The sequence below is a fragment of the Pseudonaja textilis genome, chromosome 3 (genome assembly GCF_049901715.1).
Source record: "Pseudonaja textilis isolate UNSWEBS1 chromosome 3, rPseTex1.2, whole genome shotgun sequence".
Taxonomy (NCBI): domain Eukaryota; kingdom Metazoa; phylum Chordata; class Lepidosauria; order Squamata; family Elapidae; genus Pseudonaja; species Pseudonaja textilis.
Window position 1 is genome coordinate 14,030,633 of NC_141992.1, and position 54,049 is coordinate 14,084,681.

Genomic DNA, 54,049 nt, shown 5'->3' on the forward strand with positions numbered 1-54,049 from the left:
GGTCACTAAATTCACCCTTGTTGGGTTGGGGGAGGCTCCCTAACTCTTGCCTGAAGCCATTACCATGCAGCTGCTTCAATCATCATGGGGTTGAGACCTTATTATCTTCCTACACCACAATTCAGATATGCAAAGGATTGGACATTAAGAAGAACCTCATCATAAATGTGAGTTGACAGGATGCCTGATGAACCAATGGAGTTTATCTATCTGCCTTTGTACAGTATTTGTACAGGACAGGCAGAATAACATTCCTCCCTCTTCTCTGTGACAGCCCCTCAAGTATTGGAACACTGCTATCATATCACCCTAGTCCTTCTCTTCAATAGGCTAGACATACCTAGTTCCCTCAATCAGGCATCCCAGGGTTTAGCTTCCAGATCCCCTTCTTCAGAGGAGGCAGGGGGCTTAGGTCACTGGCTGGTACCATGTTCTACCCTTTCAATTCGGGAACTGTCCATAATTCCTGTGAAGTTTCCAGGGTTTTGAGATCAACTGCAACAAGAATATACACAGGACAAATGTAAACAGTTTCTCAAAGTTTGGGGAATGAAAATAAGAATTTAAGTGAAAACTCAGCTGGTTTATAACTTTGTTTTAGATGGGAAAGTCAGCTTTGTCATATATCCATGTGTTGCACAAGTTTGAAAAGCTAACAGTAATTTGTAATATGTGTTCAGAATCACCTTTTTAAAGAAACGCATAATATTCAAGGAAATATTTTTCAGTACAATAAATAATACATAATTCCAACTGGAAACTATAAAGTATGAAAAAAAAATAGAAAACTAATTGAAATAGGACATGAGAAAAATATCTTACTTTTGTAATTAGAATAATTTATTTATGTAATATACTCATATACACATTTATATATAATATATCTCTCTATATATTTTAACATAAGATCTCTTCTTCTTTTGCAAAACAAAACAAAAAATCCAGTATCACTTTGCAAACATTATGCAGCCAGTTTGGGAGTTAGTTTGGTTTTTGGGGGTTTTTTTGTTCTGCAGTAGGTCCAAGAGTTAATGCATTCAACTCAGAGTTGTAATAGTTGTCTTCTAACAAACTATATAGCACTATATATGTGGAAAAATCCCAGTTTTAAACATGCCCTTCAAAAGGGTTCCAACTGTTACCAGTGCACTCCTTATTCCTCTTTGAATAACAAATGCCAAATCAATATACTCCTGACATCTTCTTTAAATCAACATGCAATCAATTCCAGTCACAGGGTCTATTCTGTGCCCTTTGTCCAGCTGTGTTGAAATAACTTGAAGGAGTAATGTCAGAACTCCAAATAACTGTTTACTCAACCCTTCCAGAAATTTAAATTAAGAATTGCATCCCTGATTGTCATTAGCAAAATGTATTTTTAATCTTTCAGAATTTAAGATCAAATGAAGGGTTTTGGAGCACTGTAGGCTTGGATAAATAACTGTAGTATATGAATCCTTATCTCAAAATTTATCCTGTAGATTTGCTTTAAAATTCAATTTTATTGCAGGGATCATTTCTTGAATCCAAGAATCTAAGAAATATGCAATTCTGTTAGCTTGTTATATATTATAATATTAATAGCCATTCTTATTTCATCTGCATAGATATTGTCATTTTTTAAAAATGCCACTGAAATTACAAAAGGACAGGTTTAAGATTAGGAAAAGGGTTTTTTTAGCATACAAGACATGACATCCTATATAGGTATTCTTTTAAACTGTACCAATTTCTTTCATGGCATCAGCCTGCAGGAAATAAGGCACTTGTATACACATATACAACAAGCAAGTGAAAGTGGTATTTTTCCTCAATATACATCAGCATTTCTGATATAGTGACAAGAACTGTCTTCTGAATCTTAACATGGCAAATCATCATTATCATTCATCATCGTCATCTTTCATCATGGAACTGTAACCATGTTAGAGATGATGGTCAGTACAATGTTCTTCAAGCACATGAAGTCCTCACTTTGAAAAAAAACCACCATTCAGGAAAAGGAAACAAACTGTTGGAAAATCCATCTGAATATCTGGGCACAATGTTGACTTTCTATGAGGTTTTTTTCTTCCATATCTTAGGTAGTGTTCTCAATGTCTTACCTTCGGAAGAAAACACATTTGTCTATCAATAGTTAAGGAAAAAGACAGCTTCATTTGGACAGTTATTTGTTGAACATATCCCACATTACAAAAGCATGACAATTATCAAGGCTAAAGGTGGCTTGAAAAATAATAAACAGATCCTGAGACACAGTATGATTACTATGCAGACTCTAAGTCACTGTTTTTCAACCTTGACAACTTGAAGAGGTATGGACTTCAACTCCCAGAATTCTTCTTCTGAAATCTTCTGAATGGATTCTGAAGTTGAAGTCAACATATCTTTGAGTTGCCCAAATTCAGAACCACTGCTCTAAGTTCTTAAACTGGGAGTAATTGCCCCCAAGAAGGGGGGCAAGATATATGTTGATATATCTTGGGGGTAATGATGCAATATGTAAGTCATGGTTTGTGAGATGAGGATCCAGCTTGAGGCTGCTCTTATCCAGATGTTTGGGCAAGATAATAGAATCTGGAATGCGTGTCTGTGTTTGTTTCTGTGTTAATGACATTGAGACTGGGGAAAGGAGTAATAGGGTCAACCTACAAATCTAAAACATCAGAGCAGCACTTGAAAAAAAATAAAAAAAATCAAATTCATTTAAAACTTTCATTCTTTTTTTCTCAACCACCGCTGCCTTAAAAAAGCATCATGTCCGGTGTGAAGAGAATTTCGACCTCCTAGAGAGGAAGTGCAGAGCCTAAAGCCTTAAAAGCCCCTAGAGATTAAAGGCTATTCCTGGAACCCTTCCAAAGGCTGCAACTGAACTATGATTTCTATTACTGAAGAATAATTTAAAATACTGAACGTAAATAATTTAGTAAATGATGAAACACATAGGACTGCATCAGCTTAACTGTAATTAATTTATTTTGTTTGCTCTTAATTACAATTATGTTTTTAGTCCTGACTCCACCCATTTTTTTATCCTGACTCATCCACTTCTTGGGGTGCAGTTCCAATCCTTTAGATAATAACTGAGTACATTCTCAGAATGAACACAGTTGTACACTTCTGCCCCAGAGATCAATATGAACACTATAAATACTGTAGGCCAGACAAGGAATAATGGATGGAAACTGAACAAGGAAAGATTTAACTTGGAAATAAGGAAAAACTTTCTGACAGTGAAAACAATCAACCAATGGAACAGTTTGCCCTCAGCAGTTGTGGGAGCGTCATCACTTGAGACTTTCAAGAAGAGATTGGACTGCCATTTGTCAGAAATGGTGTAGGGTCTCCTGCTTGGGTGGGGTGTTGGCCTATAAGGTCTCTTCCAACTCTGATTATCTGTTATCTGTTCTCCCTTTGGACTCTCAGAAGTCTTATAGGGCAGTAGCAGAAGAAATTTCTGATATGAGTCCATCTCCATTTTTCCTTTGGTCATGTCCTACAACTGAAAGAAATTTTAGTAGGAGACTATTATTTATGAGATTATTTATTATTAGGCACAAAACTTCAGAATATCATGAATATAATGGATGTTCCTGCAAGAATCAAAGGTATGAGATAAGTTTTTAAAAAAACAGTACAGGGATACACATTCAAGTTCAACAGAATATATTCTATTGCCTCCTTTAAAACATTCACACATTGATTGTCAAGCAGGAGGAATCTAGTCTTTACTTCCAAAGTAAAGCAGAACATAACAAGAGAATGCGATTATGGAGAATGAGATTCCACAGAGGGTAATCTTTTTGTTCTCTTGTTCCCTCCTAGGTCCTCTTTCCTCTTCGAAAGAAAAATCTTAAAATCCTTTGAGATCTTGAAAGATAGTTCAAAGTTCTCCAATAAGATTCCCAGTATCTCAAAACATTTTAGTGCTCAGAAGAAAAATCCCACAATAGGACTTACTCCCAGATACCTATGTACAAGATAGCAGTCATTTTAGTCCTCAAAATGGAGACCCTGCTCTTTTAGTATACAGTGTTGGCTAGATGTAGGTCTGAACAAATACTATCACAGAGCTGAACAAATCTCTCAGAATGGTACTTCAGAAAAGGAGCAAAGCATCTTTCTGAATGTAACCCTTAAAGCAGCAAAAAAAAAATACTTCATTAAACCTTGGTTCATAATTTCATCTCCTGATTCCTCACATTACCACACATTCTCATAACTAACATAGATCATACCTCTCCAGTTCAAACCGGATGATTTTTTCCAAGTTACTGGGTATGAGCACGCTTTTCTTCTTGAAGGAGAGTTCTTTCTGCTGGGTGATTGGTTTGCTTCAGATTGCTGGGGATGAGAAGGTTTTTTTAAAAACATATATACACAACACAGCCAACGACCCAGGAGATTACAGCACAAGACCCAGGATGTCAAAACAATAGAACATAGAAGGTAATCACACAGCCCATTACCCAGGTCATTACAATACAGGAGGCTGATAGACACACAGCCAATACCTCAGCCACACATGTTCTTATAAAAAAGCCAGCCAATCTGCAAACATCAACTCCATCAACCAATCAAGAAATGACAACACAGCCAACCTCCCCACTAGTATATATAGGGAGACGGCAGCTGCGATCACACTTTGCTCGCACAAGCACGAAGCCGAAAGCACCAGCCTGAAGATGGTGAGTGGGACCTCATCAAAACATTGCCAAGATATTCTCAATCTTACACGGGAAAAGACCCGAACACACGAAGACCTGCATGTATATGTGTGTATGTATGTATGTATGGCTTCTGTATTGTGTTCGTCAGAAGAACACAATACAGAAGCCTGATGATGGCAGATGAGATTCTGCCGAAACATTGCTACAACTTTAAAAGCACAACTACAATGACATGGGAAAATACCCGAACAAAGCTGAATGCTATACATACATACATATACATATACATATACATACATACATATATATAATTAAAATATATACAGCAGCTGGGTTTTGATCTTCTGTTTGGATTTGGCCAGATTTGATTCTTTTATTTTTCTGCCTCCCTTCTTACGCTTACCTCACCTTTCAAGGCATTTTCTACATAAGCTACGGTACTTTCCAATAGTGGATAAAAGCAGCAGAGCAAAACTACTGCATATACAATAAGAACCAGACTGACTGCTCAGGGCAACTTGTAATAGAAAGAAAAATCTCAAGGTTCCAACAATTTTGTGTACAAACCTAAATAATTTTAAGAATCTGTTTGTTGCTCTTAAAAACAAGTTTCCAAAAAAGAAATATTCAAATTGGAGAATAAAGAAGAATCTACATGGGTTAAGTTGATCAGAGCTATCCAACAATGCCCAAACTTTCACTAATGAAAAAACCTTTAAGAATATCAAAGTTTCTATATTAAATCAGATCAAGATGAGCTACTTCCTCTGTCCACTTTCAGCAGTACCAGCCAGATACTTTGAAAAACTCACACTATACCTTCAACTTTACTGTTTACTTAGTATATTCCTAACCAAAAAAAAAAGGTTTCAAATAACTCTCAAAGCCAATAATAGGGATGGGTGAAACTTTAATTCAAAACTTTGATTTGCTTGAAGCAGCCTTTCAGACAATTAATCTATCTTTTCCAATCAATTTGAAAAGTCAGTGTATTTTTACACAGGAATATACATGCTATATTGCATTTTCAAATTAAATCAATGTCATTATTTAAACTGAGTCTTCCAATTTCAGCTTCCAAAGAAACCACACACATCAATAGATAATTGTTCACAAATCTGTCTCAGCATTTAAAATCCACCTACACCCTTCCTATGTGGACATTCATTCATGTGGGAGCTCCTTCCATGATGCTATGCCATGCAGCTGTAGCATGTATGGGAATTTTCATGATCACACAAGCTGTGCCAATCATCTGTGTTCCATTCCTAAATAGATGGGAAGGTACTGTATTCAGACAAACATTACAACTGAATAATTCTGAATAATTTCTGCATCAGAAAAATATTTCTGATGTAACTGGATCTATATGAATAAAGACCTGTGGTTTAAGGGAAAGGGTATACCTTTCCATGTTTTCCAGTGTTTAACAGATGCTCTTACATATATTTGGGTGGCATTTTTACCACAGTGAAGTTAGTGTGAGTTGGGTGGCTACATTATCTAGTTGTGTATATCACTGTGATATCTTTCTCAATATAAAAAATGATGAAATAAAAAGCCTCAATCTCTCACATAGTATTTGAAAACATACATTTGTTTCTTAATTATTTAATTAGGTTTCTAATATTAAGGGGAGAGAGGTGGAAATCTCTTTTCATTTTGCTAAGCCATGTGTTATTTCTTTGAAATATCAAGGTATCTTACCATTGGACACTCCATGTGCAAAACTGCAGGCACAACTTGTCACGTCGATCTGTGCAAGAACAACGTGATGGAGATCTTTCTGATGAATGCAAGCTCTTGTGGAGCTGTTCTGTAGACCTTTTGACGCGGAAATTTCTCCTGTAATTAGCCAACCCATATGGAACAATTTTTCTGTAACAAGAGATGCAGAAATCTCATCACACTTCAAAATTATTCTTATAATTTCTCCTATAAGAAAGTGAATGAGGGAGAAGGGCTCTGGTGGGAACAGCAATAGAAAAATCTGGAAATTCTTCTCCAAACCAAATTAAAAATCCACCCAAAAATGAGTGAGAAGCTTAATAATGTTCACCTATATTTTGACATCTAAAAAGAAGGGAAAGGAACTTTTAGAAGGAGGCTGTAAGACTTCTACCTGAACCCAAGTTCAGCATGTCTCATGGCAGAATTTCTATGTCAGGTATGCTGGAAAACAGAGATATAAGTTACTTACTAATTGCCAACCTGTCATCTTAGGCAATGGACATTCCAAACCTCAAGCGCATGTGCAGTCTTATCAGTTTTCAAGTGGGATGTCCAGAGAGAGGGGGAAAAAGTTCACATATGAAGTCAGGAAGATGCCTTCTCCCGTTACATTCACTTAGCTGCAACAAGTCACTTCTAATTTATGTGATCCAAACTAACCATCTGAAAATGTAGTGGAGTTTAATTTTGAAAAAGATGATAAACCTCTTTCTTTTCTTGTTTTCCAAAAGCAGAAATGTCTCTGATTCAATGTTATTTTGAGACATGAGGTGAAAAGAAATGTAAAATCCTGAACCAATCTCTGTCAGTTCATACAGAATTAAAAATTTTCAACATTATTTTATTTTATTCCTTTTCAAATTTAAGAAATTGAATCACCTAAAGTTCTCATGGAATTTCAAATGCATCAAATAATGACAATAAAACCTCAAACCTTAATTATTAAGGAAGAACTAAGTATTTAATAGTACAATATAGCCTACTTTATTCTAGATCTCACAGAGAACAAAATTGACTACTTGGCACATTTAGAATACAGCAAACAGGAATCAGAAGAAGTGAAGAAATTGGTAGCAGCTTGTTTGCTGTAATGTTTTTCAGGAAATATATTGGTTCTACCCTCATCCCATCAAACTATTTTCAGCAAGCAAAAACATGAGCAATTTCTATTGAAATATAGTAGTTCCTCTACGGGAATAGGGGCACCATGGTGGCTCAGTGGTTAAGATGCTAGGATTGTTGGCTGGAAAGCTGGCAGCCAAGGTTCAAGACCTGAGCTCTACATGATGGGATGAGCTCCCATCCTTATCCTAGTTCCTGTCAACCTAGCAGTTCGAAAGCATACAAATGCAAGTAGATAAATAGGTAACACTTTTATGGGAAGGTAACAACGCTCAGTGATTTCTTGCTGGTTACATGACCACGGAAATGTCTTTGGACAGTACTGGCTCAATGGCCTTGAAACAAAGATGAGTACCACTCCCTATAGTCAGCAATGACTAGTGGAGTAAAAAAATCCACAAGGACTCCCTATATTTACTATGGGAACAGAGGAAAAGAGAAAGTATTTATTGAGAACTTCAACTATCAATATGTGCATTCCATAGTTCTTCAGAAGGACACCATTTGTTTCTTAAGCCAGTTTCGTCCTTAATTAATTCAAAAACTGTCTGAAACTTTGAAATCACTGTGTTTCTGATGCATGCAGTGATTTAATTCCAGAGTTCTCAGCCTTCTACATACCACCTTATAAGACTTCATGACTGAGAGAACACAGATTAAATTACTCCAAAAATAGGATAATATCCACCATTGGCAGAAATTAAGGCTATCAAAGTGATTAAGCATTGTACTGCATTAAATCTGAATAAACTAGCATCCAATTTTGCTGGGTGGATAGTTAAGAGTCTACATGTATTCAATTCTTTTCCCTCTATTATTTATTAAACATGTTTTTACTAAAGGAAAAAAGAATAAGCATGGCAAAAAAAATATATATTATGCAACAGACTACATATGAATATGAGTGTAAGAGGATATCTTTGACATATAATGACAACAATATGAGACATATTCAATTCAGGAAAACTGAACTAAACAAGGAATAATTTTGGGAATTTGGGATTTGGGCTTTTGTTTGTAATCTAGATGTATTTGCCAGCTATTAATCTCAAGACTTTATCAAATAAACAGCAAACACAACCATTAAAAACAGCTAACCAAGTAATATATGGAAACTATACAAAATTTTAAATTGTGCAGTCATTGGCCTATTTAACCTTTAATTTAGCAAACATTGCCTTATGTCAAAGCATATCTAGCTCCAATTAATCTTTCCTGATAAAATCAAATTATAACTCATATCAATTATGCTGTATATTTAACAAGAGAATATGGAGGGTGAACTTAGGAACTTCAGGACACAATGTTATGTGGTCACCTTCTTTCTTTCTTTCTTTCTTTCTTTCTTTCTTTCTTTCTTTCTTTCTTTCTTATTTTTATTTTATTTGGTTTGTCAATTGCTTACAAGATAATAGGTATAAGTAAAAACATAGTTATGAACACATGGATACATATAAGAAAAAAACAACAACAATAGGACAGGGATGGTAGACAGACCTCTTAGGAAAGGGGTGAGGTCAATAGTAGAAAGTCTAAGGTTAAAGTTTTTGGGGTTTGGGGAAGAAACAAGAGTTAGGTAGAGTATTCCAGACATTCGCCACTCTGTTGCTGAAGTCGTATTTCCTGCAATCAAGTTTGGTGTGATTAACTTGAGTTTGTATCTACAAGAGAGTTTGCTCTTGTATTGTTATGGTTGAAGCTGAAGTATTCATTGACAGGTAGGACATTGCAATGTATGATTTTATATACTATACTTAGATCGAACTGAAGGCGGTGTAGTTCTAGATTTTCTAGGTCTAGAATTTCAAGTCTGGTGGCATAAGATATTCTGCAACAAGTAGAGGAGTGGAGAACTCTTCTTGTGAAATATTTCTGGACTTTCTCAACTGTGCTAGTATCAGATACGTAATGTGGGTTCCAGACTGATGAGCTGTATTCAAGTATTGGTCTAGCAAATGTTTTGTATGCTCTAGTTAGTAGTGTGATATTACCAGAGAAAAAGCTACGTAGGATTAGGTTAACAACTCTTAATGCCTTTTTGGCTATGTAGTTACAGTGGACTCTAGCACTTAGATCATTAGAGATGGGTATTCCAAGGTCCTTTACAGAGCTTGGATCATCAACAAGATCTTGATTATTCAGCTTGTATTTTATCTTCTGATTTTTTTTGCCAATATGTAATACAGAGCATGTATTTGTTGAGATTTGAAGTTGCCATTTGTTTGACCATTCTGATACATAGTCAAGATGTTTTTGAAGGGTAGCAGTATTGTCTGTGGTATTGAACAGCTTTACATCATCAGCAAAAAGAATGCAGTTGCTCTTAATATGATCACAGAGGTCATTTATGTAGAGTATGAAGAGAGTTGGTCCTAGAACGCTGCCTTGGAGGACACCACTATTGACAGGTACAGAATTTGATAGGACACTCCCAATTTTGACCATTTGTTGTCTGTTTGACAGGAATGCTTCTATCCAGTTATGCAGTTGTCCAGAGATACTATAAGATTTTAGTTTTAGGAGTAGTTTGTCATGTAACATTGAATCAAAGGCTTTACAGAAGTCTATGTAGATTGCGTCTATTGTTTTGCCCTGATCGAGTTGTGTAGTTCATATGTTTTTGCAGTGTAAGAGTTGCAGATTACAGGATAGTCTTTTTCTGAAACCAAATTGTTTATTAGAGAGTAGGTTGTTTGTCTCTAAGTAGAGGATAATGGATTGGTTAATAATTGATTCCATGACTTTACAGGTGACAAAGCATAAGGAGATTGGTCTGTAATTTTCAACTAGGCTGGGGTCTCCCTTTTTGAAGATGGGGATGACTGTGGCTTGTGACCATAGTTTTGGCAAGGAGCTGGTCCTGAAAGATTCATCAATTTGATGAAAGATTCATCAAACAATTCATTTCTATTATTGTGGGTTAAACAAAGGCTCTTATTACAGGCTTTAATTAGCTCACCTGTGTAAGAATGCTGTGTCAAACGCAACCCCATGAGCATTATCAAAAAATAATTGTCTGTACCTCCTATGTACAGTGTTTATTTTCCTATTCCTATTTCATTGCAAATGTAAATAGTACATATTCCTAATTAAGATAGTATTGTATTAAAGCAATTATAATCCACAATGTTTATTTCATTCTTCAACAATATTATTTCATTCTTCAACACAGTAGGAGTAGGTGTTCGCATTCCTCCTCACTGAACACTTCTGTGAGATCCAAATACTCAACCGGGTAGGGGAGTTTTTGATGTTCACCTATGGTGGTTGCTAATTCCTTTCGTGAATTCTGTGTGAACTCCCCTGGATTTGCCTGAGGGGGATCCGGTCCTACCACCAGTCGTAAATGACAACAACCACCCTCCCACCATATAATGGGCTCCCACTTATCCAACCACACAAGGCCTAGTATTAGTGTCTCACACATATGTGGGACAACAATAAATCGTAGCTGTTCCCAATGAGCTCCATTTTCAAGTTTAATAGGAGTATCATCATCATAGGGGAGACCCCCCAAGCAGGGACCCATCTATCTGTTTGAAACTCATTGGTGTGGGCAATTGTTCCACCTGTAACTTCAGTTCATCCAATACTCATTGGCTATTAAGACACCTGGTACATCCCATGTCTATCAGGGCCAGATATCTATCCCTTAGTCCGTATTCTCTCCATCCAATATCACTGGTATCACGAAAGGGCGAACTGGGGCACTCACCATCATATCATCGTGGCTTTCCTCACCACTATCATCCAACCCTGACACTGCTCTGGGTTGACTACGGTCATCAGATTGATGGTGTCTTGATGGTGACGCTTCCCCCTTCGTTTTCTGAACCAGTCCTTGGGATCTTTTGGTACTACTTCCTTGTTTCCTAAAGCCAAATTTTGTCACTGCTCCCAGAGGTGCCTTTGCTGTTTGTTTCATACCTTCATTGGCAAGTTCGGGGCATTCCAATGCCCAATGCCCTACTAGATTACATCTGAAACACCACATAGCTGGGTGACCCTGCCACTCGGTGGACTGTCTCCTGGTCTGCTCCAACCTCCCATGACTTTGAGATCTGCTTTAGGTACCTTTTGGAAGGAATCAGGCTTGGTTCTGAACTCCTTTAGCCCAACATCTAGTTCAACCACCGTTCTGTACCATTCTGTCAAGCGTTAAGGGACTCCTCTATATAGACAAGCCTGTCTTAAACCACGATCTAAGCTGGCATGGAAATCTCGGACCAACAGATGCTCAGGCCAAGACCTTAACTTCCCAGCCAAACATTGGAAATCCCGTACATATTCAGTTGCCGGTCTCCCATCTTGCCTCAACGCCATTATAGCTTCCTCCGTTTGGTGGATGTGGGATCTATCTTCAAAATGATTATGGAGTGAATCCAGAAACAGACTGACATCTACCAACTCTCGTGCCCATTCGCTATGTAACTCCACAACCTGGTCCACTGCATTCCTTGTTAAAACTCCCATAATAGCCACCACTATGGACCACTGGGATGGATAGCAAGACACATATAATTCCAGGTGATTAACCACTTGGCTTAGGAACAGTGTGATACGGTCTGGGTTACCATCAAATGTAGTTTGCAAGGGTGGTGGTCCCCACACCATATGTTGTGGCCACTGTCCAGACGTTCCCTGATGACCCCAAGAACCCTCCTGTTGTCTACGTCGAGGTGGTGACTCCCTTCGAGCAAAACTAGAGGATATCGGCCTTGTCCCCCCTGTCCTGGGTTCTGATGGCCCAGCAACATCAGCTAATGATGCATCAAATTCAGGTGTCAAGTCACTTCCAGTCCTCTTATTATTATGTTCTCTCCCCTCCCTAGGGATAGAACTGAAACATGAAGTATCATCAGTACAAGTTCCTGATCCCTCCCATCTTCCTTTTGGGCTGGAATCCTGTATACTCAGATCTCCATACTTTATTCTTAATAGTTCTATAGTACTGGCTCCCAAACTGGAGGTGGAGGTACTCCAGGCATCTTCCTCAACTATTTTCCTTTCTCTCCACTTCTCAAACACTCCAGTATTGAGAGGTGCAAAAGCAAGGGTTTTTCCACAAACGCATCGTCCCCCACACTCCTCCTGGAACTCCAAATCACTCCTACAATCTTCCCTCGTCTTATGTAATTTAGGTCTAGTAACTCTTTGTACATCTTTGGGAATACCCTCAGTATCACCAGCAGATGGTGTGTCTCCACTTATAAACCCCTCTGTAGACTCACGCACTCCGTCATACCGCAGAGAAATCTCTTCCTTATCCACCTCCGATGCAAGTGGCAAAACCGAATCCACATTTATGCCTTCCACCATCACTCCCCAACGCAGCACACCAAACAGTTCACTGGGATTGGTGGGGGGATGACAGGCGCAAAAGAGGATTTGAAGAGAGCTGACTTTCTTCTAAGCTGTTTCACTGAACTCCAGGCAGGAGGGGAAACAAAGGTCTCAAGGTAATGATCAAATGAGTCTTTATTCGTCCATACGATGTTCCAGATTCAGGTAACAGCGAGTAACCAAAAGGAATTAAAGTCAGCTCTGGCACACCTCGCAGCCAGAGTTGTATTTATACACCAGTTAAAAACTTAATGAGTTTATCCACCATCCAGTGAGTGCTACTGGATCACATCTGGTCACCATGTAACACCCTAAACACCGTGCTTTTTATACATTAATTATTTACCCCTATTTACTATACTTGTACAAATATCATATTCCAACATTGTATTTACGCCTATGAAGTGACCCTCCACCCCTCCCGAGATTGTTAGTTCAACAGGCAACAACCAAATCACTTTGTCTACAACCACCCGCAGGCTGTAACAGCTCAGCGTGTGACATCAGGAAGGCTCGTTATCTCCATGGAACAGTCAAAGCCCCAGGTTGGGTGGTTAACAGCACTTCCCCCCTCGATAGCATAGTCTGATATGGCACAACGCGTGGTGTCACGGCTCCAGCATGCCCCGGAGACATGACAGGATGCATCTCACAATGGAGCAACATATTCTACTGTAGAAGTGCTCAAGACCAAAGCTGATGTGCATAATGTTGAGCTCCGCCATGTGCAGTTTATTGTTTTCCTGATGATATTGTTCCTGACTTTGTAGTTTAGTCTTAGTGTTCAGGCAATGCTGTTAAAAAAGAGAGTATCCTGTCGAGTGTCATGCCAAGATACTTCGATGTTGGACAGTACTGTAGTCAGTTCAGGAATACTGCCAGAATTATTGAAAAAATTTATATAAAATGTGTTAAGGACTGAAAGGAATAAATGTCAAATATCAAGAAACCTTAAAAAGGCTTGGACCTGTGCTGTTGCATTCACATGATTGGCAGTCAAAATGACAAAGATTATGAAGAAACATTATGAAAATATTTTGACATCTGAAATGCTTACAAAGAAACAGTATTTCTTTATACATCTCAGTCGCCTATGCTTTTCTTTCCTTGACTCATGAGAGTCACAAAAATTAGGATTGTAGAGCACTTCCATATCATCATGCAGTCTCAGCACAAGCCCTGAAACTAAATATTGCTACCCAAAGATGGAAACATTCCTTTATTTAATTTTCTTAGAATGTTCCAAATATGCTAAGTGCAATTTCAGCCTTTGGTGAGACTGAAAACATTTCAAGTGAACTGGAAAACATAAACTCATAATTTCATCCACAAATTGTGCACAAGGGAAGACGATTAATGTACCAGGAAAGAACTGTGAAGTGTGTTGTGAAAAAAGGACTAAATGTTATTATAAGTTCTTTAATGGATGGGGTTGAAATGTCAGCCCTGGTCCTGTTTCCTTTCCATTAGAAGGGAAATCTAGAACAGGCCTGCACAGAGGGGAAAGGGATTAATTAACACCTTAAAAATAATAAGGAGCAGCTTGTGTGCCTATTGGCTATTTGGCAGTTAATGGTGTGGTACTGGTGATGGTGTTGGGTGAGACATGGAGGCATTGAAGACACTTGGCAACATCCTTCAAGACAGAAGAGTCTGTGGAAGACTGATCCTTCTTAGCAGTGCCATCTTTTGGCAGCAGTAGATTGGTTATTTTTTTAAAAAAAGCTGGTGGGACATCCAAGGCTACCTATGGCCTGGAGACTTATTGTATGGGACTGATCTAAAACAATTAGAAATTTAGAAATACAGAATATTGTGGAGAAATAATATGCAGTGTTCAGCATAAAATGCCTTCAGGTACTGTATATATCTCAAAGGTACTTTTTCAAAGTCAATGGGACTTAAGAAGAAATAAAGAAAAGCAGTTCAATTGCCTTTTGAAAAAGTATCTTTGAAACAACTATGACTTCAGGTATAGTTAATCCAAAGAAAAGTTATACTTTATCGGTTTCTATAAACTAATTTATACCCACATTATCAATAAAGGTAAATTCCGTCCATAAAATTTGTAACTATCTATATGTGGGAGACTTTTATTTTTTAAATTTCCCTGAAGTTGAGCTTGATGCTTGCCAAGAATATACTTATGGTTTACCGTTGCCTTCTGATTTTTTTGAATGGGCGGGTGGAGGAGCTGGGGGGGGGGAGGGGAAGGAAACATTCCAGATTGGCCTGCAAAACTTCCTTGTTTATTTCTGAATTTATTTCTAAACATATGGATCTAGGTTGGCTAGAAATTATATAGAAGCTGACTCAAGGTATCTGGAGGGCACCAAGTTGGAAAATGCTGCTGTACAGAATTAAAGGAAATTCCAGATTAAGAAGCCCAAACATTACAAGGATTGAAATAAAATCAGCTAACCCATCTGTCCAGGTAACAGGGAGAGCTTATCAGAATCTCAGAAGCCAGTCAGGAGATGGGTAGACAATCTTCTTCTGCAGAGTTGAGTGCAAGTAAGAACAAAGCTCCAGCCTTTAATAAAAGAACTGAAGCTCATAATGTGAACAGCAAGCTAGGGTGGGTAAGGCCAGTGCCCCCATATACTGGAGTTTTACTTAATGAAATGGGATCTGGGCTGTGAGAATAAATTCTGGTATGAGATTTTGAGCAAGTAAGTAGCAGCTGATATCACAACTCTTCAAAAATTAACTGTTCCATCTCCCATTATTTTTCTTCTAATTTTCTATTATTGCTATAGGTAATAAATATTCAGAGGCATGATGACTCATTGAGTAAAAATGCTGAGCTTGTCAGCTGGAAAATTGACAGCCCATGTTCGAGACCTGTGTATGGTTTGCCAATTACACAGTGGCAGATAGGACAGCGCTCTAGAGGATTAACATCATTGCCCAGAGGATCATTGGTTGCCCTCTCCCCTCCTTGGAAGAGCTTTATAGCTCTCACTGCCTTAAGAAAGTTCAAAGCATTCTTAAAGATCCATCTTATCTTGGGAACCCTTTTTTTGAACTATTACCATCTGGCAGATGGTACAGGATAATAAAACAAGGACAAATAGACTGAAAAACAGCTTCTATCCCAGAGCAGTAACTACACTGCTCAAAAAAATAAAGGGAACACTTAAACAATACAATGTAATTCCAAGTCAATCACACTTCTGTGAAAGCAAACTGTCCACTTAGGTAGCAACACTGATTGACAATCAATTTCACATGCTGTTGTGCAAATGGAATAGATAACAGGAGGAATGTATAGGCAGTTAGCAAGACATCCCCAATAAAGGAGTGGTTCTGCAGGTGGTGACCACAGACCACTTCTCAGTTCCTATGCTTTCTGGCTGATGGTTTCGTTACTTTTGAATGCTGGCGGTGCTGTCACTCTAGTGGCAGCATGAGACGGAGTCTACAACCCACACAAGTGGCTCAGGTAGCGCAGCTCATCCAGGATGGCACATCAATGCAAGCTGTGGCAAGAAGGTTTGCTGTGTCTGTCAGCGTAGTGTCCAGAGCAGGGAGGCGCTACCAGGAGACAGGCCAGTACAGCAGGAGATGTGGAGGAGACCGTAGGAGGGCAACAACCCAGCATCAGGACCGCTACCTCCGCCTTTGTGCAAAGGACAGGAGGAGCACTGCCAGAGCCCTGCAAAATGACCTCCAACAGGCCACAAATGTGCATGTGGCTGCTCAAACGGTCCAAAACAGACTCCATGAGGGTGGTGGCCCAATTTCCACAGGTGGGGGTTGCGCTTACAGCCCAACACCGTGCAGGACATTTGGCATTTGCTAGAGAACACCAAGATTGGCAAATTCGCCACTGGCGCCCTGTGTTCTTCACAGATGAAAGCAGGTTCACACTGAGCACATGTGACAGACGTGACAGGGTCTGGAGACACCATGGAGAACGTTCTGCTGCCTCTACCTTCCTCCAGCATGACCAGTTTGGCAGTGGGTCAGTAATGGTGTGGGGTGGCATTTCTTTAGGGGGCCGCACAGCCCTCCATGTGCTCGCCAGAGGTAGCCTGACTGCCATTAGATACCAAGATGAGATTCTCAGACCATTGTGAGACCATATGCTGGTGCGGTTGGCCCTGAGTTCCTCCTAATGCAAGACAATGCTAGACCTCATGTGGCTGGAGTGTGTCAGCAGTTCCTGCAAGATGAAGGCATTGATGCTATGGACTGGCCCGCCCATTCCCCAGACCTAAATCCAATTGAGCACATCTGGAACATCATGTTTCATTCCATCCACCAATACCACGTTGCACCACACACTGTCCAGGAGTTGGGGGATGCTTTAGTCCTGGTGTGGGAGGAGATCCCTCAGGAGACCATCCACCACCTCATCAGGAGCATGCCCAGGCATTGTAGGGAGGTCATACAGGCACGTGGAGGCCACACACACTACTGAGCCTCATTTTGACTTGTTTTAAGGACATTACATCAAAGTTGGATCAGCCTGTAGTGTTTTTTTCCATTTTAATTTTGAGTGTAACTCCAAATCCAGACCTCCATGGGTTGCTAAATTTGGTTTCCATTGATAATTTTTGTGTGATTTTGTTGTCAGCACGTTCAACTATGTAATGAACAAAGTATTTAATATGAATATTTCATTCATTCCGATCAAAGATGTCTTATTTTTGTGTTCCCTTTATTTTTTTGAGCAGTATATATTGAGTTCTACTGTGTAGTGTAATACTAAAGCAGTACGAGGAGTTTTCAAATTAATTGTATAGTGTGTGAAGGATGTGTATTTTTGTTTTATTTTTATAGTTTTCTAAAGTATGATATAAACTGAAGATGGCATTTAATTTCATTGTACAAGGTGCAATGACAATAAAGTAAACTAACCTGAGCTCTGCCCAACAAGGTGAACTCCCATTATCTGCCCCAGCTCCTGCCCACCTTGCAGATCGAAATCATGCAAATGGGAGTAGATAAATAGATAGCACTTCGGTGGGAAGGTAACAGCATTCTGTGAACTTAGGCAGATATTCATATTGGCCACCTGTCCACAGAAATATCTTCGTACAATCCTGACTCCCTTGGCTAAGAAACAGAGATGAGCACTGCCCCTAAATTCAGATACTACTGGATAGGAGAAACCTTTATTTTTCACCTTAATAAATAAAGTTACAAACAAGGTTAAGTATTTGGGAATATATTTGACGCCAAGATGTAGTACATTAAAGGAGAACAATTATATTAAACTTAAACAACAGATAGCCCAAGACCTGAAGAAATGGGAAAACCTACAATTGTCATTAATAGGAAGGATTTCAACAATTAAGATGAATATTTTACCCAGAATTTTATTTTTGTTTCAAACAATACCAATTAGGCTTGGAAAAGACTATTTTGAGGACTTAAATAAAATTGTTTTGAAGTATATATGGCAAGGCAAAAAGCAAGGATAAAGTTAAAGCTTTTACAGGATGCCAGAACTAGAGGAGGGTTTGGCCTGCCTAATTGGGAGTTGTACTATCAAGCTGAAAATTTGATGTGGGTTAAAGAATGGATAACATTAAGGAAAACTAGATTGTTGACATTAGAAGGTCATGATTTGTTGTTGGGTTGGCATGCTTTTTTATGGTATAAGGGAACTAAAACACACGGGTATTTTAGAAGACATTATATACGGGAGTCTCTGTGGTTAAATTGGGAGAAGACAAAAAAACAATGTTATTTGAAAATTCCAGTTTGGTTATCGACGATAGAAGCGTTTTCTTACCCTATAATTTATAAAAAGGAACAAACAGTTAGATATGGGGAATTACTAGATGAAAAGGGTGAACTTAAATCGATACTAAAATTAGAGGAACAAGGTATACAGATGAATTGGTTTTCATATTTGCAAATACACTCAAGGTATGATGAGGATTCCAAAACAGAGGGATTTTATGATAAACAAACTGATTTAGATAAGATCTTGATGGGTACTGATGAAAAGGTGATTAAAAAACTATATGGTTACTTATTGGAAATTAAGCTGGAGGAAGAACAAGTTAAAGAAACTATGATTGCTTGGGGGAGGAATTTTGGATATGGGATTGATTTAGAGAAATGGCAGAAATTATGGTTGCAAAACTATAAAATGACAATGTCTACAGCCTATAAAGAAAACTTGTATAAGATGTTTTACAGGTGGCATTTCCCCCCGACAAGGATAGCAAGAATGTTCAAGAACAAATCGGAAAAATGCTGGAAATGTCATCAGAAACCTGGTTCATACTACCATATGTGGTGGACTTGTGAGGATGTTAGAAAATATTGGACTAAAATCCGCATGTGGTTGGAAAAAATGACAAAGAAGCATATAGACTTGAAACCGGAGCTTTTCTTATTGGGAATCTTACCAGATGTTTATAGTAAAGAGTTGAAATATTTGATTGTAAATGTATTGACTGCTGCTAGGATTGTATTTGCAAAAAATTGGAAAAATGAGAAAATTCCATTGCAGGAAGAAGTTATAAAGAAAATATTGGAATGTGCTGAGATGAGTAGATTGACTTTTGAAATCAGAGAGCAAGAAGATAAACAATTTTATATAATTTGGGATCTTTTCTATCAATGGTTGAATGATGAAATACAAGAGTAGAATACTTAGAATGTTAGACAATAAGGAATAATATTGATTTCATTTTTCTTTTCTTTTTTTCGGTATTGGATATTATATTTATATAATGGTTTCTTTCTTCCATTTTTCTTTTATTTAGGATAGAACTGGTACAACTATATGATTTGTTTTAGAATAAATTATTTAAAATATAGTTATCTCATAAAGGCATGATTGAATAAAAGTATAGTCAAATTTCTTTTCTTTAGTAATGATATGATGATATATAAGTTTGCATTAACAATAAGAGTTATTATATAAGGTAATTGTAATTGTGACTATGAAATGAATGCACAAAACTGATGAACCAACCGACTCACTGTTTGTATATAAATATGGGAGAGCTGATGTTTTTATGTTTTGTCTGTTTGTTTATGTGTTAAAAAACAATAAAAAAAATTATAAAAATAAATAAATAAATATTTTTAACAGATTAACAGAGTTGGAAGGGATCTTGTAGGTCATCTAGTCATCTAGTCCTACCTGCCCCACAAGCAGGAGAAAATTTAAAATTCTTGTGTAATGATTAACCCCTAGAGCTCATTTTCAAAAAGGGATTTAGTCTTTTGGTATACAAAGACATGACTAGGGAATTTTGGAAACTGAATTCCACACATCTTAAAGTTACCGAAGTTGACAAACATTGCTAAGATGCCAGAGAAATTGAACAATGCTGAGCTAAACCTTTATGGAAATCCAGAACTGGAATACAATAGACCTCACTTCTTTCATTTCAAGTACATGAATCTTGATTCTGAATTAATTCCCTCTGCCTTAGAATCCAAGAGTTGGCCAACTCTGAAACATATCACTAACAATAAATCCATCAAGCTACTAATTATTTCAGAGTGATTATAGGAGGTGTATGGATGAACAAAAAAAATCAGGTTTATAGATGGATATGTTAATGCTTTTGAAGATGGTATTTAAGCTTTTCCCACCCATTTTACAATTAGTACTCATGTTTTTTCTGGTTACAGCCAAAGCAATTATATAATAACAAATTATATATTATAAAACAGCAAATTATAATATAATTAAAACACCACATAGAAATTTATCACACTAGAAACTCTTTCAACTCACAAATTTTCTTCTTCCAAAGACTTTTTAGGCATTAGGTTAAGAAAATAGACCAGGCATTTTTCACTTTTCAATTCAGTCAGTGGGATCTTGGCATTAAAAATATTTGTAGTACGTGATTCAACTGGTTAAAGACTCTCAGAGGAAAGCTGGTGAGCCATATTTCTTCCCACTGACTTTAAATGAATATTACAGGTGGGCAGCTGTTATTTAGATTCCTTTCTGATATTGGGTTGCCAATATACAATTACAATTACCCTTGCTACCCAGGCAACAATAGAAATGAGAAAAAAGGTATACACATACTTATATGTTCATATATTTGTGTCTATGTGGGTATTTATATCTGCCAGAAGCTACAGACAACACCAAGACAAAAATATGAATTAATATTAGCTAAAATAATTAATTTAAAATTCATGAAAAAATAAGGTGCCCTGTTTATAAAACTATTTGATCTCCTACATGCATGTGCTAACATTCTCTCAAGTCAGAATAAACCAGGATCCAATCTAGATCAGTCACTGGGACCAGAGGCCTATCTTCAGGAAACTTCTTTCTAGCCAGAGAGAAGACATCTAGAGAGAAGTTACCTGAAGATGGACTCCAGCATGAGTCTAAAACCTTAGAAGACAAAACCTCTGGTCATAGTGATCGACCCAGATTGGATCCTGCAACATTACCCTGGGACATGTATATTCATTTCATTCGTAAGAATAAATCACAGAAATACCCAAACATGTACACACATACTTCTCTGTTTTCTTCTTGCCATATAGCAAAAGAGAAGTTTAGGGTAGTTACAGTCCACTCCAAACAATTATTAATCTTCAAGGTATCTATGCTACTTAGCAACAATATCTACATCTATTTGCAACTCTGGTCATTTACTTTTTCCAAATAGCATATTTTATTTTTCTCATAGAAATATAGAACTCGCATCTATTCAAATAATTAGTGGGGATTTTCTTACTAGGTAATTTACTTTTAAAATCACTGCTTGGTAGTATATATAGTATGAATATTCTGAGCCCAAAAGATAGATCCTAACAAATTCCTATATATTATTGTCATCCATGATCCAAACAGAATCCAATTCTGTCTTTCCAATCAGAGACAGATCTCACTCTCAACAGATTAGTAGTTTCTATGAAGAAGAGGGAGGCAATTACATCTTTGGGAATGACTTGAATACAGCAACACATGTAAGCACAGAAATCATACAGAGCAAATACAATGTAGTGGTTACAGAGTTGAAATGATACTATACTGCAAAAATTCAGGATTAAATTTACCCTTCACAAGACAGGATCCAGAGAGCACTTTGTTCAATATATGTGATGAGGCATTCCATTATAAGTCTGTTGCTCTCGGTATGTGTTGGGCTATGTCCAGTATATTCCACCTGCATGGCCTCTGCTCACGTTGGCAAATAAATATAGACTGCATTTGGTAGGAATTATGAAGACTGAGATCGTACAGAATCATAGCAAAAAGAATAGAAGGGAAAGCAAATTTGCAGAGGGGTTAAAGAAGGGAAGGGCAAATTCTGTAGCTAGCTCTTAATTCCTAGTTGATGAGTGTACATCAGCTCTACAAAACCCAAGAGACTCCGGGCAAATTGGGCATCATAATTAAGGAGTTAGAATGGCATCTGAAAGACTGAGATTCAAGTTGATTTGCAAGCACAGAAACTCCTTGAGTGACTGTGGGCCAGTCAGTTTTCACACACTAAAGACAGCATTGTCTAGTGCAGTGGTGGGATTCAAATTATTTTACTACCTGTTCTGTGGGCATGGCTTGGTGGGCGTGACAGGGGAAGGATACTGTAAAATCTCCAGTCAGAGGTGGTATTTGCTGGTTCTCCAAACTACTCAAAATTTATATATATATTTGAGCATAAGCCCATATATGAATAAGATCTTCAAATGTTTAGCCCAAATACCATGAATAAAGTACCACCCATGGATAAGTCAATTATAAGTCAATTATGAAAATTAAAAAATATAAAAATTTTGAGGGTCAGTTATCTACGAGTGGTGCATTTTTCAAGATACTTTAGTGAAAAATTTGAATCTCATCTTATTTGCAGATGGGTTTTTAGGTGCATATATATGATAAGATGGCATGTGGTAGTTTATCCAGAAACTGTTTTAATTCATTTGAAAAATAAAAAAATACTACACATTGTAAAAGAATCTTTCTTCAGGGATAATTTTTGAAACTGTCATCTTATGAAAAAAAAATCTAGTTTCTCTTCCAAGGATTTCTAACTGTCAAACACATAAAAATTAATTATAGCCTGAAAGGAAATATGGCTTCATTTGTGAGTTACACATACAGTAACAAAACTATTGAAATAACTAAATAGGATAGGAAAAAAGAAAGAATAAGAAGAAAGAAAATGGACAAAACTAACATTAATTCTATTCTAGAGAGCTTGGAATATTGCATCCAGTTTGGGTCAACACAACTTTAAAAAGATTTTGTGACTCTAGAAGGAGTGCAGAAAAGAGCAACAGAGATTATTAAGGGACTGAAGACTAAAACATATGAAGAATGGTGATAAGAATTATGTATGTCTAGTTCCAATATCTAAGGGGCTGCTGCAAAGAAGAGGGGGTTAACCAAAGCACCTGAAGGCAGAACAAGAAGCAATGAATGAAAACTAATCAAGGAGAGAACCAAATGAGAACTAAGGAGAAATTTCCTGACAGTTAGAACAATTAACCAGTAGAACAATTTGCCTCTAGAAGTTGTGAGTGCTCCAACACTGGAAATTTTTAAGTAGAGTTTCAATGACCATTTGTTAATGGATTTCCTGCTTGAGCAGGGGATTAGATTAGATTAGAAGATCTCCAAGACACCTTCCTACTCTGTTATTCTGTTACTTCCTGGTTATATTAATTCAGTATACTCTATATGGGACTGCCCTTGAAGTCTGTCCCAAAATTAAAACTGATCCAGAATAAAGCAGCACACATAGTTTTGGGCACCTGATTTGTCCATGTTGAACCACTCTTATATGAACTATACTGCCTTCCAGTTTCATTTCAGGTGCTTTCAAGGTGCTGATTATCACCTTTAAACTCTGAATGACATAGAGATGGGTTGTTTGTGGGATCTCTTCTCCCTGAGGATACCTTCATGCTCCATTGCTATATTTTAATGGAAACTAACATTTATCGACATGTTCAATTGTAGACTTGGAAGCATTTTGAATATGATACTCCAAAAATGTTTCAGCACATGCAGCGATACAAATGTATCATCAAGAACAGCTCCACTCCCTTTTAATGGCCCAAACAACAATTGCAACACAACTGTAGAGTTATAACTTCACACTTCTGCAAGCTTTGAGGCTGTTATGAAGCTCTGCGCAGCCTTAATAGATTAGACACCGGTTCTAACCATATTTGTAGAATATGATATGGAGAAAGGGGCCTGATAGAAAAGTTTTCTAAATATTCAAATCCTAACAAATCCTAGAATTGTCACCTGATATTGGGAAATAAAATCCCAGTTTCCAATTTGAATTAGTGATTTAAATTGATCAGCAGGTTTCAGCTGTTTATTGCATTCTTCAGAGGAGGTTACATATTTTAAACAAGATAATTTATTAAGCCACTCAAATATTAATAGATCTCTTAGGCAAATAAAGACATTTATTATTATTATTATTATTATTATTATTATTATTATTATTATTATTATTATTATTATTATTATTATTTAATTGTGGTCACAGACCAAAAAATAAAGACATTACAAAATTAAGCAATTACTTCCAGTATATATTAGGGCCTAACAAGAGAACTGCAGACTTACTCCAAATTATTGCAAAGAGCCATTGTACACAGTGCTAATCAAACATGTTGACCTGAGTGACAACTACTAAACAAAACTTTGCCATTATGGTTTGTAAGGATCTTCAAACTATGCAACTGAAAGATCTGCACTCTATCCTCCCCAAACCAGTTAGCATCTAGCCCTGTGAACAACAAATGAGATCCAGCAAGGCCTAGCATAGCAAAGAACACTTTGCATTAAATGCTGTGAAACATTCCTATTTATGAACCTGGTACCCCCCTACATACAGTATTTTTAGCCACATATCTTCAGTATTTTCAGGAAAAGTGGAGGATAGATTATATTTAGCTAAGAATAATTGGAGATATCATTCAGAGAAACACTGAACCATGGGAAAAAGAAAAGAGGGAAGCTAACGTGAATGTAGGTTAAGAGGGTGCAAATCCTGTGGCAGGCTTTGAGTCCTAACCTGTGGTGCACCTCAGCCCCAATCCCTGGCAAGTTGTTTCATAGCTCCAGGAAAAGTCAAGTGGCCGTTGTTATATAATATCTGGGTAAGGTACTGGATTAAAAGTGAGGAAACATAGGTTCAAACTCCACCTCAGCCATGGATGAAAACTTTTAAGTCAGTCACTCTTTGCCCAACTTAGTTGATAGGGCAGTTGTTCTGGTGGGGGAGGGGATGCAGGAAAGGAGTGCTCAATGGCCACCATGAGCTCCTAGAAGAAGTGGGTCTCTCACTCACTCACTCACACTTGTGTGTGCCATCAAGTCAGTGTTGATTCCTGGCAAGTCCTAGCTTTAGGTGGGCTTGGATGCCCCTGAGGGCGGTTTGCTGTTTGTTCTCTCCTGGGACTCGCGATTGGAAAGCGTGGAAAGTAGTAGCAGGAGCAGCCGCGGTGTTACTTTGCTTCCGGAAGCTGCTCTTTTGGAAGAGCGCTTCGGTGATCGGACCTTGCCAGCTCGGGAGCAATTCCAAATTTCCCTAACCTCGGTAGCGAAATAAAATCAACCGAGTCAGTTCAAGCCTTGCAAACTGAGACTTAACTGGCGGGCAAAGAGCTCCTTTCCTTGCCTTCTCTCTTCCCCCTCGAGCGGAGGAAATGGTGTTGGAGAATTGCTTGCTGTAATTCGAAACTGAAACTTCAATTACCCTCCCCACCCAACTAATTTTCAGTAAGTGCCACTGACTTCAGCATTTGGTTGTAAGAGCTTGATTTGATCGAAGCTAAGTATTAGGGTTTTTTGTTTTCAAGTTCAAAGAGATGGTGGTTTGGAAGGGGTTTTGTTACTGTTGGGGGGGGGGAGCTTGGAAGACCAAAATTTTGAACGTTTTATTTAAAAGTCTTTTTCCTCCAATGTAGATTTGGAATGGAAAATCATTTATGTGGCCCTCGAACGCAGATCTGATTTTCCATGTGGCCCCCGACAGAAATTAATTGCCCACCCCTGCCAAACTGGGACCTCCCAGAGGGAAAACAAGATATAAATCTTTTTGGAAAGCCAACAATGTTATAGGGTGTGTGTGGGAGAACCCAACTTCTAGTCTCCTCTCAATCCTATAAGATTCTTGAGTGACTTTGGGAAAGTTACTTTATCTAAGTCAACCTACTTCACCGGTTTGTTGCAGGAGGCTTGTGTATGTTGCTTTGTGTTTCTGAACATAAGACAGGGTATGTCTCAGAAATCAACTAAAGCTGTGAGATCTCAACAAACTTCTGGAAAGATTTCTAAAAGGAGGCAGAAGGAATACTTTTGAGGTCTTAAAGAAAAACTCTTTGAAGAATCTAGCCTACAATGGTAATAATTATTAAATTGTTAGCCGTATAGGCATCCTTTATTATTTTCATGTGGCTTAAAGCAATAATACAATTACCTGCAGCCTCACTGTCTGCAGTGAATAATAACTGCCTTGAGGCTATCAGCTGCATTTGGTCCTACCAGGAGTAATAGTAGCAGCATCACTTTGCAGAGCCACCCCCAATCTCTTGTCCTTAATAGTCTTTGGATTATAGAGTACACACAAGCAGGATGCAGTGCCTGGGAATTATGGGAGATGAAGTTCAACTCACCTCAAAGACAGCAGATATCCATTTCCCTGTTATTCTGCATTTTAAACACTTTAAAATGCTTTGTGCGCATTCCCCACCCCTGCCCTTACCCCTCTTCCAAGTAAATGGCAGGGTGTACTAAGAGATTCTAACACAGGAGAAATTTGAACTGGGGAATTACCTCATTTTCCCAGCTGCCCCATATATAAACATGTGGAATTGTAGGGTGGGTACTATAACAGCTAACTCTGAGCCTCAAATGACACATTGGACCAGCTTCTGTTTGATTTCAGCCTGATTCCTCAATCTTCACTGGTATGATTCAACTTACCTGATCTGTGTTGATGGGATGCCAGTTTGGTCTGATGGTTAAGGCACCAGGCTAGAAACCAAAAGACCATGAGCCTTAGCTATAAAAACACCTGAGTATCCTTGAGCCACTCACTCTCTCTCACTTTACAAGGCTGTTGTGGCCTAAATAGGAGGAGGAAGGAATATTAGATATATTCACTACCTTGAGCTATTTATAAAATAATAAAGGTGGGATATAAATAAGCAAAGTAAATTTTGGCGGGGGCCAAACAGCTCTCCTGTTATAGATTAAACTGTACTGCTTCCCAGGATTTTGAGTATAATGTCATAAAACCCCACCAAACATTGAAGAATATGCACAAAGCATAACTAGTCCAGAAACAATATCCTGGCTTTATCCCTAACGTAGCTTGGAATGCAACTTCAACAGCTGCACACACATGTGGTTAACCTGATTAATGAAGTAAAGTAAACCCATTATCTGAGTTTGCCTACACTTTTGAAACAAACTAAGCAAATGACTGAATTTGCAGAACATCCTAAGCTATATTTAAAAACAAAACAAAACCCACACCTAATAAGAATTAACACTTAATGAATTCAGCACTTCAGGCAAATATTACTGCTTTTTGGCTACATGATTTCATTAATCATGTTGCATATTCCTAACCAATAAATAAAAAATGTATTGCCATTGGGAATATGTATATGCCATCTGTTATGCAAGGTAGCCTTGGGTGATGCTGCTACCAGTCCTGGCTTACACAAGACTTACACAAGACTCATATTTGCCAATTGCTGGTATTGTTACATTTTTAAAAGTAGATGCTAAAATGCAATTTGTGAAAAGATCTTACAAATAGACTAGTCATTTAAAGAGAAGAGCGGGCTGTATTAATATATTTTATTACTTAAATTTACTGGCTGCCCAATTCCAATGGAAAGAACATAAAACAGCTAAAACATTAAATCAAGTACACAGACCAGCTTAAATAATCTAATAAACCATACAGCAGACCTTCCTCCTACTGTATTTATCCTCTCATAGTTGAGGTGAGAGCCTGGGACAAATCCAGCAACAACAGAATTCCTGGTGCCACCATTCCCCCAGGATGATGAGAAGAAAGTAGTACAAGGAAGACCTATTAAGGTCAGAGGCCTCTTCACTACCACCTTCTGTGCACGATGCCCAAAAGGGCAGAGATGGGAGAGAGAGAGATCGCTAAGATACTTTGACTATCATAAATGTCCATTGATTGCTAAGTGCCCAAATTTTGACCATGTGACCCCAGAGATAATGCAACGGTGGTAAGTGTGAGGATCCATTTTTTTTCAGCACATCCTAACTTTGAACAGTCACTGAACAAATGATTATTTTCTGTTGCCTGGAATGAGAGTCCAATGATGGCCTCTGTGGACCACTCTCTGGATCTGGATCCCTGGGAGTCCCTTGGGTCATCAGAAATGCTTCTGGTGAACAAAGACTATATCTCACTGAACATGGGTCAAAACTTTTGTAGGTATTTTCCACATAGGGATAAAGGCAGCAAAATGTATTTTACTATTCAATCACCTCCTCAGATAGCCAACCAGTAGTCCTTAACTGAGCAGGAGAGATCTGTAGGGCTATTGTGCAGAATATTCTAGGCAACTATCAAATAGAGTTGTTTCTCTTTTTGGGTGGGGTTGAGGGTGCCATCAGGTCAGCAAAGCCAAGACAGACACACCAAGCCCAAAAGATTCATCATCACTGGACTAGGACCAGGAAGACTAATTTGATAATTAAATTTTGTCAATATATTTGGGTCATATATATATAAATGCCTCCTTGAGCTTCTATAGAAAAGGTGGAGCAAACCCAATAAATAGCAATAAGCTTCTATTAAGCCCAATCTTTTTCATACAATTTTAACCAATTCTACTTCTCCAGAAAGTATTTCTTGCCCAGCATCTGGAATTTGGGAGTATATTTCCCCTGGAAACAGAAACTTACGTAAGTGGTTTTATCCTCTTAGATACAACACTTCACATGCTGAAATGAGACAAAATTAACTTCTGAGGAAAAGAAAGATCCTTTTCCTGCTTGAAATGCCAACTTATCCCTTTGCCCAGCTCCCTATAGAGTGTCCCCACTCACTCTGGGGTGTTGATCCAGATGATATCCAGGTGGCAGTAGTAAACACACTCCTTATCTTTGTAGGTGTAGCAAGTACAGCGTTTGGCTCTGTGGTGGACCTCCCCCAGGTCAGCCATGTTGTCCAGTTTGGAGCTGGTAGCTGAATTCAGCCTTCCGGGTTCTGTGCTGGTTTCTTTGCTGACTTTCTCTGAGAGCCCCAGAAATCTCAGCCCTGTGCTGTTACTCTTGCTCACACTGGGAAGCAACAGGGGATGAGAGGTGGATGGCGAGAAACCTGCAAATTGTGGGGGGCAGGGGGGAAGTGGGGGTGGGGGGGGAAAAAAGAGGCCAAATTAGATTGAAGCTGTTCCTAGCAAAGCAGTCCAAAACTCTTAGTGCCACATCTTGAAAGTAAGCGGTGTCAGGTTTGGATTTCTTTTTCTCAGCTTCTCGAATTACAACTGTGACAAATCACCAGGCAACATTTGAACAGAAACCATTCAAATGCCCCCCACCCCACCCCCACCCCCCCTCGAGTTCACGGTAATGAATGAAAGCTGGGGAAGAAGCTTTCTCAAGAACGAGAACCCAGAATCCTGAAAGCCCTTTTTCATTCAAACAAACTCAGCTAGAAATGTTAGTATTATGTTTTTCCATCTTCAAAAGCACTCTAGATAGGTACTGTCATAACAAGCCTGCAAGGCCTGCCACCTCCAAATTCCAACCAAGACTGTTTTTTTATCATTTCTGGGCTGCTGGCTAGTTCTTATTTTAGGACTTTCAGGTGCTAGTTCTTATTTAGGACTTTCAGGTGCCAGTTTCACAGTCCGTCTCTCCACGATCCCAACTCCTAGCAAAAGAAATTGGATTCTCTTTTCTTTAGAACCGAACAACATGATTTGGCCACCACATATAATATCAGCAACATAAAGCTTTGCAAAGAAGGGAGCTCTCTTTCCCTTGGCAGAAAGAAGTATTATAGAATCATGGGGCTGGAAGGGACCTCGGAGGCCTTCAACTCTCTTACTCAAGGCAGAAAACGTTTTGTTTCGTTCTATACACCAAGAGAAAAATATATTTTCCCTTGACATGCAGAACGAAAAATAATGTATTTCTGCATATTTCCTTTGGGTTGATTGGGATAAAAGATAACCTTAACAAAGTTGGCTACTAAAAAGCTTTCAAAATTTTAACCGATGGCTTTAGAAATGTGATTTCGGACATTGCAATCTCTCTGTCGATCCAGCATCTTGTCTTTTTATATGCTTCAAAAACATTAAAAATTATTATAATTATGTCATTGTTTTTAAAGAAGTTTATTCGGGATGCCTCGATTTCTCCGAGGCCCGAAACAACTTTATTTACGAAGCAATTCACATCTGGAATTGCCCTGCACGATTGCACTCTGATGCCCATTTTCCGGGCAGTAACACAGGAGCCCGTATTTTGGACAAATAATTCCAAGCCAACTTGCCTAGGTTCGCGGTGAAAAAGCAACCTTTCTTCGCGCGGCTAACGGAAAGCCACTGTCAAGAAATGGATCAGAAATCCTCAGGTGACATAGGCATCTATCTTTCTCACACGCAACTCTTTATTTATTTATTTGGTTAGTTATTTTTCTTTGCGTTTTACCTGCGCTCGAGAGAAATGTAAGTCCAACCAGTATCAAGAATCCCCGCTCCATGAAATCCAGATTGCAAGCTTCTCAACTTGCAGTAAATTCCGGGAGCAAGAGAAACGCGGTCAAAAAAATAAATAAAACACAAATCCAAATCCGGTTAATATTTGCAACGCGCCAAATTTCTCCTGGCTGACTCTCAGTTGCCGCGCGCGCCCAGGTCTTCTCAGTGTCTGAAGTCTGGAAACGCCGGGGAAGCCTTCCTTCCACCTTCCCCTCTTTTGGTAAGCTAGTCAAAATACGGGACAAAGCCACCTCTTACTCCATAGCTCGCCTGCTCGTTTCTCGCTCCTTTCTCTCTTCCTCGGCAGCCTTCAATCCGACCCTAAACTGGACCCTTGTTTTGCCATTAGACGCCGTCGAGCATAGAGCCGTTTCCAAGCGAGATCGTCTGGCTGTTATCACTTCGCCTGTCCAGGCTGTCGCATCGTGCTTCCTCCGGCGGCTTGACCCACGCGAGACGCCGAGGCAAGAAGAGCCGGCACGCGCTGCTCCCACGCCGAGACCACGGGACCAGTCAACCGCAGCCGAAAGCCAGAGTCTGCGCGGCGAGCGCAACGCTGCACTTCAAGGGAGCGCTTCCCTCTGCTGTGGGCGGGGAACCCCGGGAGAAGATGGGGCGCGGTTCCCCCAGAGGTCTTGGTGCTGGTTGGTTATGCCTTAGGCCGGTTTTACGTGCTGAGGTCCGTCGAGGCTGAGCGTGTCCCTTAGCGAGGTGCCCCTGCGAAAGACTAAAATGAATTTCTCTAAAAGGATTTGTCGAAAGGCTTCAGTGGAAAACATTGGAGCTGCCCCGCTCAGCTCGAAGTATATAAGTTGAGTTTACAACATCGAAAAGAGCCAGACTAAGCTAAGCTAAGCCATGGTTTTGTGAACTCATCGATTGACTGAGTTCACAAAACTAGCAAAATTGTAAACCAGATAGAAATATGTAGCCTTCCGTCATGGAGAAGATTCGCAAAAGATTAAACAATAGCTCATAACTAGATTCATACAGGGTGATAAACCAAAATTAAACCAGATGTGCATTTAATGAATCAGTTAAGCTATAGTTAAACCAAGCCAGATAAAGCTTTGTTTCAATGTGCATCTCTGACATAGGTAGGCTTAATTAATGATATGCATCCAGGATATCTCAGTGTTTCCTTACCCCAACCATGTTGAAAAAACTCACCAAAGTACACTTTCTCCATGGTTTGGTTCACACATGCTAAACAAGGATTTGCACAAACTTAGTCTGCTAAATCAATGCAATTTTTTTAATTCACACAAAATGCTAAGCCAAAGCAAGCAACTATAGGACACTTATGTGAATTTAGTCTTCCTCTTCCTTATCAGCAAGGCTGAAAAAGGAGTGCTCAGTGACATTTACTGAATTTCCAATATGATTTGCTTTCAAAACTCAAAAATCCATCAATTTATGAATGTTATGGCCCTTTTTTATGTATCCAAAATTTACACACCATGTAAATACAAAGGAAATAAATCCAAGCTAATGCCAGATCACATTTAGCAGGAACAATGAAATACATTCACAAAACTCTTGAAAAGTTTCTTCTAAAAATCTGCAGCTCTTAAGTGTGGCTAAATGCCTCTGTCACAAGTGCTACTATGCCCCTTTTTCAGAAGAGCCACTGACGTAATACACCACACAGCTCTCTGTCACTGGGAAATAATTTACACTTCCTAAATCTTGTGCTGAAAGACAAAAACCTAACTTGTCAATCTTTGTTAAGGAACCATTTGGTTCAAAAGTACAATAAAACTGAAGGTCAGGAATATGTAAGTGCAGCACATATAAAAAGCACCTTTTAAGTGTTTTTTATCTATCAAATCCTTCCCAAGGACCTGGGTTTGGCAAATATTGTTTGGTGGTGTTAAAAGTATCATTGCAGGATATAAACTGTTCCAAGTAAAGCTGCCTTTTACAATTGACTGGTGTTGATTTTGTCCATGCAGATAGTATTCAAGTGGTGCTCCAAATTTACTGAAAGTGCTCAATATAATATGAAGTTTTTTTCTTAACAGTTTTAAAAAGAGTACTTGAAATGATCTGGTAACAATGAAATGCTGGGAAATAGCAGAACTTTGCAACTGAAATTATTGCTTACATGGTATACTAGCAGCATATCCAGTGTTGAATTTTCTACTTGCCTATTCTGTATATATCCAAAAAGATTGTCTGCTTTTTATCATTGTTTTAATCAAGTGTAAACATTTCCAGAATTTTCTATCCAAGTGTTATTTATTAAAATAACAAGAGCAATTTTGTACAAAGGTCTGGATTCTATACAGGCAAGGAAGGATTTTCTTAAAGAAGAAAACATAAATACGGTACAGTAGGAAAGAAGGAGCACTTTGGTCTTTGCCCCAAGAGCAAAGTCAGCTTTAGAAGTAACCAAACACTTTCTTTAAGTGCACTCATAGTGCAGATATAAAGCATGCCAGTTCTGGGCTTGGATCCAATTATGTTCTTTGGGATATGATGCAAAGGACTTGACTGAACCTTCATTACAGAAAAAAAAAAACACTGTCAAAATAAGTAAATAAAATATTCTCAAAGTGGTCCTTTCTGTGTGAGTATTTTGATGAAAGGGAGAGATACACCTGCAACCTGGGAAGAACAAAATGCCTGTGTTTACATTTGCTTCCAAAAGCAAGAATGGCTTTAATCTTGTGTATGATCAGGCCCTGAAGATCAGCAAATTTGGTGGAATCATATAAGTGAGTCCCAAACATGGGTCACGAGACCCCCTTAGGGAACATGTCATATTTGTAGGGGATCATAGTAAGTTTCTGAGGTGTCACCCAAGCATATAATCATTTTGTTGTTATCCTCACATCTCATTTTCTGTGTGAATTTCAGCAGCATGAATACAGAAAACTGCTACAGTTTATGATGTATATCTTAAGAGTGGCTATTGATGTGAGTCACAGAGACAGATGAGCCTGACAAAAGGGATACAAGCCAAAAAAAGATGTCAATCTCTTGATTCCAGGTAAAAATCACATGAAAGTTGACATGGTGCTCTTCTTTAAATTGGGTAAATAACAAACCTGAAGAAAATGTAAGGACTCTAATTGTTTTAATGTTCTAATTGTTTTTTTATTTTATGATGTTGTTAGCTGCCCAGTGTCATTTGATAGTAAAATGAATGGTATATAAATAAATAGGGATAAATTAGCCCAGATAAACATTTTGAAGCTGCAATGAAGTCAAGAATTACCAAGGTTCTTATTTAGAAATTAAAAGGCATTGCCTTAGTAGTGTTTTTTTTTCATGGAGAAGGGGATACTGCTTTCATTATTCTGATGAAAGCAGTGAGACCCTGGGGTCACTATTGTTTACTTAGGAATTCAACTCACATCTCTCGTAAAAGCAATGTTACATTAGTTGAATTGAGGTATTCCCAAAAGTAGAAAAACTGCAAGCACTATTGACAAGACCTATACTTTCAGAAAGTCACTCTAATAGCACACTTGAAGTATGGGCATCCATACAGGCAATGTAGGATTCTGTCCTAGAAAACTAATTGTACATACAACTACTGAACAAAATATAGTTGCCTGGGAATTTTGATGCTTATAAACAAGTTTTTTCATTAATTTAACTGGGAGAAATCTGTGAGTAAATATCAGGCTTCTTTGATTTCTCCCTTTCAAAAAATTTGGATTATACCTCTCAGAAGAATTATGAAAATTGATACCCCAAAACTTCTGAAGAGTAAAAGAGTAAAAGCTTGAAAAAAACCCTGGCATTTTATTATTAAATCCTCATCCTTATCCATCCTCATGAATGCACAAGTCTGGTACTTTCTTTGAATTTTTTTAAAGGATCACACACATAAAATGTCAGTGGTCTGCTGCATCTGGATTCAATTAGTTTTGTGTCCTAGCAGCCATTTGTAAAGAAAATATATTTCATAAAACCATCCAGTTTTCTATCTATTGTTAATTAGGAGGTAGGTGTTTCCTCATATGCAAGTAGAGGATTTGTTTAATTTTATTGTTACAGTTGTTGCCAGTAACTGAAGCTGTACAATAATAATCCTCAAGGAATAATCAGCCTCAAAGCCCATGTGTTCATGGATTAGATGCTTGTTTACTTATACCAGGGAACAGAACAGGGCCCTTCTTCTGTTATGACAACAGCATATTCTGCTTTTTCCATGTTCTCCTTGTAAGTTTTCCATTTTTATAAACCTTTTGTTGATCCATTTGGATCAAAGAGTAAAATAAAAATAGTGTCTTAATCCTGGATGAGAAAACTATAATCTCCCATTTTTCAAACACTGTGCTATGATTGCAAAGATCTCCAGATTTTGCTAGTTATACAAACAATATCAGCAAACAGAATAGACATCTGTAGAGAGATCTGGATTGGACATGCAAGTGTGTTTTTCTTGCTAAATATATACATTTTTACCTAAGACTATAACATTTTAAATTCAGTCAAAATGATTTGATGCTGTTGGGTAAGGCAATATTATACAAGTCTATATTTTTTTTAAAAAAAATGAGACAGTCATTGTCATTTACTTCAATTCTACTTCAGTTCAGAATCGAAACTAAATCATTTTCAACAAGCCATTCAGACATAACCTAAGACTTGCAGGGAAGAAGAATCAATTCCCTGGGTCTACTGTTGTAGTGTTCTTATGGTTAGGAATGTTTTTCCACCATTCCAAATCTGCCTTTCTGTAACATAATATCATCACTCCATTCCTACTTCCTAAGATGACGGAGAATAAATAGGTCACCTTCTAGTTTATCTCCTCAATCATTTGTTTGAAGCCAGACATATGCAATTCTTTCAGGCTTTCTTGATAGCATCTATTTTCAGTCTCCTGATTATTCTAACTATCCTTCTCGTTGGTTTCACTGACTCTTAAAATGCATGACACACTATTAGATACAATAGTTGAGATTGGAGATTGACCAATGCAGAACAATTAACAATAGACATATGGAAACAATATTCCTGTTGATGCATCAAAAAACTCCATTGGTATTTTTGACAATCATGTTGCTAAAATTGCTGATTCCAACTCAACTTATGATTAGTTCCAGTTTCAAGATTCTTTTTATATGTACTATTATTAATCCAAGCACCCTCCATCCTATCATCATGGACTTGATGCTTTTCCCCCTGTAAGGGAATAATTTTACATTTTCCTCTCTTAAAGTTCATTGTTTTATTTCAGTCCATTTCTTATCTTTTTTCTTCTACTATCCTACCTGGTTTTGTGTCATCTGCAAATCATACAAGATGGTAATAATACTAGATTCGTGATCAAATTCTATTCATACCCATTCCAGTTTTACAAAGAACTCTTTTTTGAAGATAGTTTTCAAATTAATGATGGCTCCACCAAACATGTCTGTGACATGCTATCCAACTGACTTAATAACTTCCTAAACAGTGTTCAAAAGGTATTATATTAAATATTTTCCTAAAGTCAAAATATAAATGTAGTATATATACTATCCACTAGGAAAATAAAAATGAAATAATTTAATAAAGTATCAAAAAATGAAATACCTGTGATGTGTATGACAAGATTTGTTCTTGATAAATCAGTGCTAAAATCTTATAATCACTAAATTTTTCCCTTGATATAAATCAATCATTTTGTTTGTTCTAGAATATCAAGTATTGATGTCAGACTGACATGACTATAGTTACTCTTATCCTCTATATTTCTATTTTGAAATATTTTAAATATTTGATCTCCTTCAATCATCTACCATTAGATATTCTTGAAGATAATCCACAAAATTCATTGGAGGCCCTACTACCTATGAGATGAACCAAGCTTCCTGCCCCTTTTTCACCTTATCTGATTCTGAATTCTCAGGTCTCTAATTAGACCAGCATCTAACTATTGGTAGTTCCTATATCACTTGGATAAAGCTATTTACATATGAAAATATAAGAATAGTTTCTATGTAGAGTAATTACCTAGGATTTTTGCCTGCTCTGCAGTACTCCTTGCATGTTAATCATTTGAATGAAAAGTTGGGCGTATTCTACATCATCAGACTCAAGAAAATAATCCATTGTAAAAGGGAATGCCTCTGAAATAGGCAGCTTCCTTGCTTAATAAGTAAATAATCAAGAGTGTTTAGGTATTGGTATGCCCACACAGGAGTGAAAATCCCAACTCTGCCTGCAGTGTTTTGTGAATGCTTTCAGATTTTCTGTGGTCCTCAAGAAAGGCATGATCTTCAAGGACTCTCTCTATATTTGAAGAGTCTCTTGAGTAAAAGGGGAAGGGGGGATTCTTGACCCTCCCTGCAATTCAAACTGAGGCACAGAGCTTAGCATTCTACATTCACTCCTCTTGGGAAACAGTTTTATTGGGTTTTAAAGACAAACAAAACAAACAAAACATAAAAACATCCAGCTTTCTTTCATAAATATACAAGCAGTGTGTCAGTTGGTTTACCAGTTTTTTGTGCAACCATTTTGTAGTCTCAATTACAGTTATATTACATAATAACTAATATTATCAATCAGAAATTAAATACCCTGGTATCACTATTAAACAATCATTTGACTATAATTTTGTTCATTCATACTTAGCGAGATAACTATAATTTACTTGATTTATTTTATAACAAATCATATAATCATACCAAATCTATCCTAAAAACATTATTATAGCTATAATATCAAATATATGTATATGTTATGCCTCCCCTTTAATTGCAGGAGGGCAAAACGAAACAAGCAGTTCACAAACCAAAAAGCAAACCTTCCCAAAAGGACTGTGGAAGGGTTTCCAGTCCTCAGCAATAAATCCAAACTCTGTCCGGCAAATCTGACGTGGCTATAAATCCCAAAGCCTCAAAGAGTTCTCTCCGAGTGTTCACTCCCATAAATCACTTTGCTTCTGGCAAAGCTCGCCAGCCAAGCCATTTCCTTTTATCCACTATGAGGGCGTGTTAACCTCCTTAATTAGTCACTGGCTCGACGCCTCCTTCCTAACTGTGATTGACGCCTCAATTTACGCCTGTTACGCACATCTAGCCAGGTTCTTTCCAAAGACTCCTCCCCACTAGAAAAGTCTCGCAAGTGTTCCTGGTTAGCTATTCCCGGCTGTTGCTCAGCCAGAGGAGAAGAATCAGAGGAGGTCGAAGGTCCTGACAGCTCTATTAAATCAGGTTCATCTCTCCTAGTTACATCCATTTCCTCATCCTGACTGCAATCCAAATCGCTCAACAGAGCCGGCTCATAATTTACTGCCATTTTCTCTTCGCTTGAGCTCCCATCTGCCAACGGAACAGATTCCAACTCCGGAGTCACAACACTATCCCTCACTGCAGGGCCCTTCCCCCGAATCTGACGATCCAGATGCGGTTTCGAAGGGAAACGGTCATGGAACCTCCGAACAATGTCTGGGGCATGAACCGTGGAAGCATCCGTCCATGAAAAAGCTTCCGAACCATTCACTCTCCTTCCGACTAAATACTGAAAGCGACCCTTTAGCCAATGAGAATCAGTAATGCTGACTACCGAGTCATCAATATCAGCCTCCTCACTGGATGGTGATGGAGAAACTGAGAAAGTGGGAGCACGGAGAGGACATTCTGGGGAGTCAGGAACCAGGGAACGATGGAAGACGGGATGAATGCACATGGAGTGCGGCAAGGTGAGTCGATACGCCACAGGGTTGATGACCACCTCAATCGGGAATGGACCGATGAAACGATGGTCCAGCTTCCTAATTGGACGATCGACCTGAAGGTGCCTTGTGGATAACCACACCTTGTCACCCACAGCTAACGGAGGCGTTGCTCTACGAGAACGGTCCGCAAACCATTTGTAATCTTCCTTCGCCCGTTCCAGTTGTTGCACCACTAAATGGTGAACCGCTTGTAATTCCTCAAGAAAGTCTTGCGTTTCAGGAACCGGGGAGTCCATCATGGTTAATGGAAAAAATCGGGATGATAGCCCACATTCAGATAAAACGGCATTACACGAGTGGAGGTATGTTGAGAGTTATTAAAGGCAAATTCTGCCAAAGGGAGGTATTTCGCCCAATCGTTTTGCCGATGATTGACAAAACATCTCAAATATTGAGTGAGAATGCCAATAACCTTCTCAGTCCCACCATCAGTTTCTGGATGGTGCGCTGACGCCAGACACACCTGAACTTGTATGCCGACATTAACCGTTTCCAGAACTGCGCAGTGAACTGGACCCCACGATCCGAAACCACCCTATCCGGCAAACCATGTAAATGAAAAACATGCTGTAAGAATAACTGAGCCATAGTGTGGGCCGATGGTAGCCTCTGACAGGGAATGAAATGCGCCATTTTAGTCAGCATATCGACCACCATGAGCACCGTCGTAAAACCCGATGAGGCTGGCAAATGCATGAGAAAGTCCATGGAGATCGCTCCCCATGGACTGTCCGGAGTCGGCAATGGTTGCAGGAGTCCTGGAGGCGCACCCAACGCTGCTTTCACTTGCCGACATTGTATGCAAGAAGCGACGTAAGAAAACACATCATGACGAACCCGAGGCCACCAAAAAGTCCAAGTGACTAAGTGCAGGGTTTTGTAGAAACCAAAATGCCCAGCAGCAGGGTTGTCATGACATTGCGTCATGATGAGAGCTCTAAGCGACCTGGTGGGTACATACAATAAACCCCGATGTTGAAGCAAGCCCTCTTCAAAAGACCATGGGGAATCAGGTCCAACTTCCCCCCTCCTCTGCTGCGTCCATGCATCTAATTGCTGCGCCTCCCGTATTCGAGCCCGTAAGTCTACTGGATCTTGAAGCACAGCCAATGATTCCAGTGGCAACACCGTTCGTGGAGGGAGAGGATCCTCGGGACCAAGATATTCGGGTTTCCTAGACAACATGTCTGCTCTCCGATTCTGCCCGCTTGGAACATACGTGACGGAAAAATTGAACCTTGCAAAAAACAACGACCATCAGATCTGGCGTTGGTTCAACCTCCTGGCAGTAGATAAATGTTCCAAGTTTCTGTGATCCGTCCGAACCTCCCCCTCCCCCTCTAGATGATGTCGCCAGGTCTCAAATGCAGCCTTAATAGCCAACAACTCCTTTTCCCAAATAGTATAATTACACTCAGAAGCTGTGAGCTTCCTAGAATAGTATGCGCAAGGGAAAAGAGGTGCGCCATCCTTTGGAGCTTGCAACAATACCGCCCCGATAGCCACATTAGAGGCGTCTGTTTTGACCACAAATGGACGATTCGGATCAGGATGCCTCAATATCGGCTCGGCCACAAACGCTTTCTTTAAAGTTTCAAAAGCCTGTTGTTGTGGAGGCCCCCACTGGAACAGGACCTTCTTACGAAGGAGCTGAGTAATAGGATCCATTAACTTAGCAAAACCTGGAATGAAGGTCCTATAGTAATTGGCGAACCCCAAAAGATGCTGCACGTCCTTCACATGACGAGGGGCTTCCCAACTACACAAGGCTTCAACTTTTTTAGGATCCATAGCGATACCCTCGGGAGAGATGATATGCCCTAAAAACTCAATTGAAGACTGAAAAAAGAAACACTTCTCCAGTTTCGCATAGAGCTTATGCTCCCAAAGACGCTGCAGCACTTGACGGACCTGATGAAGGTGGTGATCCCTGGACCAGGAGTAGATCAAAATGTCATCCAGATATACCACGACAAACCTATCCAGCATATCCCGAAAAATGTCATTCATCAAATGCTGGAAAACTGCAGGAGCGTTGGTCAGACCAAATGGCATGACGGTGTACTCGAAATGACCATAACGAGTGCCAAACACCGCCTTCCACTCGTCCCCCTTGCGCATCCAAACCAGGTTGTAGGCCCCACGCAGATCAAGTTTAGTGAAGATAGTAGCCTCCCGCAACCGCTCCATTAATTCCGGAATGAGCAGCAAAGGATAACTATTCCTCACTGTGATAGAGTTCAGACGGTGATAATCACAACATAAACGTAATTCTCCCGACTTCTTTTTAACAAAAAGAACGGGAGCCGAAAGAGGAGACGACGATGGTCGAATAAACCCCCGAGCCAAGTTTTTATCTAGAAACTCTCGAAGCGCAGCCAACTCAGGCTCCGACATGGAGTATAACCGACCCTTGGGCAGTGGAGCATTTGGTATCAGGTCTACAGGACAATCATAGGCACGATGCGGTGGTAACTGATCCGCCTCCTTCTCGCTGAAAACGTCAGAGAAGTCCGATAGCTCCGGACATATGGAAACAGCAGAAGCGGCGGTGATATCCTGGCCAGCGCAGATATGTCTCAGATGGTCCACACATTGGAGACTTGGAAAGGAAATGGCATTCTGCGCCCAGGCCACCAATGGATTGTGCAAACGCAGCCAGGACATGCCAAGTACCAAGGGGAGATGAAGATTCGAGGTGATATAAATCTTATCACCTCCTTGTGATCCCCAATGACCATACGCACTGGCTGGGTGGCAAAACGAATGGGCCCAGACTTGAGCTCATGCCCATCCACGGTTTCCACCTTAATGGATGGTTCCACAGCAATCAATGGGATCTCATAGTGCGTAGCAAAAGCTCGGTCCATAAAGCTGGTTGTAGCCCCTGAGTCCACCAATGCAACAGCGAGAATTCCCTCCTTCTGGGACTGCAAAAAGATTTGAGTGTCCAAAAGTAAATGCCGAGGAGGCCCTGGATTCACTTCAGCAATTTGGGGTGGGGGTGTGGAACGTGCCCGACCTAGGGTTTCCCCGAGGTCGGTCCTACCCCGTTTCCCGATGGGTCAGGAATGGATTCAGGCATAGGTTTGCGGGTCCCTCTCCGTTTGCAGGAATTAGCAAAATGTCCCGAACCCCCACAATAAAGGCACAAGCCTTCCTGAAACCTTCTAGAACGTTCTCGCACCGTTAAACGAGGGCGGAGTGCACCCAACTCCATCGGCTCCTCAGTCTTAACCATAGTTTGAGAAACTTTCAATGGCATGGTTTGTAAACGAGAAAGAGAAGATGGTTCCACAATGGACCGTTTGCTTCCACGCTGTTGTAAGCGGGCTTCAATTCGCAAACACTGTGTTACTAGTGCATCCAAAGTTGCAGCCCGCTCCGCATGCACTAACTCATCTTTGATGTTATCTGCCAAGCCCTCCTGAAACGCATCCATGTGAGCCGATTCGTTCCAGGTGGAATCCATACAGAGCAAATGAAATTCTGCAATATATTCCTGCAGGGGGCATTTCCCCTGATAAATGTCCCATAACCATCTTGCCACAGTTTGAGTTTTAATTGGGTTTTCAAACATAATCCTCATTTGTTGATGAAAACCCTGAAAATTATCTAATAAAGGACTATCTTGATTTAACAAGGGAGTAGCCCATTTGACAGCCTGCCCAGACAAAAGGCTAATAATAAATCCTACCTTAGCCCGGTCATTTGGAAAGTCTTCAGGCCTCAAAGACATAAATAACTGACACTGCCCCCAAAATGCCGGAAACATGTCCATTTGTCCTGAAAATTTCTCCGGCATGGATACCGGGCTTTTCCTCAAGGGAGGGGCTGAAGGAGCAGCAGGAATTTGCAAACTTGTAATATGATTCACCAACTGAGTTACCTGGTTTTGGAGGGTCTGGTTACTCTGTAGCAGTTGGTTTATTTGTTGCTGTTGCTGTTGCTGCTCCACCAAATGCTGCAGTTGAGTTGAATCCATCTTGGTTGAAAGATGGTTTGTTTGAGTTGAATCCATCTTGGTTGAAAGATGGTTTGTTTGGCCAGAAGCAAAAATGTTATATCTCCCTTTTAATTGCAGGAGGGCAAAACAAAACGAGCAGTTCACAAACCAAAAAGCAAACCTTCCCAAAAGGACTGTGGAAGGGTTTCCAGTCCTCAGCAATAAATCCAAACTCTGTCCGGCAAACCTGACGTGGCTATAAATCCCAAAGCCTCAAAGAGTTCTCTCCGTGTGTTCACTCCCATAAATCACTTTGCTTCTGGCAAAGCTCGCCAGCCAAGCCGTTTCCTTTTATCCACTATGAGGGCGTGTTAATCTCCTTAATTAGTCACTGGCTCAACACCTCCTTCCTAACTGTGAATGACGCCTCAACTTACGTCTGTTACGCACATCTAGCCAGGTTCTTTCCAAAGACTCCTCCCCACTAGAAAAGTCTCGCAAGTGTTCCTGGTTAGCTATTCCCGGCTGTTGCTCAGCCAGAGGAGAAGAATCAGAGGAGGTCGAAGGTCCTGACAGCTCTATTAAATCAGGTTCATCTCTCCTAGTTACATCCATTTCCTCTTCCTGACTGCAATCCAAATCGCTCAACAGAGCTGGCTCATAATTTACTGCCATTTCCTCTTCGCTTGAGCTCCCATCTGCCAACGGAACAGATTTCAACTCCGGAGTCACAACATGTATATATCTTTATATATTTATTATTTCCTAAAATTCTAAATATTCTATTATTGTATTTTATTATCTAACCATTGGTAGAAAAGGTCCCAAATTTTATAAAATAGTTTATCCTCTTGTTCTCTAATTTCAAATGTCAATCTACTCATTTCAGCACATTCCAATATTTTCTTAATAATTTCTTCCTGCGATGGTATTTTCTCATTTTTCCAGTTTTTAGCAAATACAATCCTAGCCGCTGTTAATACATTTACAATCAGGTATTTCAAATCTTTACCATATGTATCAGGTAAGATTCCCAATAAAAAGATCTCTGGTTTCAAGTCTATGTATTTCTTTGTCATTTTTTCCAACCACATGTGAATTTTAGTCCAATATTTTCTAGCGTCCTCACAAGTCCACCACATATGGTAATATGAGCCAGGTATCTGCTGACATTTCCAGCATTTTTCGGATTTGTTCTTGAACATTCTTGCTATTCTTGTCGAGGGAAAGTGCCACCTGTAAAACATCTTATACAAATTTTCTTTATATGCTGTTGACATTGTCATTTTATAATTTTGAAACCACAATTTTTGCCATTTCTCTAAATCAATCTCATATCCAAAATTCTTCCCCCAAACAATCATAGTTTTTTTAACTTGTTCTTCCTCTAGCTTAATTTCCAATAAATAACCGTATAATTTTTAAATCACCTTTTCATATCTTATCTAAATCAGTCAATTTATCATAAAATCCTTCTGTTTTAAAATCTTCATCATACCTTGAATGTATTTGCGCATATGAAAACCAATTCATCTTTATACCTTGTTCCTCTAAATTTTGCATCGATTTAAGTTCACCCTTTTCATCCAATATTTCCCCATATCTAACTGTTCGTTCCTTCTTATAAATTGTAGGATAGGAAAATGCTTCAATAGTCGATAAACAAACTGGAATTTTCAAATAACATTGTCTTTTAATCTTCTCCCAATTTAACCACAAAGACTCCTGTATATGATGTCTTCTAAAATAGCCCTGTGTTTTAGTTCCTTTATACCATAAAAAAGCATGCCAGCCCAACAACAAATCATGTCCCTCTAGTGTCAACAGTCTAGTCTTTCTTAATATTATCCATTCCTTGGCCCACATCAAATTTGCAGCTTGATAGTACAACTCCCAATTAGGGAAACCAAATCCTCCTCTAATTCTAGCATCTTGTAAAAGTTTTAACTTTATTCTCGCTTTCTTGCCTTGCCATACATACTTCAACACAATTTTATTTAAATCTTCAAAATAGTCTTTTCCAAGCCTAATTGGTATTGTTTGAAACAAATACAAGATTCTGGGTAGGATATTCATCTTGATTGTTGAGATTCTCCCTATTAATGACAATTGTAAGTTCTCCCATTTCATCAAGTCTAACGCTATCTGTTGTTTAAATTTAATATAATTGTTATCTTTTAATGTACTACATCTTGATGTCAAATGTATCCCCAAATACTTAACCTTGTTCGTAACTTGAATTTTCAACAGGTCTGCCAGTTCTTCGCTTTGTCTTAATAACATATTCTTTGTCAAGATCTTTGTTTAATCTTTGTTTATTTTCAAACCAGCCACCTCACCATATGTCTCTATCTTTTCCAATAATTTTGGAGCTGTGTCTAAGGGGTCTTCCAAAATAAAGGCCAAATCATCCGCAAAGGCTAATAAGTAAAGGGAGCCTCTAATCTAAAAGATTAAAAAATAAAAAAGAGAAGAAAAAATAGATATATATAAAAGAGAAACCAGTCCAGTTAACAAAGCTAAATCACAATAGAAGTCCAGCAATAAAAAAGTAAAAAAGTAAAAAGCCAAGCCTCACTTCGACGTTTCCATTTAAAAACCGCCGCTCATTCAGTTCTGTCAAAACTTTTACAGATTTTTCCTTTTTCTTAGGGTGTCCTTTTAAGTCTCAGAATAATAGTAAAAAGAAAGTTCTCACCAAACCGATACACTTTCTCTTTCAGTCTCTTCTGTTCCGGAGCTGTCCCAACTTCAGCAGCTTAATGGCTGCCTCTCCGCCGCTGGCAAAAGGGCTTCTCCTGGATCAACCAGGGACTTTGTGGTGTCCCTGGGATCCACAGGATGTGCCCTTCACTATCACTGTCTCTACAGGACAGTTTAGGTCCGTTTGGACCGACCAGAGGCGAAGATATCGGCTGCAGCCCCAGAGCCACGAGATTGCAGCCGTATCGTCGTGACGTCAGCTCCGCCCTCTCAGCATTCTACATTCACTCCTGGCTTCAACATTACTTTGCTTTATCACAAATCCAAATTAACAGTCTTTATACTAATAGGCTTCAGGACTTCAAATTAACCATTTTTTTTACTTTCTGTATTTTGTACAGTAGTGGATTTGTAAGCTGTACAGATGCAGATAGATAAACTCAACAAGACATCCATAACAAAGTACATTTATTGGTTCATCAGGTATCCTCATAACCCACATTTGTATATCTATCTTATTGGTAAAAAGATGGTTTATCTTCTATCCTTTTTCCCTCATGTTGTAGTAATAGAAGTAAAACAGTTACTACGAGTCCGTGAGTTCAGCCAAGAGTGAGGAAAACCTCCTCCAACCCCTCGAGGGTCAATTTAGTGACCAGTCAGGATTACAGATGTGGTCATGTGATATGGACTACATTTCCCAGGACACCTTAACTTCATTTACCATGATGCATTCCCTTAAGGGGACAGCCCACAATTGCTGCCTAACTATCCAATTCCCATACACTGGCTGGACAGCACATTGTGTTTTGAGTACAGTTCATTTTGGGCTCCTGGATACCATGAACTGGCATTTTCAGCCTAAGATAACAGATAGAAAAATATTCAAAGAATTATCAGTCCCAAACCCTATGGCTAAGAGTGGTACATATAGTATGAGCAGACTAGAATTTGCCAGACTTCTCTTTTATAAAATACAGTGAAAAAAATTATAGTTAGAGAGCTCTGTGTATAATACTACTACATAATCTACCAAATTAAGGTAATTTGGTTGAGATGAAATTATAGGTGACTCTGTCCCGCAGGTGCCTTGCTTCACCCTCTAAAGAATCATGCTTGGTAGAACTTGTTTCCCAACAGGTGCCAAGGTAATTAAATTTCATTCACTACTATTTTGCACCTTTGCTTTTGGTCTCCACTGATAAGCAAGGGCTGTATATCTGATCTATTCCTTCTATAAATCAGCAAAAGATGTCCTTCCAGGTGTTTTTAAAATGAAACCCATCTCATCCTAGCAGTCACAATCCAGATCATGTAGACTACAATTTCATCAATCAAGGCTGCAATGTGTGCATCTATGGTATTAACAACATTTTGGTAAGCTAAAGCTTGTTTCTCTCCCTTTCAAAACTTCTTCCATGGATTAAGAAAAAAAAATGATAATTTTGTGCAAAATTCTAGGGACGATTAAAATACACTGGTTCAATCGTTTTTGATAACTTGATAGTTCTTCTAGATCTAAATCTTGTGAGAGAGTTCTCTATGTAAGAACACCAAAATGGTATAATAGTAACTAACTAGAAATGCCAAAGTTAAACAAAAATAAAATGCTTAGAGAATAATATTTATCTAAAAATTAATGATTTTCCGCATATGAATTTATTTTTATTTTGGACACTTTTGAGTGAACTAAACCAACTAGCGGTACCTGAACACACCTGTAAGTGGATCATAAGCTTCCTAACAGACAGGAAGCAGCAGGTGAAACTAGGCAGAATCACATCCGATACCTGTACAATCAGCACAGGGGGCCCCCAAGGCTGTGTGCTTTCTCCACTTCTCCCTATATACCAATGACTGCATCTCAAACGATCCATCTGTTAAAATACTGAAGTTTGCTGATGACACAACAGTGATTGGTCTCATTCGAGACAATGATGAATCTGCATACAGACAGGAGGTTATACAAATTGCCTCGTGGTGTAACTGGAACAATCTGGAACTGAACACACTCAAAATCGTAGAAATGGTGGTAGACTTTAGAAGAAACCCTCTCATACTACCACCTCTTACAATACTAGACAACACAGTATCAACAGTAGAGACCTTTAAATTTCTAGGTTCTACTATGACCTAAAATGGACACCTAACATCAAAAACGTCATCAGAAAAGCACAACAAAGAATGTTCTTTTTGCGCCAACTCAGGAAGCTGAAACTGCTCAAGGAGCTGCTGATCCAGTTCTACAGAGGAATGATTGAGTCTGTCATCTCCACCTCTATGACTGTCTGGTTTGGTTCTACAACCCAACAGGACAGACACAGACTTCAGAGAGTAATTAGGACTGCAGAAAAAACAATTACTACCTGCATGCCTTCAATCAAGGACCTTTATACTGCACGAGTAAAAAAGAGGGCTGTGAAAATGTTTACAGACCCCTTACATCCTGGACATAAACTGTTTCAACTCCTTCCCTCAAAATGATGCTATAGAGCATTGCACACCAGAACAACTAGACACAAGAACAGTTTTTTTCCCGAAAGCCATCACTCTGCTAAACAAATAATTCCCTCAACCCTGTTCAACTATTACAAAGTCTGCATTACTATTACTGTTAATCTTGTCATCACTCCTTACCACTCATCCTCTCCCACTTGTGACTGTATGACTGTAACTTTGTCTCTTGTATACTATGATTTATATTGACTGTTTCCTAGTATGATTGATTGCTTATTGTACTCTATGACTATCATTAAGTGTCGTACCTTATGATTCTTGACTCCTGACGAATGTATCTTTTCTTTTATGTATCCTGAGAGTATTTACACCAAGACAAATTCTTTGTGTGTCCAATCACACTTGGCCAATAAAGCTATTCTATTCTATTCTATTCTATTCTATTCTATTCCATTCCATTCCATTCCATTCCATTCCATTCCATTCCATTCCATTCCATTCCATTCTAATGTCTTTCCTAGTTACTGTCTGTAAATTTTATGGAGCTGGTCTATTCCTTGATGTTATTCATTACATTTAGATTAGTTCCATATAGCTATATATTTAAATGTTATTGTTGTTAAAAAGTATTCAGATTCTAATGGATGAAATCTAGAAATATGACAAACAGCTGTCATAATATAAAATTATAATTCAACAATCTTGCAGAAATCTCGGAAGAAATCTGATTAAATTAAAACTGGAAAATTAGCATAAGACCCATGGTGGCGCAGTGATTAGAATGCAGTACTTTAGGCTAACTCACTGCCCAGTCCAGGAGTTTGGTTTTGAATGGCTCAAAGTTGACTCAGGCTTCCATCTTTCCGAGTTCAGTAAAATGAGGACCCAAATTGTTGGGGCAATATGCTAACATTGTAAACTGCTTAGAGAGGGCTGTAAAGCACTATGAAGAGTAATAGATGTCTAAGTGCTATTGCTATACTATTGCTATATGTTATTGGATTTTGGTTTCTATATGTTTGGTAATATAGTGTGCGGTATTCCAGTCAAACAGCTCCTAATACTGTAAACAAAACATATTTATGGAAGGGAGAGTGAGGGAAAGATAGAAGTACATTTCAGGCAGTGAATTAACAATATAATTAAATGATGTTCCTATTTTGAATATTCTTTATATACCGTTGAATATATGAATTACTATATTCATATATAAAATATACATGATTACAAGTGGAAAAGAGTATCCATTAGACTTTCATACAATTCTATAAAAGTGGGAGGGCAAAGTTAGTCAGTGAAAATAATTTTCAAAAATATATACAGTGTCAGGGTTCCTGACACTGATACACCTAGAGGGGTGGGGCGGGGGGGAAGACAGGATCAAGGGTGACAGTGAATTACGTATCTCAGAGTTCACTATCTGTCAGGGTTCCAGCAGTTACTCTAATTAAATCATGAGCCTTGAGCCACACTCCCAAAACGAAAGAGGATTTATTTGAAGCTACCATTCTGTGTCCAGCACCAACCTGGGCATAGCCAACTCTGAGATACGTAATTCACTGTCACCCTTGATCCTGCTTTCCCCCACATCCCCCTGGGTATATCATCCAACAAAAAATGTCCATAGCCAAAAGTTATCAATCATGCTCTCCAATTAGATTTTTTCATGGCAGAAGCTTCAGTCATCTAATTAGTCTTTGAAGAAAATATGAATGGAATGTATTTTGGATTCAAAATACACTATTGCCTGCTCTTTGAAACTCCCCGCTCTTCTTTCTGTTGTCAACTATAAAACATGTATACAAAATGTTTTATGAGTTAAAACATACAGTACTTGTGCAGAAATTGATAGACTAACACTATCAAAGATAAAGAAGAAACTAAATACTTTCTGACATAGGACTTATTTTATAGATGGCTAGACAATAAAAACAGAAGTTAGAAAGAAAGGGACATAAAAAGGATAAATGTTAAAAATGGAAATTTGTTAAAATGGACAAATAAAATATTACTGTCACTATAGTATTAATGTTATGGTGATACATGTTATTGTAAACACTCTGATTATGATTGCCTAAAAATAATTGTATCCGGACAACACAGTTTGATCGAAATGGATTTTTATATATTATACTAATAAAACTAAAAAAAAAAGTACATATGTATATTAGCAGCAAAGAGTTAGTTCTCCTACAGTCACTGAAAACAATAACAAATCTGACAGTTATACAAACAAGATTTCAAGAATGCTGCTTTACTGTTCTAGGGTATAATTATAGAATCCTGAAGCCTGCCAGTGTATCCATCTGCCCTCTCTTATACTAAAGATAATCAAGACAAGTTTTTTTATATGCCTTCTCCTTTCCTAGGTCTGAACTGTCATTTATTTTTTCTTAACAGTTCTTGCATTCCTTCATCAAGGTTATCTCTGTATTCCCCTACACTAGTACCTAGAAGATTCACATCTTGTTTTCAATGAAATGTCATTTCCCTCGCAAACACCTGTTAGTGATCTGAAGATGGCCAATCCTGCTGGTTACTTCTACTTCTGACTTCTACCAACAACCCAAGAAATCTAAGCTGCTTTAGTTGGGCTCTGTTGAAGAAGACTGAAGATTGTTATCCATCAATTGACAAAACTTTATTTTCTTGGCATTAATTTTCAAGTCATAGGAATGGACAACGTATGAGATATCATGCACAATTACTAGTGGCCTCCGTATCATTGTTTGCAAATACAGCCTCATCATTGACAAACATGAAATTGGCTGCATAGTAAGATTCATATTACTAGATTCCTTGCCTGCCATCAAAAACTTCCCTTATCATAGCATCAACTGTGACACTGAATAGCAGAAATTAGATCACACAGTCTTGCCTAATCCAATTCAAAGTAGGAATATCTCTAGCCATTAAGGGCTTTACATGATTTCCCCTAAAGGAAAACTAACTTGTAGGGCCACCATTGTCAAGATTTTGCTTGTAAGCAGCTACCCATATTCTCAACTAATTGCCATTTCCAAAGACATCTCAAAGATACCTCCATGTAGAACATACTGCAAAGATCCAAACAGGATGTAACTTGTACTTTGCTAAGGCAAGACTGACTTCATCAAGGAGAAGCACATTTATTGGCGTATCAATTTAAAGCACTCTGTGCTCCAGGTAAACTCTAGGTGCAAAACTGTAATCAAACTGTGCCTCCAGAGTGCAGATCTATTGTTCTATTCAAAACTGGTAAAAATCCTATGTGTAAGTCTGCCTGCTTCTTGATAGGATGCCTTTATATTGCCTGGATCATTTCGCTGTTGAGTCTTCATCAAGACAGTTATTGCCATCAGAGAATGATTTACAACAACTCAACAAGTTCTCTGATAATAGACAAAAAGAGATATACAACTACAAGTCAACATGTATGAGTAATAATGCAACCCAATTAGCTGAGGATTTCTTCCAGGATTTTATCGAATTATGAAATAAAGTGGGAAACAAGAGGTGAGGCTTACAAAGGACTAAAACAGATAACAATGGAGAAAATTCATCCAATCTATTCTCCACTCCATTTTGGCCACTCTCCTGTCACTGTAAACTGAACAATTCACATTAGTAACCTCAAGTGGGAACAATAAAGATAAATGGCTTGGGCAAGGCTGAAACAAAAATAATAGCATGAAGGTTCTCTAGCTCTGAAATAACAAGTAAGGTTGAAATAAATGAAATATGTAAGATTCAGGTAAGATAATTGCTGATACCATTGCACAGCCCATCATCCAGTTTCTTTCAAAACCCACACCAATTCTCTACATTTGTTAATTGGTTGCAACACATACTGAATATTAAAAATACGGATTGTCCTAATTATCATAGTGCTTCCAAAGGCATTACTTAAGAAAATATGAGCTAGTCATAATACTGAAATTAAGGAGAGGAATGCCATTCTGGTATCATTATGGTAACACATTGAGTAATTCAGCAAAACTGTTGCAGTTTATTTGAGGTGAGTGGTATTTTTAGTGAGCCAAAAAGCAAACACATTAGAGAAATCCATTAAACCAGCATCACTCTGAGTAAATAATCTTCATAATTTTGCTCCAGGAAACATACATAGGACTGTCCAAAAGCAATACAAGTAATCTGTCAAAGCATTCAAAGCATCAACAATCTCTAAAGCCATTTAAACTCACTGAGGTGGTCTATCCAGGGGGATAAGAAAATCTCAGGACATGGTCTAGACTGTCTCCTACTACAATCTCTTGGAAGTGTATCAGTTCTACTTTAGTTCTACTTTAGTATAAGCTGAAAGTTATGGGGTGTGGGGGGAAGGAGAACTTTCCTAACAGAGGAAGAGCAGTTCAAAATGGAGCCAATAATATTCACTGCTCCAGTACAGGCCAGACAGGCTTTTAGGATTAGACAGGATTCCCACCATGAGCAAGGGAATTAAACTGAGTGTGTTTTCCCTTCCAAGATAGCTAAATCCATCTGGGTTCAATGGAATTGACTCCCAATTCATTGTAGAATAAAATTAAGCAACTGATTATTTATTTTAGAGTTATTGAGAATTGAATTTTATAATAGAATAATTTATTGGCCAAGTGCGATTGGACACACAAGGAATTTGTCTTAGTGCATATGCTCTCAGTGTACATAAAAGAAAATATACATTCATCAAGAGTCTAGAATCATAAGGTACATCACTTAATAATATTCATTGGGTACAATAAGCAATCAAGTCATACTAGGAAACAGTCAGTAAAAATCGTTGGATACCAGCAACAAGGTTACAGTCATACAGTCATGCATGGGAGAAGATGGGTGAAAGGAAGGAGGATTAATAGTAATGCAGACTTAGTAAATAGTTTGATAGTGTTGAGGGAATAATTTGTTTAGCAGAGATGGCGTTCGGGAAAAACTGTTTTTGTGTCTAGTTGTTCTGATGTGCCTCTATAGTGTCGGTCTGAAGATAGGAGTTGACACAGTTTATGTCCAGGATGTGAGAGGTCTGTAAATATTTTCACAGCCCTCTTTTTGACTCATGCAGTATGGAAGGCAGGTTGGTAGTAATTGTTTTTTCTGCAGTCCTAATTATCCTCTGAAGTCTGTGTCTGTCTTGTTGGGTTGTAGAACCAAACCAGACAGTTATAGAGGTACAGATGACAGAATCAATAATTCCTCTGTAGAACTGTATCAGCAACTCCTTGAGCAGTTCGAGCTTTCTGAGTTGATGCAGAAAGAACTTTCTTTGTTGTGCTTTTTTTGATGACCTTTTGATGTCAGGCGTCCATTTTAGGTCTTGTGATATGATAGAACCTAGAAATTTGAAGGTCCCTACTGTTGATACTGTGTTGGCTAGTATTGTAAGAGGTGGTAGTATGGGAGGATTTCTTCTAAAGTCTACCACCATTTCTACAGTTTTGAGTGTGTTCAGGTCCAGACTATTCTGGTCACAACACGAGGCAAGTTTTACAACCTCCCGTCTGTATGTGGATTCGTCATTGTCTCAAATGAGACCAATCAGTTGTATCATATGCAAACTTCAGTATTTTAACAGATGGATGAATTGAGATACATAGGGAGAAGTGGAGAAAGCACACAGCCTTGGGGGAGCCCTGTGCTAACTGTACAGGTATCAGATGTGATTCTGCCTAGCTTCACCGGCTGCTTCCTGTGTGTTTAGGAAGCTTATGATCCATTTAGAAGTGTATTCAGGTACCGCTAGATGGTTTAATTTAGTTAGAAGAATGTCTGGAATGATGGTATTGAATGCTGAACTACAAAGTCTACAAAGAGGATCCTTGTGTAGGTATTTGGAAATTCACGGTGTTGTAGGATGTAGTGCAGAGCCATAATAAAAGCATCATCTGTCAATCTATTTGCTCGGTATGCAAATTGCATGGGATCTAACTGGATCCATAATGGTTTTCAGGTGGGACAGTAGTAGCCTTTCAAAGGTTTTCATAACCACAGATGTTATGGCAACTGGATTGTAGTTATTCAGTTCCCTGATGTAGGGCTTCTTTGGCATTAGGATGATAGTAGAGCATTTGAAGCAAAAAGGAACATAGCACATCTCTAATGATTTATTGAAGATTTGGGTGAAGCATACAAGTTAAATATATAAGCACAGGTAGTGCTCGACTTGCCGACATTCATTTAATCACCATTTATAGTTACAACAGCAGCATAATGATTCCAATGCAAGTCATGGAGGAAAAAATAAGTATGAGGAATTATCATTTGAGAAATTGAGATTGTTCTGTATTAGCATTCTTGTAGACTCGCATTTTGATTGGTCCACCCGGACCGCAACGTGATTGGCTTACTGAACTCCTGTGATTGGAGCGCTAAGAATCTACCGCGATTGGCCGAGCCGATCGCGGGAGATTCAAAGCGCTGCCATTGGCCGCCGAGACGCCGGCCGGCTGTATAAAGCCAAGCGGCTCTCAAGCCTTTGCTGTTCCTTTTCTTAAGCTACAATAAAGAGCTGAATGTTCACTCCCGTGTCTCGCCTCTTCATGTGAACCGATCCACCGATCTAACACTGGCGACGAAGGTGGGATCGTGAGGCGAGGAACCAACCAGCATGTGGCAAACGGTGTGCAACGACCCACAAGATGGCCAGCAGCACCCCGCCACCCGCTCCGTTCGACCCAGCCACCGAGGACTGGGAATCATACACTGATCGCTTCCAGATGTTCCTGGAAT

At 38.8% G+C, this 54,049-nt stretch overlaps 1 protein-coding gene across 1 annotated transcript; it reads right to left on the minus strand.

Moving 5' to 3' along the window:
- Positions 1 to 818: 818 nt before the first annotated feature.
- On the minus strand, positions 819 to 31,237 carry EDN3 (endothelin 3). Its single transcript, XM_026697286.2, has 5 exons — positions 30,502 to 31,237; positions 28,891 to 29,164; positions 6,378 to 6,548; positions 4,239 to 4,344; positions 819 to 2,105 (listed from the first exon to the last, which is right to left on the minus strand). The coding sequence occupies exons 1-4, from the start codon at positions 30,551 to 30,553 to the stop codon at positions 4,272 to 4,274; spliced, it is 570 nt and encodes a 189-aa protein (XP_026553071.1). The 5' UTR covers positions 30,554 to 31,237; the 3' UTR covers positions 819 to 2,105; positions 4,239 to 4,271.
- Positions 31,238 to 54,049: the final 22,812 nt, after the last annotated feature.

Coding starts and splice junctions, on each gene's coding strand:
- EDN3 (XM_026697286.2), bottom strand. CDS start 30,553: ATGGAGCGGGGATTCTTGATACTGGTTGGACTTACATTTCTCTCGAGC. Junction 6,549..28,890: donor ATCTGGATCAACACCCCAGA/GTGAGTGGGGAC, acceptor CTCTTGTTACAG/AAAAATTGTTCCATATGGGT. Junction 4,345..6,377: donor TGCACATGGAGTGTCCAATG/GTAAGATACCTT, acceptor TCTCATCCCCAG/CAATCTGAAGCAAACCAATC.